The sequence below is a fragment of the Pseudophryne corroboree genome, unplaced genomic scaffold, assembly GCF_028390025.1.
Source record: "Pseudophryne corroboree isolate aPseCor3 unplaced genomic scaffold, aPseCor3.hap2 scaffold_550, whole genome shotgun sequence".
NCBI classification, from domain to species: domain Eukaryota; kingdom Metazoa; phylum Chordata; class Amphibia; order Anura; family Myobatrachidae; genus Pseudophryne; species Pseudophryne corroboree.
Genome location: NW_026970150.1, coordinates 147,507 through 217,675, shown reverse-complemented (window position 1 = coordinate 217,675; position 70,169 = coordinate 147,507). Strand labels below are relative to the sequence as shown.

General features: G+C 45.9%; 16 non-coding genes across 16 annotated transcripts; all 16 read left to right on the top strand.

Moving 5' to 3' along the window:
- The first annotated feature begins 28,404 nt into the window (after positions 1–28,404).
- LOC135032623 (U1 spliceosomal RNA) lies at positions 28,405–28,568 on the top strand. The gene has a single exon (XR_010228116.1). It is a non-coding gene; the product is annotated as a U1 spliceosomal RNA (small nuclear RNA).
- Positions 28,569–28,720: 152 nt separating this feature from the next.
- Positions 28,721–28,883, top strand: LOC135032650 (U1 spliceosomal RNA). Its single transcript, XR_010228141.1, has one exon. It is a non-coding gene; the product is annotated as a U1 spliceosomal RNA (small nuclear RNA).
- Positions 28,884–29,555: 672 nt separating this feature from the next.
- Positions 29,556–29,719, top strand: LOC135032639 (U1 spliceosomal RNA). Its single transcript, XR_010228131.1, has one exon. It is a non-coding gene; the product is annotated as a U1 spliceosomal RNA (small nuclear RNA).
- Positions 29,720–29,871: 152 nt separating this feature from the next.
- Positions 29,872–30,034, top strand: LOC135032646 (U1 spliceosomal RNA). Its single transcript, XR_010228137.1, has one exon. It is a non-coding gene; the product is annotated as a U1 spliceosomal RNA (small nuclear RNA).
- A 670-nt stretch (positions 30,035–30,704) lies between these two features.
- LOC135032631 (U1 spliceosomal RNA) lies at positions 30,705–30,868 on the top strand. Its single transcript, XR_010228124.1, has one exon. It is a non-coding gene; the product is annotated as a U1 spliceosomal RNA (small nuclear RNA).
- A 152-nt stretch (positions 30,869–31,020) lies between these two features.
- Positions 31,021–31,183, top strand: LOC135032651 (U1 spliceosomal RNA). The gene has a single exon (XR_010228142.1). It is a non-coding gene; the product is annotated as a U1 spliceosomal RNA (small nuclear RNA).
- Positions 31,184–31,853: 670 nt separating this feature from the next.
- Positions 31,854–32,017, top strand: LOC135032637 (U1 spliceosomal RNA). The gene has a single exon (XR_010228129.1). It is a non-coding gene; the product is annotated as a U1 spliceosomal RNA (small nuclear RNA).
- A 152-nt stretch (positions 32,018–32,169) lies between these two features.
- LOC135032656 (U1 spliceosomal RNA) lies at positions 32,170–32,332 on the top strand. The gene has a single exon (XR_010228146.1). It is a non-coding gene; the product is annotated as a U1 spliceosomal RNA (small nuclear RNA).
- Positions 32,333–33,003: 671 nt separating this feature from the next.
- LOC135032636 (U1 spliceosomal RNA) lies at positions 33,004–33,167 on the top strand. The gene has a single exon (XR_010228128.1). It is a non-coding gene; the product is annotated as a U1 spliceosomal RNA (small nuclear RNA).
- Positions 33,168–33,319: 152 nt separating this feature from the next.
- LOC135032658 (U1 spliceosomal RNA) lies at positions 33,320–33,482 on the top strand. The gene has a single exon (XR_010228148.1). It is a non-coding gene; the product is annotated as a U1 spliceosomal RNA (small nuclear RNA).
- A 671-nt stretch (positions 33,483–34,153) lies between these two features.
- LOC135032634 (U1 spliceosomal RNA) lies at positions 34,154–34,317 on the top strand. The gene has a single exon (XR_010228126.1). It is a non-coding gene; the product is annotated as a U1 spliceosomal RNA (small nuclear RNA).
- Positions 34,318–34,469: 152 nt separating this feature from the next.
- LOC135032657 (U1 spliceosomal RNA) lies at positions 34,470–34,632 on the top strand. The gene has a single exon (XR_010228147.1). It is a non-coding gene; the product is annotated as a U1 spliceosomal RNA (small nuclear RNA).
- A 14,968-nt stretch (positions 34,633–49,600) lies between these two features.
- On the top strand, positions 49,601–49,764 carry LOC135032614 (U1 spliceosomal RNA). The gene has a single exon (XR_010228109.1). It is a non-coding gene; the product is annotated as a U1 spliceosomal RNA (small nuclear RNA).
- A 152-nt stretch (positions 49,765–49,916) lies between these two features.
- Positions 49,917–50,079, top strand: LOC135032652 (U1 spliceosomal RNA). Its single transcript, XR_010228143.1, has one exon. It is a non-coding gene; the product is annotated as a U1 spliceosomal RNA (small nuclear RNA).
- Positions 50,080–50,740: 661 nt separating this feature from the next.
- LOC135032624 (U1 spliceosomal RNA) lies at positions 50,741–50,904 on the top strand. Its single transcript, XR_010228117.1, has one exon. It is a non-coding gene; the product is annotated as a U1 spliceosomal RNA (small nuclear RNA).
- Positions 50,905–51,049: 145 nt separating this feature from the next.
- On the top strand, positions 51,050–51,212 carry LOC135032647 (U1 spliceosomal RNA). Its single transcript, XR_010228138.1, has one exon. It is a non-coding gene; the product is annotated as a U1 spliceosomal RNA (small nuclear RNA).
- Positions 51,213–70,169: the final 18,957 nt, after the last annotated feature.

The following is a 70,169-nucleotide window of genomic DNA, read 5'->3' as shown; positions in this document are numbered from 1 at the left end:
AATTTCTTCCCTGTGTGACTGCTCCCCAGCCTCGAAGGCTGGCGTCCGTGGTTACCAGGACCCAGTCCTGTATGCCGAATCTGCGGCCCTCCAGAAGATGAGCACTCTGCAGCCACCACAGTAGAGACACCCTGGTCCTTGCAGACAGGGTTATCCTCTGATGCATCTGAAGATGCGATCCGGACCACTTGTCCAACAGATCCCACTGAAAGATCCGTGCATGGAACCTTCCGAACGGAATTGCTTTGTAAGAAGCTACCATCTTTCCCAGGACTCGCGTGCAGTGGTGCACCGACACCTGTTTTGGTCTTAGGAGGTCTCTGACTAGCGATGACAACTCCTTGTCCTTCTCCTCCGGGAGAAACACCCTTTTCTGTTCTGTGTCCAGAACCATCCCCAGGAACAATAGACGTGTTGCAGGAACCAGCTGCGACTTTGGAATATTCTGGATCCAGCCGTGCTGTTGTAGCACCTGCCGAGCAAGTGCTACTCCGATCAACAACTGTTCCTTGGACCTCGCCTTTATCAGGAGATCGTCCAAGTACGGGATAATTATAACTCCCTTTTTTCGCAGGAGTATCATCATCTCGGCCATTACCTTGGTAAACACCCTCGGTGCCGTGGACAGACCAAACGGCAGCGTCTGGAATTGGTAATGACAGTCCTGTACCACAAATCTGAGGTACTCCTGGTGAGGAGAGTAAATGGGGACATGCAGGTAAGCATCCTTGATGTCCAGTGATACCATGTAATCCCCTTCCTCCAGGCTTGAGATAACCGCCCTGAGCGATTCCATCTTGAACTTGAACCGTTTTATATACGTGTTCAAAGATTTAAAATGGGTCTCACCGAACCGTCCGGTTTCGGTACCACAAACATTGTGGAATAGTAACCCCTTCCTTGTTGAAGGAGGGGTACCTTGACTATCACCTGCTGCGAATACAGCTTGTGAATTTGCCTCTATCACAGCCTCCCTGTCCAAGGGAGATGTTGGCAAGGCAGATTTTAGGAAACGGCGAGGGGGAGACGTCTCGAATTCCAGCTTGTATCCCTGAGACACTACTTGTAGAATCCAGGGATCCACCTGTGAGCAAGCCCACTGATCGCTGAAGCACTTGAGACGGGCCCCCACCGCACCTGGCTCCACCAGTGGAGCCCCAGCGTCATGCTGTGGACTTAGCGGAAGCGGGGGAGGACTTTTGTTCCTGGGAACTGGCTGTATATATATATATATATGCACACACACACATGTATATACATGTATACACAAATACACGTATGTACATGTTTATGTATGTATAATACACTGATAGAGTACATTATATTTATGAATTAATTGCTTCCCGATTCTGCAGCAGCATCATCAGCACCATCAGTGTTACTCACAGTCACTTCACACTGACTGCTGCACAACATATCACTTAATTTCCGGGCCGCCCGCCACCTGGTGAAGAGACATGGGAGATGAAGGACCAGCAGTGCCACGTTGAGCGGAAGTATTGTGAATTAGTTACCCACACACTCCTTGTGACACCTGCTCCCCGTCTGCCCTCCCACCCGCCGCCTGCCATCCGGAACCCGCACTGACAAGTAAGTCTCAGCAGAATGTGTCTGCCGGCGGCTCCCAGTCCCCCCTAGAGGAACACTGCCAGTGGTGTGGCAGCCGCGGCACACTAGGACTGAGAGACCGCAGCGGGAGGAAAGCACGGGTGGGCGGGAGGAGAGCATAGGCGGACATCACCACGTCACATTGCAAGGTGACACCAGTCCCCCCAGTGAGGCCGCCGACGAATGCACTCAGCATAGTATTAGCAGCAGGCAGAGGGGGGGCGGGCGCAGCGGTGGTGGGAGGTACGGAAATGAGCTACAGGCTAGGCTCCACCGATCACACACTCAGCGATCACTGTGCTACAGCAAGCGTGGCGTGCAGCGGTGCTGGACATTAGGGAGTGCCTGTGCGCACCGGCCACCCCCTGTACGCACGCCTATGCGCTACCACCCCCCATATGCCACACTACATCACTATGCTATAGCCCTCCCATATGCTGCACTTCATAGTTACACTATACCCCCCATACAACATACTACATCACCACACTACACTACTCACAATAAAATTAAAACATCCCAGTTCCTCATTCTTAATGAGCTCACGTGAGTTCTCTCCCCAACGGAGCTCCAGACCAAGTAAGAATGAAGACACCAGCAGCGTGTAGGGGGCAGGCCTGGTCCACTTGTCAGGAGAGAGCAGTCACTGGAGGGTAAGAAGGGGGCGGGGCCTAGTCCTACAGACGGGAGAGAGCACAGACAGGAGAGAGCAAGGTACAGGGGTAGAAGGGGACGGCTGATGTGAAGGGGGCGGGGCCTATTCTTGCATCCTTTCAAAATTCGACTTTTTAAAATTCGACATTTGACAAATTCGACTTTTCTGCAATGGTACAAATGCGGCAATTCAACAAAAGTATATTCAATTGAAGTTTGTCAATTCGACAACAGTGCTTTTAAACAGTAAATTCGTCATTTTCAATCCGCCACACTTTGCAGGCGGAATCTAATAAAAAAAATTTAAAACATGTTTTTTTTGGGGTAATAGCATATCTATTTATATTAGAAGGGATTAGGTACTTGGTTTGTCTTTTTTGGAGGCACAAGTATTATTTATATATTTTTTAAAAGATTATTATTATTATTATTATTTTTTTTAAATGGAATGTGAAAAACCCGGAAAAGAAAAATTGCGTGGGGTCCCCCCTCCAAAGCATAACCAGCCTCGGGCTCTTCGAGCCGGTCCTGGTTCTAAAAAACCGGGGGAAAAACGGACAGGGGATCCCCCGTATTTTTAAAAAACCAGCTCCGGGCTCTGCGCCTGGTGCTGGTGCAAAAAATACGGGGGACAAAGAGTAGGGTCCCCCATTATTTTTACACCAGCATCGGGCTCCACTAGCTGGACAGATAATGCCACAGCCGGGGGTCACTTTTATACAGTGCCCTGCGGCCGTGGCATTAAATATCCAACTAGTCACCCCTGGCCGGGGTACCCTGGGGGAGTGGGGACCCCTTCAATCAAGGGGTCCCCCCCCCAGCCACCCAAGGGCCAGGGGTGAAGCCCGAGGCTGTCCCCCCCATCCAAGGGCTGCGGATGGGAGGCTGATAGCCTTGAGAAAATTGAAAGAATATTGTTTTTTCCAGTAGTACTACAAGTCCCAGCAAGCCTCCCCCGCAAGCTGGTACTTTGAGAACCACAAGTACCAGCATGCGGGAGAAAAACGGGCCCGCTGGTACCTGTAGTTCTACTGGGGAAAAAATACCCAAATAAAAACAGGACACAGACACCGTGAAAGTATAACTTTATTTCACACTTGCCGACACACACATACTTACCTATGTTGACACGAAGCAGTCGGTCCTCTTCTCCAAGTAGAATCCACGGGTACCTGAAAATAAAAGATAATTATACTCACCTGATCCAGGTTCCAGATTAAATCCACGTACTTGGCAAAACAACAAACCGAACACCCGGACCAGACGGACTGAAAGGGGTCCCATGTTTACACATGGGACCCCTTTCCACGAATGCAGACATCCTAATCTCGCGGGAATCCGACAGCGGGATGATGACGTTCGGGCGCGCTCAGGTTAGCAGAGCAAGGCGGGAAGGTTCGAACCTGCCTCGGACCCATGTAAAATGGGTGAAGTTCGGGGGGTCCGGATTCCGACGAACCGAACCCACTCATCACTAGTATGTACGTGTGTGTCAGGTGCCGTGCGCGTACGTACGTACGTACGTACGTATTTACGTGTGTGTCAGGTGTCGTGCGTGTGTCAGGTGGCGCGTACCTACATGTGTGTATGTCAGGTGCTGTGCATGTGTGTACGTACACGCGTGTATGTGTCAGGTGCCGCACGTGTACGTGTGTGTGTGTGTGTGTGTGTGTGCCAGGAGCCACGCGTGTACATGCGTGAGGGTGTCAGGAGCCGGGCGTATACGTACATGCGTGTAGGTGTCAGGTGCCGCGCGTATACATACGTGTGTGTGTCAGGAGCCGAGCGTGTACGTACATGTGTGTGTGTCAGGAGCAACGCGCGTGTGTGTCAGGAGCCACACGTGTGCATACGTGTGTGTGTCAGGTGCCACACGTGTACGTACGTACGTACGTGTGTGTTTGTGTGTGTGTGTGTCAGGTGCCGCACGTGTACGTGTGTGTGTCAAGTGCCGCGTGTGTACGTACGTATGTGTGTGCCTGGAGCCGCGCGTGTACATGCATGTGTGTGTGTGTGTGTCTCAGGTGCTGTACGTGTATGTGTGTGTCTCAGGTGCTGCACGTGTATATGTGTGTATTTCAGGTGCTGCATTTGTATGCGTCAGCTGCCACGTGGGTGTCAGGTGTTGAGCGTGTTTGTGTCAGCTGTCGCATCTGTATGTGTGTGACTGTCAGGTGCTGCGCGTGTATGTGTGTGTCAGGTGCTGTTCATGTATGTGGGAGTGGCAGGTGCTGCATGTGTATATATGTGTGAGTGGCAGGTGCTGCGTGTGTATACGAGTGTGTGTGAGGTGCTGCGAGTGTATGTGTGTGTTAGGTGCTCTGAGTGTATATGATTGTGTGTCAGGTGCTGTGCGTGTGTGCGTTAAATGCCACATGTATATATGTGTGTCAGGTGCTGCGTGTGTGTGTGTGTGTGTGTGTCAGGTGCTGCATGTTTGTATGTGTGTGTGTGTGTCAGGTGCTGCATGTCTGTATGTGTGTGTGTGTGTCAGGCGCTGCATGTCTGTATGTGTGTGTGTGTGTGTGTCAGGTGCTGCATGTCTGTGTGTGTGGGTGTGTCAGGTGATGCATGTGTGTGTGTGTGGGTGTGTGTGTGTGTGTGTGTGTGTGTGTCAGGCGCTGCATGTCTGTGTGTGTGTGTGGGTGTGGGTGTCTGTCAGGTGCTGCATGTGTGTGTCAGGTGCTGCATGTCTGCGTGTGTGTCAGGCGCTGTATGTCTGCGTGTGTGTGTCAGGCGCTGCATATCTGTGTCAGGTGCTGTGTGTGTGTGTGTCTGTCAGGTGCTGCGTGTCTGTCAGGTGCTGCGTGTCTGCGTGTCTGTCAGGCGCTGCGTGCCTGCGTGTGTGTCAGGCGCTGCGTGTCTGCGTGTGTGTCAGGTGCTGCGTGTCTGCGTGTGTGTCAGGCGCTGCGTGTCTGTCAGGCGCTGCGTGTCTGTCAGGCGCTGCGTGTCTGTCAGGCGCTGCGTGTCTGTCAGGCGCTGCGTGTCTGCGTGTCTGTCAGGCGCTGCGTGTCTGCGTGTCTGTCAGGCGCTGCGTGTCTGTCAGGTGCTGCGTGTCTGTCAGGCGCTGCGTGTCTGTCAGGCGCTGCGTGTCTGCGTGTCTGTCAGGCGCTGCGTGTCTGCGTGTGTCAGGCGCTGCGTGTCTGCGTGTGTCAGGCGCTGCGTGTCTGCGTGTGTGTCAGGCGCTGCGTGTGTGTGTCAGGTGCTGCGTGTGCGTCAGGCGCCGCGTGTGCGTCAGGCGCCGCGTGTGCGTCAGGCGCCGCGTGTGAGTGTGTGCGTGTGTGTCAGGTCCGTGTGAGTGTCAGGTGCTGCATCTGTGTGTGCGTGTGTCAGGTGCTGCGTGTGTGTCAGGTGCTGCGTGTGAGTGTGTGCGCGTGTGTCAGGTCCGTGTGAGTGTCAGGTGCTGTGTGTGTGTGTGTGTGTGTCAGGTGCTGTGTGTGTGCGTGTGTGTCAGGTGCTGTGTGTGTGTGCGTGTGTGTCAGGCGCTGCATATGCGTATGCGTGTGTCAGGCGTTGCGTGTCTGCGTGTCTGTCAGGCGCTGCGTGTCTGCGTGTCTGTCAGGCGCTGCGTGTCTGTCAGGCGCTGCGTGTCTGTCAGGCGCTGCGTGTCTGCGTGTCTGTCAGGCGCTGCGTGTCTGCGTGTGTCAGGCGCTGCGTGTCTGCGTGTGTCAGGCGCTGCGTGTCTGCGTGTGTGTCAGGCGCTGCGTGTGTGTGTCAGGTGCTGCGTGTGTGTGTGTCAGTTGCTGCATGTCTGCGTGTGTGTCAGGTGCTGCGTGTGAGTATGTCAGGTGCTGCGTGTGAGTGCGTGTGTCAGGTGCATGTGAGTGTCAGGTGCGTGTGTGTGTCAGGTGCGTGTGTGTGTCAGACGCTGCGTGTGCGTGTGTCAGGCGCTGCGTGTGCCAGGCGCTGCGTGTGCGTGTGCGTGTTTGTCAGGCGCTGCCTGTGCGTCAGGCGCTGCGTTTCTGTGTGTGTCAGGCGCTGCGTGTCTGTGTGTGTCAGGCGCTGCGTGTCTGTGTGTGTCAGGCGCTGCGTGTCTGTGTGTGTCAGGCGCTGCGTGTCTGTGTGTGTCAGGCGCTGCGTGTGCGTGTGTGTCAGGCGCTGCCTGTGCGTGTGTGTCAAGCGCTGCCTGTGCGTGTGTGTCAGGCGCCGCGTGTGCGTCAGGCGCCGCGTGTGCATCAGGCGCCGCGTGTGCGTCAGGCGCCGCGTGTGAGTGTGTGCGTGTGTGTCAGGTCCGTGTGAGTGTCAGGTGCTGCATCTGTGTGTGCGTGTGTCAGGTGCTGCGTGTGTGTCAGGTGCTGCGTGTGAGTGTGTGCGCGTGTGTCAGGTCCGTGTGAGTGTCAGGTGCTGTGTGTGTGTGTGTGTGTGTCAGGTGCTGTGTGTGTGCGTGTGTGTCAGGTGCTGTGTGTGTGTGTGTGTGCGTGTGTGTCAGGCGCTGCATATGCGTATGCGTGTGTCAGGCGTTGCATGTCTGTGTGTGTCAGGCGCTGCGTGTCTGGGGGGGGTGGCCGGACACACAGCAGAGAGGGGGGGGGGGTGGCTGGACACACAGCAGAGAGGGGAGGGTGACCGGACACACGGCAGGGAGGGGAGGGGGTAGGGGGTGGCCGAACACAGCGGGAAGAGGGGGGAGTTGCCGAACACACAGCAGGGGAGGGGAGGGGATGGTGGCCAGACAAACAGCAGGGGGGGAGGGTAGGCCGGACACACAGCAGGTGAGGGGGGGGGGTGGCTGGACACACAGCAGGGGAGGGGAGGGTGGCCGGAAAAACAGCAGGGGGGGGTAGGCCGGACACACAGCAGGTGAGGGGGGGGCTGGACACACAGCAGGTGAGGGGGGGGGGGCTGGACACACAGCAGGTGAGGGGGGGGGGCTGGACACACAGCAGGTGAGGGGGGGGCTGGACACACAGCAGGTGAGGGGGGGGGGGCTGGACACACAGCAGGTGAGGGGGGGGGGGCTGGACACACAGCAGGTGAGGGGGGGGGGGGCTGGACACACAGCAGGTGAGGGGGGGGCTGGACACACAGCAGGTGAGGGGGGGGGGGCTGGACACACAGCAGGTGAGGGGGGGGGCTGGACACACAGCAGGGGGGGGGGTAGGCTGGACACGCAGCAGGGGAGGGGGGGGTAGGCTGGACACGCAGCAGGGGAGGGGGGGGGGTAGGCTGGACACGCAGCAGGGGAGGGGGGGTAGGCTAAACACGCAGCAGGGGAGGGGGTAGGCTGGACACGCAGCAGGGGAGGGGGTAGGCCAGACACACAGCAGGGGAGGGGAGGGTGGCCGGACACACAGCAGGGGAGGGGAGGGTGGCCGGACACACAGCAGGGGAGGGGAGGGTGGCCGGACACACAGCAGGGGAGGGGAGGGTGGCCGGACAAACAGCAGGGAGGGGGGTGGGGGTAGGCCGGACACACAGCAGAGGAGGAGGGGGGGCTGGACACACAGCAGGTGAGGGGGGGGGGCTGGACACACAGCAGGTGAGGGGGGGGGGTAGGCCGGACACACAGCAGGTGAGGGGGGGGGTAGGCCGGACACACAGCAGGTGAGGGGGGGGGGTAGGCCGGACACACAGCAGGTGAGGGGGGGGGGGTTGGCCGGACACACAGCAGGTGAGGGGGGGGGTGGACGGACACACAGCAGGGAGGGGGGGGTAGGCCGGACACACAGCAGGTGAGGGGGGGGGTGGCTGGACACACAGCAGGTGAGGGGGGGGTAGGCCGGACACACAGCAGGTGAGGGGGGGGGTAGGCCGGACACACAGCAGGTGAGGGGGGGGGGGTGGCTGGACACACAGCAGGGAGGGAAGGGCGTAGGGGGGTGGCCTTATTATAATAACCGTGTGGGGGAGGAGTCTGCGGCGGTGGGTGAATGAGATGTGGGGGCAGGCTGCTAAAGTTGCAGGGGGGGAGGGAGCCGGAGGGATCTGAACATGAGCCGCACGTCCCGCTGCCGGTAACTACCGCAGAGTATGTATCTATGCTCCGATGCCACTGCTACTGTTGCCAGTCCCCCCCCCCTCCCCAGGATGGAATACATGGTGGGGGCAGGCTGCTAAGGGTGCAGGGGAGGAGGGGAAGGGAGCCGGATGGATCTGAATGTGAGCCGCACGTAAGGGACCATACTGATCCTCCCCACCTCAGCCCGCTGGTGCTGCCGCTGCTGCCTGACTTCTTCCGTGCAGCACAGCTGTCTTCTCCGGCTGCCGCTCCCGCACTCGCTTCAGGTGTGGGGGTACCACACCGCTCAGTAGGCAAGCGCTGTCAGTCAGGAGTCAGCGCTGCACCGGATGTCTCTTCTGGATGTCCTCTGACTTTCTCCTGCGGCGCAGCTCCAGCTATTCCTCCCGCTGCGGCTCCCACTTCGGGTAAGGGGACCATATTGCTCAGTAGTGAGCACTTTCGGTAAGCCTGCGGCTGCTATGCCGCTACCCCTCTCCTCCACAGTCCTAATGGGTCGCTGCAGTCTGTAAGGGACCGCAGGTGCACACACCCAGGAACCGCTGGCTCTCTTCCCGCCGCCAGCAGCTACTTTTATAACCTCAGCCTGCACGAGACCCCTTCCCTCACTCACTCTCGCTCTCCTGGCGGCCACTGCGCAGCCGCAACAAATTGAAAAGCCCTATCTCTATAATGGGGCATATTTCTCTTAATTAAAAAAACCCTATAACTTTCTGAAAAACCACAACCCCAAAAGGCACTACACTGGGGCATACTCTATCTAGTAAAACAAACCCCAAGTCTTAATTCGTCCTCTATCCGGAGTTATGCCTTCCCAAAAAATATCTAATTCACTCTATAGGAAAACGGTGTCAAAAAGCCACAAAGGAAGTCACAGAAAAAAACTGACAGTTGGAACTTTAGGTTACTCCCAATTCCTCATTTTTTATTATTTTGCCCTGAAATTTGGCATGCAGCACCGGGTGACGATTCTACACGCCCATGCCAAATTTCAGCTCAGTACGTCCAATCAGTTTTGAGGTGTAGCCCCTCAAACACCATGCCCCCATCTCAGAAGTTCCCTATGGGAGAATTCCGTTTGTTCGATTCAGCCTTAATATAAGGGCACGACCGTGCCCTTATAATATATCACAAACATATATGATTCATACATATATCACACACACATACATGATACATACATGAGAAAGACCTGGGATGGTGATGAGGCCCGGGCCCCCTGCTGATGTTGCGTTGAGGAAGGCAGTGTTCCAGGGCGGATGCCAGTCAGGGAGAGCGCCGCGCAGCCCGGGAAAAATACTGCTGAGGAGCTACATCTGGAAGAGCCCCAGGGAGGGAGAGTGTCACATGCCCCATCCTGCGCGGCACACTCTGCAGGCCTGCACATGGGAAGGGAGGTCTCTGGCCACACATACTCACCCTGCTGCTGAAGCCCCGCTGCTGTCCTCATCAGCGCTCTCCAGCGGGGAGCGGGGCCAGGATGAACCTCAACCTGTGAGAACTATCTTCATGATCAAGAGATCTCATATGCAAGATAAGTATGTGTTGGGAAAGGGCTGGGGAGGGCGGCTGCTCGGGCACACCCTCGTCAAGTTAAGGAGATTTAACTGAGGAAGCACAAGGGAACTCTCGTCTGGGGACAACAACTGCAGGGAGACCACATCTTTTCAGATGAACATGGGAGGGCGGAAGGCTGCCTAATACTGAAGCACCCTCAGACATTAAACCATATGCAACAACTATTGCAAGCATTCCTGGGGGAAGGTCTGCAGCAGACGGATTTGCATTCGGTGATGTCATCCAAGCAGTGGGCCAAAGTTGGCTGGAACCCTCATCTGTATATGAAAAGAGAAAAGTGGCATGCGGGGCATGGCGGTCTTTTGCGGCGCTTGGATAACCCCAAGTTTGCATTAAACACCCCCACCCTCCTTCGGTGTGGGGCTCATGTTGGCCATGCCCAAGCCCCTGAAGCATTCAAGCTGATTTCTTGCAGCAGCTGGGCACTGTAACAGCTTCAGAGCTGCTCTACAAGACAAGTAAAAGGGTGTGGGCCCTGCAGCACCACCGGTAGTTTGCATACACACATATATAGGACAGCATCTCTTATATGCCCCAGGGTCAATAAAATAGTATCCTTGTCTAGGCTATCCATCCCCTCAGATAAGGCATTTGTCCATGCCGCTACAGCACTACACACCCAGGTCGACGCAATTGCCGGTCTGAGTAAGGTACCTGAATGTGTATAAATGGACTTCAGGGTAATCTCCTGTTTGCGGTCAGCACACTCTTTGAGGGTAGCCGTATCCTGGGACGGGAGGGCTACCTTCTTGGATAAGCGTGTTAATGCTTTGTCCACCCTAGGGGAGGATTCCCATCGTAACCTATCCGTTGATGGGAAAGGATACGCCATAAGAATCCTTTTGGAAATCTGCAGTCTTTTATCTGGAGATTTCCAAGCTTTTTCACATAACTCGTTCAGCTCGCGTGAGGGGGGAAAGGTTACCTCAGGCTTCTTTCCCTTGTACATATGTACCCTCTTGTCAGCGACAGGGGGTTACTCTGTGATGTGCAAAACATCTTTTATTGCCATAATCATAAATCGAATGGATTTTGCCAATTTTGGCTGTAACTTTGCATCATCGTAATCGACACTGGAGTCAGAATCCGTGTCGGTATCTGTGTCAACAAACTGGGATAGTGGGCGCTTATGAGACCCTGACAGTCCCTGCAACATAGGATCAGGCATGGGTTGAGACCCTGACTGTCCCAAAGCTTCTGCCTTGTCTAATCTTTTGTGCAATGAGTTTACACTAGCATTTAAAACATTCCACATATCCATCCAATCAGCTGTCGGCGGAGACACCACATTCATTTGCTCCCGCTCCTCTCTAATATAGCCTTCTTCCTCAGACATGTCGACACACGTGTACCGACACACCACACACACAGGGAATGCTTTTTCTGAAGACAGTTTCCCCACAAGGCCCTTTGGAGAGACAGAGAGGGAGTATGCCAGCACACACCCCAGCGCTATATAACCCAGGAATAAAACAGTAACTTAATGTTTGCCCAGTAGTGCTGCTGTATGTAATTTGCGAATTATGTGCCCCCCCCCCCTCTTTTCAACCCTCTTGTCTAACGTGGTATAAGCAGGGTAGAGTCCGGGGAGCTTCCTCTCAGCGGTGCTGTGGAGAAAAAATGGCGCTGGTGAGTGCTGAGGGAGAAGCCCCGCCCCCTCGGAGGCGGGCTTCTGTCCCGCTTAAACTGTAAAATTGGTGGGGGCTCATACATATATACAGTGCCCAGCTGTATATATGTTATATTTTTGTGAAAAAGGTTTATATTGCTGCCCAGGGCGCCCCCCCTGCGCCCTGCACCCTTACAGTGACCGGAGTATGTGAGGTGTATGGGAGCAAAGGCACACAGCTGCAGTGCTGTGCGTTACCTCAGTGAAGATCATGAAGTCTTCTGCCGCCTCTTAAGTCTTCTTTTCTTCTCATACTCACCCGGCTTCTATCTTCCGGCTCTGCGAGGGGGACGGAGGCGCGGCTCTGGGACGGACGGCGAGGGTGAGATCCTGCGTACCAATCCCTCTGGAGCTAATGGTGTCCAGTAGCCTAAGAAGCAGGACCTTGCAACTCAGAGAGTAGGGCTGCTTCTCTCCCCTCTGTCCCTCGATGAGGGAGTCTGTTGCCAGCAGTGCTCCCTGAAAATTAAAAACCTAACAAAATACTTTCTGTCAGAAAGCTCAGGAGAGCTCCTGAAAAGCACCCAGTCTCCACTGGGCACAGTATCAAACTGAGGTCTGGAGGAGGGGCATAGAGGGAGGAGCCAGTGCACACCCAGAACTAAAGTCTTTCTTAAAGTGCCCATGTCTCCTGCGGAGCCCGTCTATCCCCATGGTCCTTACGGAGTCCCCAGCATCCTCTAGGACTTTAGAGAAAATAGGATTTTAATACCTACTGGTAAATCCTTTTCTCTTAGTCCGTAGAGGATGCTGGGCACCCATCCCAGTGCGTACTGTGTCTGCAGTTATGAAATGGCCCTTAACTCCAGAACATTTATGTGGAGACAACTTTCCTGACTTGACCATCTTCCTTGGATGTTTTCCCCCTGTGTGACTGCTCCCCAGCCTCGGAGGGTTGCATCCGTGGTCCCTAGGATCCCGTCCTGGATCCCAAACCATCGCCCCTCTAGGTGGTGAGAACTGTGCAGCCACCAATGGAGTGAGATTCTGGTCTTGGAAGACAGGATTATCCTCCGGTGCATGTGTAGGTGGGATCCGGACCACTTGTCCAACAGGTCCCACTGGAACACTCTGGCATGGAGCCTGCCAAACTGAATGGCCTCGTAGGCCGCAACCATCTTCCCCAGCAACCGAATGCATTGATGGATTAACACTCTTGCTGGTTTCAGAATTTGTTTGACCAGACTCTGGATCTCCAGAGCCATTCCACTAGAAGAAAACCTCTTCTGTATCCAGTATCACTCCCAAAATCAACAACCGCGTCATTAGGACCAACTGCGATTTTGGCAAGTTTAGGAGCCAACCATGTTGTTAAAGAACTGTCAGGGAGAGTAGATGTTTTGCACCAACTGGTACCTGGATCTCGCCTTTATCAGGAGATCATCCAAGTACGGGATAATTGTGACTCCTTGCTTGCGAAGGAGAACCATCATTTCCGCCATCACCCTGGTGAAAATCCTCGGAGCCGTGGACAGACCAAACGGCAACGTCTGAAATTGGTAATGACAATCCTGAATTGCAAACCTCAGGTAGCTTGATGCAGTGGCTAAATGGGAACATGTAAGTAGGCATCCTTTATGTCTACCAAAACCATGAAATCTCCTTTATCCCCCGGACTGGAGATCACTACCCTGAGAGATTCCATCTTGAAATTGAATTTCTTTAGGTAGAAATTAAGGGATTTCAGATTTAAGATTGGTCTGACTGAGCCGTCCGGCTTCGGGACCACGAAGAGGCTTGAATAAAAACCTTCTCCCTGCTGACTAAGGCTGATTTGAACAATCGGTGAGGGGGAACTTCTTGAAACCCCAGTTTGTACCCTTGGGACACTATTTGTAAAACCAACAAGTCCAGGTCCGAATGAATCCAGAACTGACTGAAGAGTTTTAGACGTGCCCCCCAGTGGCGGAACTAGCGAGCAATGGGCCCATGTGCGACAAAATGGCTTGGGCCCCCCCCCCATCCCATCCCATCCAAGTCCACCCCCTCACCCCTGGAGAGGATCTGGTGAGGGGGGCCTGCTCAGGGAAGTGGATACCTAGCAACAGTGCCGTAACTAGACATTTTAGCAGTGTGTGCAAGAAACGGCATTGGAGCCCCACCCCTGCATGCAAAACAGGGGCAGTGCGCGCCGTAGGCGCGCGCAAAAAAACATAGTGGCGTGGCTTCGTGGTTAAGGGGTGTGGCCACAAAATAATACCAATTCATAAAACGGTGCACAGTAGTCTCCATTATTCAAATTATGCCGCACAGTAGCACCACTACACCAGGTAGAGACCCTTTTACACCTTACGGCGGACAGATTCCTCTTTTTACACATTACAGCAGACAGCGTCCTCTTTTTACACATTACAGCAGACAGCGTCCCCTTTTTACACATTACGGCAGACAGCATCCCCCTTTTTTACACAACGGCAGACAACGTGCCCTTGTTACACATAGCGGCAGACAGCGTACATTTTTTTCACATAACGGCAGATAGCCTGCCCTTGTTACACATTACGGCAGACATTGTACACTTTTTACACATTACAGCAGACAGCTTGCCCTTGTTACACATTACAGCAGACAGCTTGCCCTTGTTACACATTATGGCAGACAGCGTGCCCTTGTTACACATAGCGGCAGACAGCGTACACTTTTTACACATAACGGCAGACAGCCTGCCCTTGTTAAACATAGCGGCAGACAGCGTACACTTTTTTCACATAACAGCAGTCAGCCTGCCCTTGTTACACATAATGGCAGACATCGTACACTTTTTACACATTACAGCAGACAGCTTGCCCTTGTTACACATTACAGCAGACAGCTTGCCCTTGTTACACATTATGGAAGACAGCGTGCCCTTGTTACACATTACGGCAGACAGCATCCCCCTTGTTACACATTACGGCAGGCAGATTCCCCCTTGTTACACATTGCGGCAAGCAGATTCCCCCTTTTTACACATTGCGGCAAGCAGCTTCCCCCTTTTTACACATTGCGGCAGGCAGATTCCCCCTTTTTACACATTGCGGCAGGCAGTCCCCCTTTTTACACATAGCTGCAGGCAGATTCCCCCTTTTTACACATAGCGGCAGGCAGATTCCCCCTTTTTACACATTGCGGCAGGCAGTCCCCCTTTTTACACATAGCTGCAGGCAGATTCCCCCTTTTAACACATAGCTGCAGGCAGATTCCCCCCTTTTACACATAGCTGCAGGCAGATTCCCCCTTTTTACACATAGCGGCAGGCAGATTCCCCCTTTTTACACATAGCGGCAGGCAGATTCCCCCTTTTTACACATAGCGGCAGGCAGATTCCCCCTTTTTACACATAGCGGCAGGCAGTCCCAACAAAGAAGGAAAGAAAGAAAGAAAGAAAGAAAGAAAGAAAGAAAGAAAGAAAGAAAGAAAGAAAGAAAGAAAGAAAGAAAGAAAGAAAGAAAGAAAGAAGAATTATACTTACCCTCTCCGCTGGCTCAGGCTCCTCGTGCAGCTTGACGATTCCCGGGCAGTAGAGAAGGAGGAGGAGGGAGGTGGAGGAGGGAGCCGCAGCAGCGCTGTGTTATTGGTGGAGGCGCTGCTGCTGCTGCCCCTCTGCTTCACTATAGGCTGTTCTCGGAAGACAGCCTATAGTGAAGCAGAGGGGCAGCAGCAGCGCCTCCACCAGTAACAAAGCGCTGCTGCGGCTCCTTCCTTCACCTCCCTCCTCCTCCTCCTCCCCCCCGTGCCGCTGCTCCTCTCATCTCCAAGCGACCCTCCTCCCTCTTCGTGTGTTACAGAGGCGGCAGCGTGTCTGGTGCTGCGGCTGCTGCCCGTAGTGCCCTGGCCTGATCTGTTCGTTACGACGGGCGGGCGGGCGGCGGGAGTCGCAGGACGCAGACCCGACGGGAGCGCTGGTGTGCGGCTGCGGCATGATACAATGAGTCATTGTGACTCATTGTAATGCCGGCGGCTGTGGGCCCTTGAGTGCGGCGGGGCCCCAGTGCAATGCACTGCCTGCCCTGCCAGTAGTTCCGCCCCTGGTGCCCCCCACTGGTGTGGGCTCCTGCAAGAGAGCCCCAGCGTCATGCAGTGGATTTGGCAGAAGCAGAGGACTCTGCTCCTGCGATCTTGAAGAGGCTTCTTGGAGTCAGCATCAGCATTCCCTTGGTGAATCCACAATGCCCTCCTATCCGAGACTGCCATGAAATTGGCCCGTGAGCACTTGTGCCCGGTGTAGGATTTTTAAATATGTGTAGTTTACTGTATGCAAGGGTTTAAAACCTTTTAGGAACTGAGATCTAAGGTGTATTACATGTAGTTTAAAAAAAAACAAAAAAGGTTTATTTTATGGCAGTAGTTTCCAAACTGGGGTTCTTGCACTGGTAGCATAGTTTGGTGGTCCAGGACCAATTAAAATTATTTATACTTTATTAAATTGGCAAAACCATTCCCTCACAACATAACTGAACCTGAGGATGACATGCTATAAACACAATTTACTTAATTTTATATTTTTTTCTGAATTTCTCAATAAAAAAAACTTTGGCCTAGGGGTGCCGTGAAACAAATTTTGATACTATTTATTTATATAGTGCTCTTTCTCCAACAGGACTCAAGGCGCTTGAGATATGGCTTCTGGAACTGAACACAGGATTCTAAATGTGGCTGTACCAAGGACCTATACAGTGGCATTACAGGTTGAGTATCCCTTATCCAAAATGCTTGGGACCAGAGGAATTTTGGATATCGGATTTTTCTGTATTTTGGAATAATTGCATACCATAACGAGATATTATGGTGATGGGACCTAAATCTAAGCACAGAATGCATTTATGTTTCATATATACCATATACACACAGCCTGAAGGTCATTTTAGCCAATATTTTTTATAACTTTGTGCATTAAACAAAGTGTGTGTACATTCACAGAATTCATTTATGTGTCATATACACCTTATACACACAGTCTGAAGTTCATTTAATACAATATTTTTAATAACTTTTTGAGTATTAAACAAAGTTTGTGTACACTGAGCCATCAAAAAACAAAGGTTTCACTATCTCAGTCTCACTCAAAAAAGTCCGTATTTCGGAATATTCCGTATTTCGGAATATTTGGATATGGGATACTCAACCTGTATTACTTTTTTCTGCTACTGGTTCTTTACCTATGCAAACAAGCATCTGACTTGCCTTTCCTATTGCTTTGTTACATTGCTCACCTGAAATAGTAATACTTAGATAGCTTTCCTCTTGCCATTATAATGCCCTTAATATTATAGTTAGCCTTTGTATTTTTGAGACGTGTATGATTTTGCATTTTTTGGCATTAAATGTTGCCATGTTCTTGACCATTCCTCTAGTCCAGGGGCGGAACTGCCAGAGACAACGGAGTCAGTTGCCGCCAGGCTCCAGCCCTAAAGGGGCTTCCTCCATTGCCCTCCGGCTGTTACGTGCCCTTCCTACTAAATAGACAAAGGCGCTACCAGCAGGGTCTCGCAGTTTGTACATTCCATGCCGTAACACCCTTCTTTCCACCTTTTTCAAGACCCAGCCCAGCAGCCTCGCCGCTGCCACCACCGCTAGCTGCAGCACTGCCAGCGGTGGGGTGCCCCTGCTTCTTCTCACACCACAGATAGCTGGGCAGCACTGCAACTGCCTGCCTGATTGCTCCGCCCCCTTCCGGCTCCCAAGCACCTCTGCTGCCCAGTGATCCAGGAGCCTGCTGCTAGGAAGAAGTGGCCGAGCTTCAGCAAGCGAGTCTGGACACTGGCGGAGGAAGCCATGATAACCAGATAATGGGGAGTGGAGAGCCAGTTCCAAGGTAATACTTTATACAGCTGGTTGAGATCCTGGTCGGTGGATATGGATTCCAAGAAAACCCTGGAGGTGCTTCCTTTCAAGGGAGACACTCTCTTTGGAGAAGACCTCAATAAGATTGTAGCTGATCTGGCTACTGCTAAAACAGCTTGCCTACCTAGTATGACTCCTACCACGCAGAAGGCTAAAAGTACTTTCCCTTGGCCCTTTCATCCTCAAGGTAAAGCGTACCCAAGGTCAGGCATACCCAAAGCAAGCTCATGCTTCCAGACCTGCCAAGCCCAGACTGAAGCAAGCCTGGGCTGCCCATCAGCCTGCTTCCAAAACAGACAAGCCTGCCGCATGACGGTGCAGGCCTCCCTCTGGGGGATCCCAGGGTGGGGGGCCCGACTTCTAGGTTTGGCATAATTCTAAGCTAGAGAATTCTGTTTGGAGCTCACCTTGTACTTTGTGAAGAAATAATCAGCATTGTGGCTGAGCAGATACATGTAGTGTGTGGCTGCAAACTGCATGGATCTGCTGCGTTGTAATGCTGATACTTTTTTTTTCAAAGTACCAATAGCTTTATATAATGTTCACAATTTTTACGCAGGATCAAATAGCTCAATAGGTAGGGGGTTTGATTAGAATTCAACAGGTTATAGGTTTGAATCCTGGGTATGGTAGTTTGAGATGTGTTATTTAATAAAGTATGTTGTTCTGACTGCTGGCATCCTATCACCTGGGATATCATACTAAATAAATGGAGTTGATCAATTTTTTTTTAATTTTTTTTTAAACTAGGGTCAATTTCCAGATACTTTTCTTTATAACTGAGATTGCCCCCTGGAACTTCACATCAGTTGACAACTATGCATGAGTGGGCAGTGCTTGCTCTGGATCTGCCCACCCATTTATGTGCCGTCATAAAAGAAAGCACAACTGACAGTTATCCTGGGCGTACACTACACAATTATCTGTCAGGCTATCTATCCAGTCTGGATGGATGGAATGAAAATCTGGTAATGTATAGGAGCAAATGTCAATTAACCATTTGCTCCCAAACACTAGAAAAGTGGTCAAAAATGGTCATTACACAAATTGGTTAAACCCAAAATTTAACCAATTTGTTTAGGGGACCATTTTTGTCCATTTTCTAGTGTTTGAGAGTAAATCGTTGATGGTCATTTGCTCACATAGATAACCGGATTTCTATTCCAACCAGCCAGTGTTGGAGATATGGTCTGCCAGATTACATAATGCATACCAGAGCCATAACTAGACTTTTTGGTGCCCTGTGACAGATAATTATATGCCCCCCCCCCCCCCCCCCTCCCCATTTTTGCAATATGGACAAAAGGCGCATGCCTTGTGGGGAAGGGGCATAACAAGATTGGTCTCAGAGAAAGCACATGAGATATGAAGATATATCTAGTATACTTGACACTCAATGGTTTGTGGTATTGCCGGGGTGCCCTCCTTAAATGCATATACAGTCACACATGGCGTGTTTGTGCAAATGGCATATCAGCAGTCAGCACTAACTGGTGACATGCCATTTGTACAAGTAAGCCATGTGTGACTAATATATAAACATACTTTATTAAATAACACCTCAAACTATCATACCCAGGATTCAAACCTATAACCTGTTGAATTCTAATCAAATACCCTACCCATTGAGCTACTTGATCCTGCATCTATTCTAACCTCCAAAAACAGATTCAGTTGCATTTTCCAGCGTGTTTTGTTTGCGCCTTTGCAAATGTCTTACATCGACAAACTTATTTAGTACTATTTTGCAAATAGGGTTACATTGTCGCAACATTGTGTTCCCTAATTGCTTGATTTTTTTAAATGCAACAATTGATAAAGACACCTGATAATTGCTCTGTGGAGTCTTATTTTGTGTCTACTTCTTATCTACATTTAATTCCCTACCTCTAATCAAGGCATTTTTAAATGCTGGGGGCTGCCAGGACGTGAGGCCTACCTAGACTTTAGATCTGAATTTGAATGTACTTGTGAACTAACTTAATTTCCTACTTCTAAATTCATTCCTAAATTCACTACTTACATTAATCCTGTAGTTGGGCATTTTGAGCCTTCAATTGTGGGCATTGTTTTGTGTCCAGACCAGCAGCTGGTGGTGTGCATTTGCTGGAAAGGCATCGAAGACCTCCGATATGCTGCATCTCCTGATGTGTGTCTCCCTCAAGTGGCTGTCAGCAAATGCATGCTAGACACCCCATTCCAAGCTGATTGTGACATCACGGAACATGCATCATAGAACAGGCATGCTAGAATATGGGTCTTCAACCTGCGACCATCCAGCTGCTGTGGAACTACATATACCAGCACGCCCTGCCTCAGTTTTAGCATACCTTAATAGCAAAACTGTGGCAGGGCATGCTGGGATGTGTAGTTTCACAGCAGCTGGAGGGCCACAGGATGAAGACCCATGTGCTAGAGCCAAGCCGCAGCTACATTGAATGCTAGCAAGCTGAATGTTTAAATCATTTTTGTTCCGCAGCATTCCAATGCGGAAGATTCCATGGAACCAGAGATTATTCCATTGAGAAGGACATGCTGCCTGGATGACTGCACTGTGCAAATTAAATCACGGAGCCAGTTGGCTTGTGGGTGGCTCTGATGACTGGGTGGTTGGGTGGGCGGTGTGTCGGAGGTGAAGCACATGCAAATGTATGTGTATCATCCAGCTAGTGAGAGTGAAAACTCATGCAGGAGTGTGCCTGCTTGTCAGTGGGTTATGCACCTTGCCAGGCGTCAAATCTACATGGAGCAGCTGGAGGGGACAAGAGCAGGTTTGCAAAATATAGATAGAAGAGCATATATGCTGGCGCATTCTCCATGATTGTGTCAGCTTATGTTTTGGTGCACTGCACTTTCCTTCACTAAGTTTTAGCCATTTTGGTTAAACGCAAGTGTAGTGGCTTCTCGCCCTTTTGGCTGTGATCTTGTATCGTGGTTGAAGAGTCTGCTGGAGGGATTGTTTTCTTCATTGGCGAGAGACTGAAGATATTCCAGGATGGAAGGCTTGGGAACACTATCCGTTTTTCAGTTGTGGAAGAGTTGAAAGACCGGATTGGACTACATTCTATAGTAAAGGATATCTTTGTATTTATTAATCCTCCCTTTATATGTGTCTGTCTTTCAATAAAGCTTTGGGCTTGTGATTCCCTCACCCTCTTACACTCCACACCCATAGCCTTATTAACTGTTGTATTATTGTATTGTTTAAATGTATAGTGCAGTTCATGATTTATAGTGTAGGCTGGCCTGTGCTGTAGTTCTTGAACTGTACTATACCGACAGCATTTGTATTGTGTTTTGGCTGTGCTGCAACACGGTACTTATGTGTGTAATGTTTATGTATGTTTTTTTGCTTCTTTATGTCAATAAAGACTGCTTTTTCAATCCAATATCTGAAAACAATTAATGTTTATCTTTGATGGCAATAGAAGTGGTATGATATTTGCTGCTTTTGAAAGGCAATATCTGATATGTCCCCTATCTGGGAACCATATATTAAATGGCTTTTCAGAAAAGGGAGATGGGAGAAGAGCTTTCAGTACTTGTAGGACCGATGCTCATTTCCTATTCTAGCCTCCAAAAACAGATTCAGTTGCATTTTCCAGCGTGTTTTGGATGCGCCTTTGCAAATGTCTTACATCGACAAACTTATTTAGTACTATTTTGCAAATAGGGTTACATTGTTGCAACATTGTGTTCCCTAATTGCTTGATTTTTTAAATGCAACAATTGATAAAGACACCTGATAACTGCTCTGTGGAGTCTTATTTTGTGTCTACTTCTTATCTACATTTAATTCTCTACCTCTAATCAAGGCATTTTTAAATGCTGGGGGCTGCCAGGACGTGAGGCCTACCTAGACTTTAGATCTGAATTTGAATGTACTTGTGAACTAACTTAATTTCCTACTTCTAAATTCATTCCTAAATTCACTACTTACATGAATCCTGTAGTTGGGCATTTTGGGACTTCGATTGTGGGCATTGTTTTGTGTCCAGACCAGCAGCAGGTGGTGTGCATTTGCTGGAAAGGCATCGAAGACCTCCGATATGCTGCATCTCCTGATGTGTGTCTCCCTCAAGTGTCTGTCAGCAAATGCCTGCTAGACACCCCATTCCAAGCTGATTGTGACATCACGGTACATGCATCATAGAACAGGCATGCTAGAACATGGGTCTTCAACCTGCGACCCTCCAGCTGCTGTGGAACTACACATCCCAGCATGCCCTGCCTCAGTTTTAGCATACCTTAATAGCAAAACTGTGGCAGGGCATGCTGGGATGTGTAGTTTCACAGCAGCTGGAGGGCCACAGGATGAAGACCCATGTGCTAGAGCCAAGCCGCAGGTACATTGAATGCTAGCAAGCTGAATATTTAAATCCTTTTTGTTCCGCAGCATTCCAATGTGGAAGATTCCATGGAACCAGAGATCCTTCCATTGAGAAGGACATGCTGCCTGGATGACTACACTGTGCAAATTAAATCACGGAGCCAGTTGGTTTGTGGGTGGCTCTGGTGACTGGGTGGTTGGGTGGGTGGTGTGTCGGAGGTGGAGCACATGCAAATGATTGTGTATCATCCAGCTAGTGAGAGAGAAAACTCATGCAGGAGTGTGCCTGCTTGTCAGTGGGTTATGCACCTTGCCAGACGTCAAATCTACATAGAGCAGCTGGAGGGGACAAGAGCAGGTTTGCAAAATATAGATAGAAGAGCATATATGCTGGCACATTCTCCATGATTGTGACAGCTTATGTTTTGGTGCACTGCACTTTCCTCCACTAAGTTTTAGCCATTTTTGTTAAGCTCAAGTGTAGTTGCTTCTCTGCCTTTTGGCTGTGATCTTGTATCGTGGTTGAAGGGTCTGCTGGAGGGAGGGATTGTTTTCTTCATTGGCGAAAGACCAAAGATATTCCAGGATGGAAGGCTTGGGAACACTATCCGTTTTTCAGTTGTGGAAGAGCACAGAGGTCGGATTGGACTACATTCTATAGTAAAGGATACCTTTCTATTTATTGCCCCTCCCCTTATATGTGTCTGTGTTACAATAAAGCTTCGGTCTTGTGATTCCCTCACCCTCTTACACTCCACACACATAGCCTTATTAACTGTTGTATTATTGTATAGTTTAAATGTATAGTGCAGTTCATGATTTATAGTGTAGGCCATAGTTGCCAATTCAGTTTATAACAAGCGGAATTGGGCTTGTTTTTTCTTCTGGTTGCTTATTTTTTGGGGTGGTTGCTTGTTGCTTGTTTTTGGGCTTATAATTTTTTTTGCTGCTTATTTTTGGGCTTCTTTTGTTTTTAGGTATCACTGATACCGACTTCCAGAGATAATTAGTCATTCATCCATATAACACAGATCCTCACACAGACATACTGTAGGTGAGACGTTGTGGATGAATAGAGTCTTAAAGAAATGATGAGTCATTCATTATGTCTATTGTTGCCGACTGCCGGTTGTGTGTATTCAGTAGGGCTAATTTGTTTTTAACAATGACAACAACAAAGACACTGACCAGACACACAACAGTGAAGCAATTTAGGACCACTTTATGTGGTATTCTTTATGTCAGATATGGTTTAAGACGCTTGGGTATTTGTTGCAAGGATTTTTAAACCAACTACCAATATGCTTCAGCGCTTCAACTCAGGAATATATAACATGGAAGCTTCTATAGACGATGGAGACAGCTCAGATGAATTTGCTTATATCCATTTTACATAAAACCTTTGTAATTCAGTGTGCTATGTACTTTACCTCGCAGTATGCCATCTGCAATGCACTTTACTTCACACAGTGTGCCATGCACTTTACCTCACACAGTGGGGGTCATTCCGAGTTCGCTCGCTAGCTGCTTTTAGCAGCATTGCACACGCTAGACCGCCGCCCTCTGGGAGTGTATCTTCGCTTAGCAGAATTGCGAACGAAAGATTAGCAGAATTGCGAATAAATAATTATTTTCAGTTTCTGAGTAGCTCGAGACTTACTCCTACACTGCGATCAGCTCAGCCCGTTTCGTTCCTGGTTTGAAGTCACAAACACGCCCTGCGTTCGGACAGCCACTCCCCCGTTTCTCCAGACACTCCTGCGTTTTATCCTGCACACTCCCAGAAAACGGTAAATTTCCGCCCAGAAACACCCACTTCCTGTCAATCACACTCCGATCACTTCAATGATGAAAATTCTTCGTTCGGACGTGAGTAAATCTACTAAGTTTTGTTCTAAATTACTTAGTGCATGCGCACTGCGTACCATACGCATGCGCATTTTTGCCTTAATCGTTCCGTTGCAAAAATCGGCAACGAGCGAACAACTCGGAATGACCCCCAGTGTGCTATCTGCAATACACTATACTTCACACAGTGTGCCATGCACTTTACCTCACATAGTATGCCATCTGCAATGCACTTTACTTCACACAGTGTACCATGCACTTTACCTCACAGTGTGCCATCTGCAATGCACTTTACCTCTCAGTAATTCCTTTGTTATTTATTGAATTGAGTTACTATTTAATATTTATATATGCATTTATTATTTTGAATTGTCTTAATAATCTTTTGTTTTGTTACCTTGATTTGGCCTCTTAATTTATTTAATAGAAGTACAAAGTTGGATGTTGTAAGATTATTTGTTTTATCTTTCCATAGAATAAATATTTCACAGTGAATACAAATGACCACAGATACAGTATATACAGTTGGCAATTTTCACTTGAGATTTTTCTTTAGAGGAAACATGAAAGCATAGTATCTTAACTTCACAACTCTGACTATAATATTTATAAAAATTCCAGTATTCTTTAAAAGCCAGTTTTGTGCTGATAAATATCATTGTAAAGACCTTAAAGGCAGATTATATAAATAATTATATGTATTTTAATAAGACAAACAATAATGTCTGTTTATATATATATATATATATATATATATATATATATAAAAAAACAACAACCTTGAGTTGGGCTTTTTTTGGGGCTTTTTAGGATTGGTTTGGGCTTGTTTTGGGCTTATTTTTCAGTCATCGGTTGCTTGTTTTCCATTTCAGAGTTGGCAACACTGGTGTAGGCTGGCCTGTGCTGTAGTTCTTGAACTGTACTATACCGACAGCATTTGTATTGTGTTTTGGCTGTGCCGCAACACAGTACTTATGTGTGTAATGTTTATGTATGTTTTTTTGCTTCTTTATGTCAATAAAGACTGCTTTTTCAATCCAATATCTGAAAACAATCGATGTTTATCTTTGATGGCAATAGAAGTGGTATGATATTTGCTGCTTTTGAAAGGCAATATCTGATATGTCCCCTATCTGGGAACCATATATTAAATGGCTTTTCAGAAAAGGAAGATGGTAGAAGAGCTTTCAGTACTCGTTGGACCGATGCACATTTCCTATTCTAGCCTCCAAAAACAGATTCAGTTGCATTTTCCAGTGTGTTTTAAATGCGCCTTTGCAAATGTCTTACATCGACAAACTTATTTAGTACTATTTTGCAAATAGGGTTACATTGTTGCAACATTGTGTTCCCTAATTGCTTGATTTTTTAAATGCAACAATTGATAAAGACACCTGATAACTGCTCTGTGGAGTCTTATTTTGCGTCTACTTCTTATCTACATTTAATTCCCTACCTCTAATCAAGGCATTTTTAAATGCTGGGGGCTGCCAGGACGTGAGGCCTACCTAGACTTTAGATCTGAATTTGAATGTACTTGTGAACTAACTTAATTTCCTACTTCTAAATTCATTCCTAAATTCACTACTTACATGAATCCTGTAGTTGGGCATTTTGGGACTTCGATTGTGGGCATTGTTTTGTGTCCAGACCAGCAGCAGGTGGTGTGCATTTGCTGGAAAGGCATCGAAGACCTCCGATATGCTGCATCTCCTGATGTGTGTCTACCTCAAGTGGCTGTCAGCAAATGCCTGCTAGATACCCCATTCCAAGCTGATTGTGACTTCACGGAACATGCATCATAGAACAGGCATGCTAGAACATGGGTCTTCAACCTGCGACCCTCCAGCTGCTGTGGAACTACACATCCCAGCATGCCCTGCCTCAGTTTTAGCATACCTTAATAGCAAAACTGTGGCAGGGCATGCTGGGATGTGTAGTTTCACAGCAGCTGGAGGGCCACAGGATGAAGACCCATGTGCTAGAGCCAAGCCGCAGGTACATTGAATGCTAGCAAGCTGAATGTTTAAATCCTTTTTGTTCCGCAGCATTCCAATGCGGAAGATTCCATGGAACCAGAGATTATTCCATTGAGAAGGACATGCTGCCTGGATGACTGCACTGTGCAAATTAAGTTACGGAGCCAGTTGGCTTGTGGGTGGCTCTGGTGACTGGGTGGTTGGGTGGGCGGTGTGTCGGAGGTGGAGCACATGCAAATGAATGTGTATCATCCAGCTAGTGAGAGTGAAAACTCATGCAGGAGTGTGCCTGCTTGTCAGTGGGTTATGCACCTTGCCAGACGTCAAATCTACATGGAGCAGCTGGAGGGGACAAGAGCAGGTTTGCAAAATATAGATAGAAGAGCATATATGCTGGCGCATTCTCCATGATTGTGTCAGCTTATGTTTTGGTGCACTGCACTTTCCTCCACTAAGTTTTAGCTGTTTTGGTTAAACGCAAGTGTAGTTGCTTCTCGCCCTTTTGGCTGTGATCTTGTATCGTGGTTGAAGAGTCTGCTGGAGGGATTGTTTTCTTCATTGGCGAGAGACTGAAGATATTCCAGGATGGAAGGCTTGGGAACACTATCCGTTTTTAAGTTGTGGAAGAGTTGAAAGACCGGATTGGACTACATTCTATAGTAAAGGATATCTTTGTATTTATTAATCCTCCCTTTATATGTGTCTGTCTTTCAATAAAGCTTCGGGCTTGTGATTCCCTCACCCTCTTACACTCCACACCCATAGCCTTATTAACTGTTGTATTATTGTATTGTTTAAATGTATAGTGCAGTTCATGATTTATAGTGTAGGCTGGCCTGTGCTGTAGTTCTTGAACTGTACTATACCGACAGCATTTGTATTGTGTTTTATCTGTGCTGCAACACAGTACTTATGTGTGTAATGTTTATGTATGTTTTTTTGCTTCTTTATGTCAATAAAGACTGCTTTTTCAATCCAATATCTGAAAACAATCAATGTTTATCTTTGATGGCAATAGAAGTGGTATGATATTTGCTGCTTTTGAAAGGCAATATCTGATATGTCCCCTATCTGGGAACCATATATTAAATGGCTTTTCAGAAAAGGGAGATGGTAGAAGAGCTTTCAGTACTTGTAGGACCGATGCACATTTCCTATTCTAGCCTCCAAAAACAGATTCAGTTGCATTTTCCAGCGTGTTTTGGATGCGCCTTTGCAAATGTCTTACATCGACAAACTTATTTAGTACTATTTTGCAAATAGGGTTACATTGTTGCAACATTGTGTTCCCTAATTGCTTGATTTTTTAAATGCAACAATTGATAAAGACACCTGATAACTGCTCTGTGGAGTCTTATTTTGTGTCTACTTTTTATCTACATTTAATTCTCTACCTCTAATCAAGGCATTTATAAGTGCTGGGGGCTGCCAGGACGTGAGGCCTACCTAGACTTTAGATCTGAATTTGAATGTACTTGTGAACTAACTTCATTTCCTACTTCTAAATTCATTCCTAAATTCACTACTTACATGAATCCTGTAGTTGGGCATTTTGGGACTTCGATTGTGGGCATTGTTTTGTGTCCAGACCAGCAGCAGGTGGTGTGCATTTGCTGGAAAGGCATCGAAGACCTCCGATATGCTGCATCTCCTGATGTGTGTCTCCCTCAAGTGGCTGTCAGCAAATGCCTGCTAGACACCCCATTCCAAGCTGATTGTGACACCACGGTACATGCATCATAGAACAGGCATGCTAGAACATGGGTCTTCAACCTGCGACCCTCCAGCTGCTGTGGAACTACACATCCCAGCATGCCCTGCCTCAGTTTTAGCATACCTTAATAGCAAAACTGTGGCAGGGCATGCTGGGATGTGTAGTTTCACAGCAGCTGGAGGGCCACAGGATGAAGACCCATGTGCTAAAGCCAAGCCGCAGGTACATTGAATGCTAGCAAGCTGAATATTTAAATCCTTTTTATTCCGCAGCATTCCAATGTGGAAGATTCCATGGAACCAGAGATCCTTCCATTGAGAAGGACATGCTGCCTGGATGACTACACTGTGCAAATTAAATCAAGGAGCCAGTTGGCTTGTGGGTGGCTCTGGTCACTGGGTGGTTGGGTGGGTGGTGTGTCGGAGGTGGAGCACATGCAAATGATTGTGTATCATCCAGCTAGTGAGAGAGAAAACTCATGCAGGAGTGTGCCTGCTTGTCAGTGGGTTATGCACCTTTCCAGACGTCAAATCTACATGGAGCAGCTGGAGAGGACAAGAGCAGGATTGCAAAATATAGACAGAAGAGCTCTCCAGCCTAGTTTGCTGTCTGTTTCCACTTCTCTTTTCTTGAGCCGCTCCCTTCTATGCCCTTGCGCACTATCCTGACTTCTCCCATCTGCTTACTTTGTGCCTTCCAACGCACAATGCGAACTACAGGTAGTGCTGCAGGGCCCACACCCTTTTACTTGCCATACAGAGCAGCTCTGGAGCTGTTACAGTGCCCAGCTTCTGCAAGAAATCAGCTTGAATGCTTCAGGGGCTGGGGCATAGCCAACATGAGCCCCACACCGAAGGAGGGTGGAGGTGTTTAATGCGAACTAGGGGTCATCCAAGCGCCGCAAAAGGCCGCCATGCCCTGCACGCCCCTTTTCTCTTTTCATATGCAGACGAGGGTTGAAGCCAAATTTGACCAACTGCTTGGATGACATCACCATATGCAAATCCATCTGCTGCAGGCCTTCCCCCAGGAATGCTTGCACTAGTTGTTGCATTTGGTTTGTTGTTTGGGGGTGCTTCAGTATTAGGCAGCCGTCTGCCCTCCCATGATCATCTGAAAATATGTGTTCTCCCTGCAGTTGTTGTCCCCAGATGAGAGTTCCCTTGTGCTGCCTCAGTTGAATCTTCTTTACTTGACAGAGATGTGCCTGAGCAGCGGCCCTCCCCAGCCCTATCCCAAATCATACTTATTTTGCATAGGAGATACCATGGTCATGAAGATCGTTCTCCCAGGGTGAGGTTCATTCATTGCATTCTGGGTATGCTGACCCCTGTGATTTCCCCAAATGTGGGAAACTTGACTGCATTATTTGTGGTAGTGGGGGACTGTGTTTGTGCTTTCCTCTGGTCAGCTCTGGTAAAAGTCAGATTTCTTTATCTCAGATCTTCCTCTAGCCTTGTTCTTCTTTCGAGAGTTCCCTTGTGCTGCCTCAGTTGGATCTCCTTTACTTGACAGGGGGGTGCCCAAGCAGCGACCCTCCCCAGCTCTAGCCCAACTCCTACTTACCTGCCAGGTGAGATACTATGATCATGAAGGTGCTTCTCCCAGGGCAAGGCTCACCCATTGCACTCTGGGTGTGCTGCCCCTGTGATTTCCCCAAATATGGGAAACTTGACTGCATAATTTGTGTTTCCACTGGTCGGCTTTTATATAATTCAGATCTCTTTGTCTCAGGTCTCTCTCCAGCCTAGTTTGCAGTCTGTTTCCACTTCTTCTTTTTTTGAGCCCCTCCCTTCTATACCCTTGTGCACTATCCTGACTTCTCCTGTCTGCTTACTTTGTGCCTTCCAATGCACAATGCAAACTACAGGTAGTGCTGCAGGGCCCACAAACTTTTACTTGCATTACAGAGCAGCTCTGGAGCTGTTACAGTGCCAAGCTGCTGCAAGAAATCAGCTTGAATGCTTCAGGGGCTGGGGCATTGCCAACATGAGCCCCACACCGAAGGAGGGTGGGGGTGTTTAATGCGAACTAAGGGTCATCCAAGCGCCGCAAAAGGCCGCCATTCCCTGCATACCCCTTTTCTCTTTTCATATGCAGATGAGGGTTCCAGCCAACTTTGGCCCACTGCTTGGATGACATCACTGTATGCAAATCCGTCTTCTGCTGACCTTCCCCCAGGAATGCTTGTACTAGTTGTTGCATTTGGTTTGTTGTTTGGGGGTGCTTCAGTATTAGGCAGCCTTCTGCCCTCCCATGTTCATCTGAAAATATGTGTTCTCCCTGCAGTTGTTGTCCCCAGATGAGAGTTCCCTTGTGCTGCCTCAGTTGAATCTCCTTTACTTGACAGAGATGTGCCTGAGCAGCGGCCCTCCCCAGCCCTATCCCAAATCATACTTATTTTGCATAGGAAATATCATGGTAATGAAGACTGTTATCCCAGGGTGAGGTTCATTCATTGCATTTTGGGTATGCTGACCCCTGTGATTTACCCAAATGTGGGAAACTCGACTTCATTATTTGTGGTAGTGGGGGACTGTGTTTGTGCTTTCCTCTGGTCAGCTCTGGTAAAAGTCAGATTTCTTTGTCTCAGATCTTCCTCTAGCCTTGTTCTTCTTTCGAGAGTTCCCTTGTGCTGACTCACTTGGATCTCCTTCACTTGACAGGGAAGTGCCCGAGCAGTGACCCTCCCCAGCTCTAGCCCAACTCCTACTTACCTGCCAGGTGAGATACTATGATCATGAAGGTGCTTCTCCCAGGGCAAGGCTCACCCATTGCACTCTGGGTGTGCTACTCTTGCGATTTCCCCAAATGTGGGAAACTTGACTGCATAATTTGTGTTTCCCCTGGTCGGCTCTCGTATAATTCAGATCTCTTTGTCTCAGGTCTCTCTCCAGCCTAGTTTGCTGTCTGTTTCCACTTCTCTTTTCTTGAGCCGCTCCCTTCTATGCCCTTGCGCACTATTATGACCTCTCCTGTCTGCTTACTTTGTGCCTTCCAACGTCAATGCAAACTACAGGTAGTGCTGCAGGGCCCTCACCCTTTTACATGCTTTACAGAGCAGCTCTGGAGCTGTTACAGTGCCCAGCTGCTGCAAGAAATCAGCTTGAATGCTTCAGGGGCTGGGGCATAGCCAACATGAGCCCCACACCGAAGGAGGGTGGAGGTGTTTAATGTGAATTAGGGGTCCTCCAAGCGCCGCAAAAGGCCGCCATGCCCTGCACATCCCTTTTTTCTTTTCATATGCAGACGAGGGTTGAAGCCAACTTTGACCCACTGCTTGGATGACATCACCATATGCAAATCCATCTGCTGCAGGCCTTCCCCCAGGAATGCTTGCACTAGTTGTTGCATTTGGTTTATTGTTTGGGGGTGCTTCAGTATTAGGCAGCCTTCTGCCCTCCCATGTTCATCTGAAAATATGTGTTCTCCCTGCAGTTGTTGTCCCCAGATGAGAGTTCCCTTGTGCTGCCTCAGTTGAATCTCCTTTACTTGACAGAGATGTGCCTGAGCAGCGGCCCTCCCCAGCTCTATCCCAAATCATACTTATTTTGCATAGGAGATACCATGCTCATGAAGATTGTTCTCCCAGGTTGAGGTTCATTCATTGCATTCTGGGTATGCTGACCCCTGTGATTTCCCCAAATGTGGGAAACTTGACTGCATTATTTGTGGTAGTGGGGGACTGTGTTTGTGCTTTCCTCTGGTCAGCTCTGGTAAAAGTCAGATTTCTTTGTCTCAGATCTTCCTCTAGCCTTGTTCTTCTTTCGAGAGTTCCCTTGTGCTGCCTCAGTTGGATCTCCTTCACTTGACAGGGGGGTGCCCGAGCTGCGACCCTCCCCAGCTCTAGCCCAACTCCTACTTACCTGCCAGGTGAGATACTATGATCATGTAGGTGCTTCTCCCAGGGCAAGGCTCACCCATTGCACTCTGTGTGTGCTGCCCCTGTGATTTCCCCAAATGTGGGAAACTTGACTGCATAATTTGTGTTTCCCCTGGTCGGCTCTCGTATAATTCAGATCTCTTTGTCTCAGGTCTCTCTCCAGCCTAGTTTGCTGTCTGTTTCCACTTCTCTTTTCTTGAGCCGCTCCCTTCTATGCCCTTGCGCACTATTCTGACCTCTCCTGTCTGTATACTTTGTGCCTTCCAACGCACAATGCAAACTACAGGTAGTGCTGCAGGGCCCACACCCTTTTACATGCTTTACAGAGCAGCTCTGGAGCTGTTACAGTGCCCAGCTGCTGCAAGAAATCAGCTTGAATGCTTCAGGGGCTGGGGCATAGCCATCATGAGCCCCACACCGAAGGAGGGTGGAGATGTTTAATGCGAATTAGGGGTCATCCAAGCGCCGCAAAAGGCCGCCATTCCCTGCACATCCCTTTTTTCTTTTCATATGCAGACGAGGGTTGAAGCCAACTTTGACCCACTGCTTGGATGACATCACCATATGCAAATCCATCTGCTGCAGGCCTTCCCCAGGAATGCTTGCACTAGTTGTTGCATTTGGTTTGTTGTTTGGGGGTGCTTCAGTATTAGGCAGCCTTCTGCCCTCCCATGTTCATCTGAAAATATGTGTTCTCCCTGCAGTTGTTGTCCCAAGATGAGAGTTCCCTTGTGCTGCCTCAGTTGAATCGCCTTTACTTGACAGAGATGTGCCTGAGCAGCGGCCCTCCCCAGCCCTATCCCAAATCATACTTATTTTGCATAGGAGATACCATGGTCATGAAGATTGTTCTCCCATGGTGAGGTTCATTCATTGCATTCTGTTTATGCTGACCCCTGTGATTTCCCCAAATGTTGGAAACTCGACTGCATTATTTGTGGTAGTGGGGGGCTGTGTTTGTGCTTTCCTCTGGTCAGCTCTGGTAAAAGTCAGATTTCTTTGTCTCAGATCTTCCTCTAGCCTTGTTCTTCTTTCGAGAGTACCCTTGTGCTGCCTCAGTTGGATCTCCTTCACTTTACAGGGGGGTGCCCGAGCAGCGACCCTCCCCAGCTCTAGCCCAACTCCTACTTACCTGCCAGGTGAGATCCTATGATCATGTAGGTGCTTCTCCCAGGGCAAGGCTCACCCATCGCACTCTGGGTGTGCTGCCCCTGTGATTTCCCCAAATGTGGGAAACTTGACTGCATAATTTGTGTTTCCCCTGGTCGGCTCTCGTATAATTCAGATGTATTTGTCTCAGGTCTCTCTCCAGCCTAGTTTGCTGTCTGTTTCCACTTCTCTTTTCTTGAGCCGCTCCCTTCTATGCCCTTGCGCACTATCCTGACTTCTCCCGTCTGCTTACTTTGTGCCTTCCAACGCACAATGCGAACTACAGGTAGTGCTGCAGGGCCCACACCCTTTTACTTGCCTTACAGAGCAGCTCTGGAGCTGTTACAGTGCCCAGCTGCTGCAAGAAATCAGCTTGAATGCTTCAGGGGCTGGGGCATAGCCAACATGAGCCCCACACCGAAGGAGGGTGGAGGTGTTTAATGCGAACTAGGGGTCATCCAAGCGCCGCAAAAGGCCGCCATGCCCTGCACGCCCCTCTTCTCTATTCATATGCAGATGAGTGTTGAAGCCAACTTTGACCCACTGCTTGGATGACATCACCATATGCAAATCCATCTGCTGCAGGCCTTCCCCCAGGAATGCTTGCACTAGTTGTTGCATTTGGTTTGTTGTTTGGGGGTGCTTCAGTATTAGGCAGCCTTCTGCCCTCCCATGTTCATCTGAAAATATGTGTTCTCCCTGCAGTTGTTGTCCCCCGATGAGAGTTCCCTTGTGCTGCCTCAGTTGAATCTCCTTTACTTGACAGAGATGTGCCTGAGCAGCGGCCCTCCCCAGCTCTATCCCAAATCATACTTATTTTGCATAGGAGATACCATGGTCATGAAGATTGTTTTCCCAGGGTGAGGTTCATTCATTGCATTCTGGGTATGCTGACCCCTGTGATTTCCCCAAATGTGGGAAACTGGACTGCATTATTTGTGGTAGTGAGGGACTGTGTTTGTGCTTTCCTCTGGTCAGCTCTGGTAAAAGTCAGATTTCTTTGTCTCAGATCTTCCTCTAGCCTTGTATTTCTTTCGAGAGTTCCCTTGTGCTGCCTCAGTTGGATCTCCTTCACTTGACAGGGGGGTGCCCGAGCAGCGACCCTCCCCAGCTCTAGCCCAGCTCCTACTTACCTGCCAGGTGAGATACTATGATCATGAAGGTGCTTCTCCCAGGGCAAGGCTCACCCATTGCACTCTGGGTGTGCTACTCCTGCGGTTTCCCCAAATGTTGGACACTAGACTGCATAATTTGTGTTTCACCTGGTCGGCTCTCGTATAATTCAGATCTCTTTGTCTCAGGTCTCTCTCCAGCCTAATTTGCAGTCTGTTTCCACTTCTCTTTTCTTGAGTTGCTCCCTTCTATGCCCTTGCGCACTATCCTGACTTCTCCCGTCTGCTTACTTTGTGCCTTCCAACACACAATGCAAACTACAGGTAGTGCTGCAGGGCCCACACCCTTTTACTTGCCTTACAGAGCAGCTCTGGAGCTGTTACAGTGCCCAGCTGCTGCAAGAAATCAGCTTGAATGCTTCAGGGGCTGGGGCATAGCCATCATGAGCCCCACACCGAAGGAGGGTGGAGGTGTTTAATGCGAACTATGGGTCATCCAAGCACCTCAAAAGGCCGCCATGCCCTGCATGCCAATTTTATCTTTTCATATGCAGACGAGGGTTGAAGCCAACTTTGACCCACTGTTTGGATGACATCACCATATGCAAATCCATATGCTGCAGGCCTTCCCCCAGGAATGCTTGCACTAGTTGTTGCATTTGGTTTGTTGTTTGGGGGTGCTTCAGTATTAGGCAGCCTTCTGCCCTCCCATGTTCATCTGAAAATATGTGTACCTCCTGCAGTTGTTGTCCCCAGATGAGAGTTCCCTTGTGCTGCCTCAGTTGAATCTCCTTTACTTGACAGAGATGTGCCTGAGCAGCGGCCCTCTCCAGCCCTATCCCAAATCATACTTATTTTGCATAGGAGATACCATGGTCATGAAGATTGTTCTCCCAGGGTGAGGTTCATTCATTGCATTCTGGGTATGCTGACCCCTGTTATTTTCCCAAATGTGGTAAACTTGACAGCATTATTTGTGGTAGTGGGGGACTGTGTTTGTGCTTTCCTCTGGTCAGCTCTGGTAAAAGTCAGATTTCTTTGTCTCAGATCTTCCTCTAGCCTTGTTCTTCTTTCGAGAGTTCCCTTGTGCTGCCTCAGTTAGATCTCCTTCACTTGACAGGGGGGTGCCCGAGCAGCGACCCTCCCCAGCTCTAGCCCAACTCCTACTTACCTGCTAGGTGAGATACTATGATCATGAAGGTGCTTCTCCCAGGGCAAGGCTCACCAATTGCACTCTGGGTGTGCTGCTCCTGCGATATCCCCAAATGTGGGAAACTTGACTGCATAATTTGTGTTTCCCCTGGTCGGCTCTCGTATAATTCAGATCTCTTTGTCTCATGTCTTTCTCCAGCCTAGTTTGCTGTCTGTTTACACTTCTCTTTTCTTGAGCCACTCCCTTCTATGCCCTTGCGCACTATCTTGATTTCTCCCGTCTGCTTACTTTGTGCCTTCCAACGCACAATGCGAACTACAGGTAGTGCTGCAGGGCCCACACCCTTTTAGTTGCCTTACAGAGCAGCTCTGGAGCTATTACAGTGCCCAGCTGCTGCAAGTAATCAGCTTGAATGCTTCAGGGGCTGGGGCATAGCCAACATGAGCCCCACACCGAAGTAGGGTGGAGGTGTTTAATGCGAACTAGGGGTCATCCAAGCGCCGCAAAAGGCCGCCATGCCCTGCACGCCCCTTTTCTCTTTTCATATGCAGACGAGGGTTGAAGCCAACTTTGACCCACTGCTTGGATGACATCACCATATGCAAATCCATCTGCTGCAGGCCTTCCCCCAGGAATGCTTGTACTAGTTGTTGCATTTGGTTTGTTGTTTGGGGGTGCTTCAGTATTAGGCAGCCTTCTGCCCTCCCATGTTCATCTGAAAATATGTGTTCTCCCTGCAGTTGTTGTCCCCAGATGAGAGTTCCCTTGTGCTGCCTCAGTTGAATCTCCTTTACTTGACAAGGGAGGCATTTTGGATTTTTTCTTTGGGTACCCTTACACCTGATGGTCTGAATGAGAGCATCGAACTGAACAACATTTGCAGTCTCTGAAGATTTTATCTATTGATTTACCTAATATATTATTTATTGAATATCCATTTATTGTATGTTTAATAAATAAACAAAATTATTAGAAGTAGCTATTTTGGAAACAGCTTTCCTCTTAGGATGAAACTGTATAATCCTGTTGTGTGTGTTCCTTTAAAGTTCTTTAGTAAAATCCACTAGTAATGATGAACATCAGATTTCTTCCTCCATCCTCTTTTTACACTTTCTCTTGGTTCTATATATATTTTTTTTTCTATTTTTATTTTTCCCCCCTCCTTCTCCCAAAAGGCCCCCCTCCCTCCCCCCCCTCCCTGTTTTAAATTTTAAAATCTTTAAATATTTAAATCTTCGAATCCTTAAATTGTCTGTTTAATATTTATTTTTTCTTCAATTCTTTTTGTTGTTTAAACAGCAATGTAGTTATTCCAGGGGTTAAAATAATGAAATATAGAAATAATATTAACAAAAATTAAAGGTAAAAATGAATTGATAGAATGATCCCATTAAAAGTAAATAAATAATATGGATGTTAAGCTGAGCGGGTTGGATTCGAACATGGGACTAGCTGCATAGAGTGCATTTGATGTTTCCCCTGCGCCACAAGAACTGCTTTAGTAGTGGCATGGATTTATGTTACCCTAAAAGGTTTTATATAAGTAAATGGGGATCCTTAGTGCTGAGTCTCTGAATTATGTATATGTGATTATAGATATGAGGTATTGATTGAAAGATTATAGGTTAATCTGTATATAGATTATATATTTTCTGTTATTTTTTAAACCACCTTGTTGCTTATTTTATTATTATTTTGAATCACCATGTTGCTTATTTTTATATTATGAAATGCCTTTATATGTGCAATTGCAATTAGAAAGTTGTTCCATATGTGAGTCATTACATGTATGCATCCAATTAGTACATGTATGTATCCAATCAACTAATTAGTAATGCTATTGGTCCGGTGCATTTTAAAAAGAGCCTGCTAGGCTGCTGATGTATCCTCTGACGAAACCGCTCTTGGATAACAGCGGAGAAACGCGTAAGAAAGGTGATTACCGGACACTCTGATTGCTGAGATATAAGCCCGTTCATGAACGAGCTACATCACGGCGGACGTCTGATGTAAAGACAGCGGTGAAGGGGAAAAAGCAATTTGAGACCGAGCAAAAGGAGGTCTCTACCCCACGGCAGGGAGAAATATCCCGACCGCGAGTGCCAATAAGATCCAGCCACGGTTAACGGGGGTCGTAGCATACCGCTGTGTTTCACCAACCATCACAGCGCTCTCCCCCTGTTTTCTTTCATTACTCACGTGAGTTACATATGAACTTTAACTGCAGTAAATAATAAGAATTTACTTACCGATAATTCTATTTCTCATAGTCCGTAGTGGATGCTGGGGACTCCGTAAGGACCATGGGGAATAGCGGCTCCGCAGGAGACTGGGCACATCTAAAGAAAGCTTTAGGACTATGTGGTGTGCACTGGCTCCTCCCCCTATGACCCTCCTCCAAGCCTCAGTTAGGATACTTTGCCCGGACGAGCGTACACAATAAGGAAGGATTTTGAATCCCGGGTAAGACTCATACCAGCCACACCAATCACACCGTACAACCTGTGATCTGAACCCAGTTAACAGCATGATAACAGAGGAGCCTCTGAAAAGATGGCTCCCAACAATAATAACCCGATTTTTGTAACAATAACTATGTACAAGTATTGCAGACAATCCGCACTTGGGATGGGCGCCCAGCATCCACTACGGACTATGAGAAATAGAATTATCGGTAAGTAAATTCTTATTTTCTCTGACGTCCTAAGTGGATGCTGGGGACTCCGTAAGGACCATGGGGATTATACCAAAGCTCCCAAACGGGCGGGAGAGTGCGGATGACTCTGCAGCACCGAATGAGAGAACTCCAGGTCCTCCTCAGCCAGGGTATCAAATTTGTAGAATTTAGCAAACGTGTTTGCCCCTGACCAAGTAGCTGCTCGGCAAAGTTGTAAAGCCGAGACCCCTCGGGCAGCCGCCCAAGATGAGCCCACTTTCCTTGTGGAACGGGCTTTTACAGATTTTAGCTGTGGCAGGCCTGCCACAGAATGTGCAAGCTGAATTGTACTACAAATCCAACGAGCAATAGTCTGCTTAGAAGCAGGAGCACCCAGCTTGTTGGGTGCATACAGGATAAACAGCGAGTCAGATTTCCTGACTCCAGCCGTCCTGGAAACATATTTTCAGGGCCCTGACAACATCCAGCAACTTGGATTCCTCCAAGTCCCTAGTAGCCGCAGGCACCACAATAGGTTGGTTCAGGTGAAAACGCTGGAACCACCTTAGGGAGAAACTGAGGACGAGTCCTCAATTCCGCCCTGTCCGAATGGAAAATCAGATAAGGGCTTTTACAGGATAAAGCCGCCAATTCTGACACGCGCCTGGCCCAGGCCAGGGCCAACAGCATGACCACTTTCCATGTGAGATATTTTAACTCCACAGATTTAAGTGGTTCAAACCAATGTGACTTTTGGAACCCAAACTACATTGAGATCCCAAATTGCCACTGGAGGCACAAAAGGAGGCTGTATATGCAGTACCCCTTTTACAAACGTCTAAACTTCAGGGACTGAAGCTAGTTCTTTTTTGGAAGAAAATTGACAGGGCCGAAATCTGAACCTTAATGGACCCCAATTTCAGGCCCATAGACACTCCTGTTTGCAGGAAATGTAGGAATCGACCCAGTTGAATTTCCTCCATCGGGCCTTACTGGCCTCGCACTACGCAACATATTTTCGCCAATTGCGGTGATAATGTTTTTGCGGTTACATCCTTCCTGGCTTTAGATCAGGATATGGATGACTTCATCCGGAATGCCTTTTTTCCTTCAGGATCCGGTGTTCAACCGGCATGCCGTCAAACGCAGCCGCGGTAAGTCTTGGAACAGACAGGGTCCTTGCTGGAGCAGGTCCCTTCTTAGAGGTAGAGGCCACGGATCCTCCGTGAGCATCTCTTGAAGTTCCGGTTACCAAGTCCTTCTTGGCCAATCCGGAGCCACGAATATAGTGCTTTCTCCTCTCCATCTTATCAATCTCAGTACCTTGGGTATGAGAGGCAGAGGAGGGAACACATACACTGACTGGTACACCCACGGTGTTACCAGAGCGTCTACAACTATTGCCTGAGGGTCTCTTGACCTGGCGCAATACCTGTCGAGTTTTTTAATCATGTGGACGACTTCTGGGTGAAGTCCCCACTCTCCCGGGTGGAGGTCGTGCTGAGGAAGTCTGCTTCCCAGTTGTCCACTCCCGGAATGAATACTGTTGACAGTGCTATCACATGATTTTCCGCCCAGCGAAGAATCCCTGCAGCTTCTGCCATTGCCCTCCTGCTTCTTGTGCCACCCTGTCTGTTTACGTGGGTGACTGCCATGATGTTGTCCGACTGGATCAACACCGGCTGACCTTGAAGCAGAGGTCTTGCTAAGCTTAGAGCATTGTAAATGGCCCTTAGCTTCAGGATATTTATGTGAAGTGATGTATCCAGGCTTGACCCTAAGCCCTGGATATTCCTTCCCTGTGTGACTGCTCACCAGCCTCGCAGGCTGGCATTCGTGGTCACCAGGACCCAGTCCTGAATGCCGAATCTGCGGCCCTCTAGAAGATGAGCACTCTGCAACCACCACAGGATGGATACCCTTGTCCTTGGTGACAGGGTTATCCGCTGATGCATCTGAAAATGCGACCCGGACCATTTGTCCAGTAGGTTCCACTGGAAAGTTCTTGCGTGGAATCTAACGAATGGGATTGCTTCGTAGGAAGCCACCATTTTTACCCAGAACCCTTGTGCATTGATGCACTGAGACTTGGTTCGGTTTTAGGAGGTTCCTGACTAGCTCGGATAACTCCCTGGCTTTCTCTTCCGGGAGAAACACCTTTTTTCTGGACTGTGTCCAGGAACATCCCTAGGAAACAGAAGACAAGTCGTCGGAACCAGCTGCGATTTTGGAATATTGAGAATCCAATCGTGCTGCCGCAACACTACCTGAGATAGTGCTACACCGACTTCCAACTGTTCCCTGGATCTTACCCTTATCAGGGAATCGTCCAAGTAAGGGATAACTAAAATTCCCTTCCTTCGAAGGGATATCATTTCGGCCATTACCTTGGTAAAGACCCGGGGTGCCGTGGACCATCCCTACGGCAGCGTCTGAACTGATAGTGACAGTTCTGTACCATAACCTGAGGTACCCTTGGTGAGAAGGGTAAATTTTGACATGAAGGTAAGCATCCTTGATGTCCCGAGACATCATGTAGTCCCCTTCTTCCAGGTTCGCAATCACTGCTCTGAGTGACTCAATCTTGAATTTGAACCTCTGTATGTAAGTGTTCAAAGATTTTAGATTTTAGATTTAGAATCGGTCTCACCGAGCCGTCTGGCTTCGGTACCACAATAGTGTGGAATAATACCCCGTTCCCTGTTGCAGGAGGGGTACCTTGATTATCACCTGCTGGGAATACAGCTTGTGAATGGCTTCCAAAACTGCCTCCCTGTCAGAGGGAGACGTCGGTAAAGCCGACTTTTGGAAACGGCGAGGGGGAGACGTCTCGAATTCCAATATGTACCCTTGAGATATTACCTGAAGGATCCAGGGGTCTACTTGCGAGTGAGCCCACTGCGCACTGAAATTCATTGAGAACGGGCCCCCACCGTGCCTGAGCTTGTAAGGCCCTAGCGTCATACTGAGGGCTTGGCAGAGGCGGGAAAGGGTTTCTGTTCCTGGGAACTGGCTAATCTCTTCAGCCTTTTTCCTCTCCCTCTGTCACGAGCAGAAAAGAGGAACCTTTTGTCCGCTTGCCAACAAAGGACTGCGCCTGATAATACGGCGTCTTATTTTGAGAGGCGACCTGGGGTACAAACGTGGATTTCCCAGTTGTTGCCGTGGCCACCAGGTCTAAAATACCGACCCCAAATGTCCCCTTTCAAAGGCAATACTTCCAAATGCCGTTTGGAATCCGCATCACCTGACCATTTTACTGGTAGAATTGGACAACGCACTTATACTTGATGCCAGTCGGCAAATATTCCGCTGTGCATCATGCATATATAGAAATGCATCTTTTAAATGCTCTATAGGCAATAATATACTATCCTTATCTAGGATATCAATATTTCCAGTCAGGGAATCCGACCATGCCAACCCAGCACTGCACCTCCAGGCTGAGGCGATTGCTGGTCGCAGTATAACACCAGTATGTGTGTGAATACATTTTTGGATACCCTCCTGCTTTCTATCAGCAGGATCCTTAAGGGCGGCCATCTCATGAGAGGGTAGAGCCCTTGTTCTTACAAGCGTGTGAGCGCCTTATCCCCCCTAGGGGGTGTTTCCCAACGCACCCTAACCTCTGGCCGGAAAGGGTATACAGCCAATACTTTTTAAGAAATGATCAATTGTTATCGGGGGGAAACCCACGCATCATCACACACCTCATTTTATTTCTCAGATTCAGGAAAACTACAGGTAGTTTTTCCCTCACCGAACATAATACCCCTTTTTGGTGGTACTCGTATTATCAGAAATGTATAAAACATTTTCCATTGTCTCAATCATGTAACGTGTGGCCCTACTGGAAAGCACGGTTGTCTCTTCACCGTCGACACAGGAGTCAGTATCCGTGTCGGCGTCTGTATCTGCCATCTGAGGTAACGGGCGCTTTAGAGCCCCTGACGGCCTATGAGACGTCTGGACAGGCACAAGCTGAGTAGCCGGCTGTCTCATGTCAACCACTGTTTTTTTTTTTTGTTTTTTTATACAGAGCTGACACTGTCATGTAATTTTCAACAGTACATCCACTCAGGTGTCGACCCCCTAGGTGGTGACATCACTGTTACAGACACTCTGCTCCATCTCCACATCATTTTTCTCCTCATACATGTCGACACAAACGTACCGACACACAGCACACACACAGGGAATGCTCTGATAGAGGACAGGACCCCACTAGCCCTTTGGGGAGACAGAGGGAGAGTATGCCAGCACACACCAGAGCGCTATATATATATATACAGGGATAACCTTATATAAGTGTTTTTCCCCTTATAGCTGCTGTATGTTTTAATACTGCGCCTAATTAGTGCCCCCCTCTCTTTTTTTAACCCTTTCTGTAGTGTAGTGACTGCAGGGAAGAGCCAGGGAGCTTCCGTCCAACTGAGCTGTGAGGGAAAATGGCGCCAGTGTGCTGAGGAGATAGTCTTCGCCCCCTTTTCGGCGGCCTTATCTCCCGTTTTTCTGTATATTCTGGCAGGGGTTAAATGCATCCATATAGCCCAGGAGCTATATGTGATGTATTTTTTGCCATGTAAGGTATTTTTATCATGTTTTATTGCGTCTCAGGGCGCCCCCCCCAGCGCCCTGCACCCTCAGTGACCGGAGTATGAAGTGTGCTGAGAGCAATGGCGCACAGCTGTGCGCTACCTTATTGAAGACAGGAACGTCTTCTGCCGCCGATTTATCCGGACCTCTTCGCTCTTCTGGCTCTGTAAGGGGGCCGGCGGCGAGGCTCCGGGACCCATCCAGGCTGGGCCTGTGATCGTCCCTCTGGAGCTAATGTCCAGTAGCCAAGAAGCCCAATCCACTCTGCACGCAGGTGAGTTCGCTTCTTCTCCCCTTAGTCCCTCGATGCAGTGAGCCTGTTGCCAGCAGGTCTCACTGAAAATAACAAACCTAAACTAAAACTTTCACTAAGAAGCTCAGGAGAGCCCCTAGTGTGCACCCTTCTCGTCGGGCACAGAAATCTAACTGAGGCTTGGAGGAGGGTCATAGGGGGAGGAGCCAGTGCACACCACATAGTCCTAAAGCTTTCTTTAGATGTGCCCAGTCTCCTGCGGAGCCGCTATTCCCCATGGTCCTTACGGAGTCCCCAGCATCCACTTAGGACGTTAGAGAAAAGAGGCGTTGGTTACAACTGTTGCTGTTCATCCACAAGAAGGAATTTAATGTATCAATTACAATTGGAAAGTAACGTGTAACCCTGATTTAGGGTTTAAACAACACTTATACTGAGGTAGTTATAATATGGTGACTAAAATGGAGTATAAGCATATATATTATTCATATAAAAGTTAATGGATGTTGTAATACTGTATGCATGTTGTGAGGTAAATAATACAGTTCACATATATGTAATTGTATGTACATTGATGTAAATGTAGTGGTGAATACAATGAAGGCTTATTTTATGGTTTCACAGTGTATCTAAAGGGTTAATGTCCTTGTGCTCCTAACTGTCAATCACCTAGTGAGGTGATTGCCAGTGGGCGGGGCATCACCTCAGAGTGGGTCATGTGACTACTAGAGAGGAGTGGAGAGGTGCTGTGAGTGTAGCTGAGAGAGAGACTGCATATCCCTTGGTGAGAGGACATAGTTTTTTGCTGCTCCGGCCGTCGCCCGCATTAGAGCAGAGCGGTATACATTGCGGCGGCCGGAGGGGGCTTAGTGTGTGAAGCCAGAACAGGGCTTCCTTACTGTAAAGGTGGTGACAGCAGTATTGAGACTCAGAACTGTTCATAGAACCCAAGATCAGCGCTAGTCAACTCACCCAGCAGTATTGGAAGGGCACATCTGTGACAGGGACACAGAGAGGGTTCCTTCCTACCTATTACCGGCACAGACTCTGACAGCCACAACAAAGAAGCCAGGACCAGCAGCAGAGGCTCCATTCTGTGTGGCTGTAAGTGTAAGGGAGGAGTCGGGGGAGCATCCTGCAGCAGCATCACTAGATGGTAGAAGTGTGAGTGCATAATCCAGCCATTTATATTACCCCTACACTAAGCACAGCAAGCCATAGGTGACTATTGTACATAGTCAATTTCATATTGGGACTAAGTACTCCAGGGCTAGGCCGCAATAATGGCTATTAAGCAGGAGGATAGTAATGGGTCACAGTAGTCAGAGTGACCTATAATTACAGTTCCATGTATGGCTTAATCATAGTGCTAAGGAGAAGGTAGAAAGCACTGGGTATATATATGTAACAGGAGGAGTGGAGTGAAACTTGAACTGTTTAACGCTTCATAAATAGTTTTAAAACTCCCCCATATATCAGCATCACATCAGTCAAAGGAGAGCCAGAGACATTGTCCCGCAGCGCTAAATAGAAAGTAACACCCTAAAGCTGCCACCTAATGTGTGTATTTATGCCCCTGAATTAGCAGAATTAGAGTCAAGGACATTAAAGGTAGCCATACTACAGTGACATTGGATGGATGTTAAAGCCTCTTAGCCACAAAGGATTAGAATATCATCCCGATTCAAGGACTAGCTTGAGGCACTTTAATACAACTGTGTTATATGTATATTCGTGAACCCGTAAGAAGGACTGACACGTAAGAGACTATTAGTTATAAAGTTAAAGGATTTGAGCTCGCTGTGACTATGATAAGAGAAACCATCTCTTGCAGATATATTTAATATAGACTCATCCTAAGAGACAACAATAATTTGAGGCATACAGGAATCGAAAAGCTATATATGCTCTGAAATATAGAAAGCATCAGCTACTTCAAATGGACACAAGGACGCAGCATAACAAAGGTTTATCATACCAGCTTCTTAGGAGTTTAGTTTAATACTGGACAACTACAGTAACATTTTTACTGAGGAAAGGATACAGATTCCTTGGTAATCAACTGTTGATGTTACTATCTATGAGCTAAATAGATACTTTCTGTTATCTGCCAAGGAGGAACTATAAGTAACCTTATAGGAGAAAGTAATCGCTACCATAAGTAGACTGAGCCAAACATCTTTCTCTTTAACTGAAGGGAGAACTGATAGTTGATACTAAAACATAGTGTCAGACATTCTGTATTAACTGCTGTTATTTTTAGGAAGTTTATGGGCCCTTATAGTGCACTATCATATTAAGAGTACCCGGGTCACTCTAACACCTAAGGGTGTCTTGAAAAGAAAAAGGATTTGTTGTATTGCATGCAGGTACTGTGTATAGGCCTAATTGACAGGCTGTTAGCATGGATTAATGACTTAAAGGGGAATGTGTAATTGATGAAATGTTAATGTATACTTAATCCATTTGGTACTGGTCATTAAAGTGTTATACTTTCCATGTGTGTCTGGTCCGTCTGGAAGTTGATCTGAAGATCCTGGAAGAAAGAGACAGGTATATTAGATAATATATCTATGATATAAGGGAATCATCCCCTAAGGATAGAGATCAGGCTTACTCAAGCAAGCCTTAACGGTAGTTAAATACTACACATAGCTTGAGTGGAGGCACAGCTATTAGGTAACCATCCCTTAATAGAATACATAGACAGCTCTCGTTCAAGGTAATGAGGGTAGGGTTACATTTGGAGGCACCGCGTGAGATAGAAGTTACACTCAGGCCCTGTTACACCACAGGTGTCAGCTGCCATTAATTATTATTGATAAAGTCCTCACATCCCTAAAAATAAAATACAAATATGGGAAAGAAGCAAAGGAACAGGGAGAAGGTTGGACATAAAGCCATTGCTGTATCAGTTGGGAGAGTTGAAGCCATTAGAGAATGTAAAAGTATGGACAAACAAGAGTACCGTAAGGGACCAGGCTTAAAGGAAGAGGTGACATGCAAGTTTGTGGGAACTTTTGTAAATAACCTAGGTGTGAAAAATGAAAAAATATTAGATGTCCCTGTAGAGTTGGAGAAGAGAAAGAAAAAAATCAAAGGACAAGAAAGTCAAACTTGATCCCCACCTAAAGGATAGTGAGGGAGGTGTTAGTGACAACCTTGCTCATACTTTGGTCGCTAACATGGATTATGGAATGAAAGGAGATAAGAATGTTCTACCACTGAAAGAGAGAGTTCCAGGGGAAGTGAAGATAGATGTAGGTATACAGAGATTAGAAACTGTGCTAAAGCAAATAGCTGAGGATTATAAGAAACATGGACAATTAGTATTAGCTCTTCCAAAAGATCAACAGAAGGACCTGCTTTCCCGGTTTCCAACTTCCATTGAGGAACCAACAAGAAGAGATAGCCCAGTGGATCTACAGACCCCGATAGAGGTGATAAGACATATAGCACTGGACAGGTCTAAACATCAGTTGTTGGAGGTTCTAGATGAAACCCAATGGAAGCTAAAAGAAGAACAGATGTTTAACACCAAAATTGATGAGAGGAACAAAGAGCTTGAGAGAGAACTTTGGTTTATACAGAGAGAGATGGAAACCATGGCATCTGATGAAAGACAAACCAGAGTGGATCAGGAGCAACAAAAGTTGATAATGTACCAGCAGCAGGAAGACAATATTCATTCTCTGGAATCAAAAATAACTGAGTTGTCTGAATTATTGGAAGTGGGTAAAGAAACTGAAAAGGAGGATCATATTTGTCTGAATGAAATGAAAGAAAGACTGTCTCAGCTAGAATCTGAGAATAAAATACTCAAGGATGCCAACTTCCTAAACAACTGTCCTGAAGACCGTATCCATGAATTTTCTATGCGACCGGATACTAAGGACATAGCATTACAGACTGAGGTAGTGGATGGTATATTGCTGAGACAATCTTCTATGAATAAAGTTGATAGTAAAGGGACACAGTATATGTCTCTTAAAATGACTGGCACAGTAATATGGTTCCATGTGAAGAAAGGCTATGGCTTCATTAAAAGGCATGACACCGGAGAAGACATATTTGTACATTGGACATCCATAACGAAGAATAACCCCCTAAAACTGTTGTACAGTGTAGGAGATGGAGAGAAAGTAGAATTTGAAGTGTTGGAAGGGGAAAAGGGTGTACATGCAGCAAATGTGACTGGCATAGGTGGAGTACCAGTGAAAGGGAGTCGATTTGCTCCAAACCGACGAGGATCATACAGTTATTGTTATCAACCACGAGAAAAAGTGGTTGATGAAGGAAGTGCATATTCAGAACAAAGGCAAGGGAGAGATCCAGCTCCATGTCATCCTTCTACAACCTTACATTACCGACCTCTCTCGAGATTCAATGGTAGAGTAAATCAGTCCCAGGATCAAGAAACGGAAAATTCAGATGCTAAAGACTTGATAACTTTAGAAGCTTCGTCAGAGAAAGAAACTAGTCTCAGTGAAAATCGTAGTGAGGTACATGATAACTTTACCCTAGCACAATCTCTTAAATCTTCCATCCGAAGTCCAGTACTAAAAGAAGTCAATAAATCAGGTGTAGAAGAGCAAGGGAAACCAGCACGATCAGAGAACACTATCCCTGGGAGGCATGAAGGCTATGTAGTTCCATCCCTCCCTATTTGGCCAACAGTTAAAATGGTTGAGATGAGGTGGCTTGCTAATGGATGTGAATGAATATATACTATTTTAGCATAGTGAGTAAGGTAGATGGTGCATTGGCACCTAAAGATGTTAAACAGTGACAATGCACCAGGGGGAGAAATGTAACCCTGATTTAGGGTTTAAACAACACTTATACTGAGGTAGTTATAATATGGTGACTAAAATGGAGTATAAGCATATATATTATTCATATAAAAGTTAATGGATGTTGTAATACTGTATGCATGTTGTGAGGTAAATAATACAGTTCACATATATGTAATTGTATGTACATTGATGTAAATGTAGTGGTGAATACAATGAAGGCTTATTTTATGGTTTCACAGTGTATCTAAAGGGTTAATGTCCTTGTGCTCCTAACTGTCAATCACCTAGTGAGGTGATTGCCAGTGGGCGGGGCATCACCTCAGAGTGGGTCATGTGACTACTAGAGAGGAGTGGAGAGGTGCTGTGAGTGTAGCTGAGATAGAGACTGCATATCCCTTGGTGAGAGGACATAGTTTTTTGCTGCTCCGGCCGTCGCCCGCATTAGAGCTGAGCGGTATACATTGCGGCGGCCGGAGGGGGCTTAGTGTGTGAAGCCAGAACAGGGCTTCCTTACTGTAAAGGTGGTGACAGCAGCATTGAGACTCAGAACTGTTCATAGAACCCAAGATCAGCGCTAGTCAACTCACCCAGCAGTATTGGAAGGGCACATCTGTGACAGGGACACAGAGAGGGTTCCTTCCTACCTATTACCGGCACAGACTCTGACAGCCACAACAAAGAAGCCAGGACCAGCAGCAGAGGCTCCATTCTGTGTGGCTGTAAGTGTAAGGGAGGAGTCGGGGGAGCATCCGGCAGCAGCATCACTAGATGGTAGAAGTGTGAGTGCATAATCCAGCCATTTATATTACCCCTACACTAAGCACAGCAAGCCATAGGTGACTATTGTACATAGTCAATTTCATATTGGGACTAAGTACTCCAGGGCTAGGCCGCAATAATGGCTATTAAGCAGGAGGATAGTAATGGGTCACAGTAGTCAGAGTGACCTATAATTACAGTTCCATGTATGGCTTAATCATAGTGCTAAGGAGAAGGTAGAAAGCACTGGGTATATATATGTAACAGGAGGAGTGGAGTGAAACTTGAACTGTTTAACGCTTCATAAATAGTTTTAAAACTCCCCCATATATCAGCATCACATCAGTCAAAGGAGAGCCAGAGACATTGTTCCGCAGCGCTAAATAGAAAGTAACACCCTAAAGCTGCCACCTAATGTGTGTATTTATGCCCCTGAATTAGCAGAATTAGAGTCAAGGACATTAAAGGTAGCCATACTACAGTGACATTGGATGGATGTTAAAGCCTCTTAGCCACAAAGGATTAGAATATCATCCCGATTCGAAGACTAGCTTGTGGCACTTTAATACAACTGTGTTATATGTATATTCGTGAACCCGTAAGAAGGACTGACACGTAAGAGACTATTAGTTATAAAGTTAAAGGATTTGAGCTCGCTGTGACTATGATAAGAGAAACCATCTCTTGCAGATATATTTAATATAGACTCATCCTAAGAGACAACAATAATTTGAGGCATACAGGAATCGAAAAGCTATATATGCTCTGAAATATAGAAAGCATCAGCTACTTCAAATGGACACAAGGACGCAGCATAACAAAGGTTTATCATACCAGCTTCTTAGGAGTTTAGTTTAATACTGGACAACTACAGTAACATTTTTACTGAGGAAAGGATACAGATTCCTTGGTAATCAACTGTTGATGTTACTATCTATGAGCTAAATAGATACTTTCTGTTATCTGCCAAGGAGGAACTATAAGTAACCTTATAGGAGAAAGTAATCGCTACCATAAGTAGACTGAGCCAAACATCTTTCTCTTTAACTGAAGGGAGAACTGATAGTTGATACTAAAACATAGTGTCAGACATTCTGTATTAACTGCTGTTATTTTTAGGAAGTTTATGGGCCCTTATAGTGCACTATCATATTAAGAGTACCCGGGTCACTCTAACACCTAAGGGTGTCTTGAAAAGAAAAAGGATTTGTTGTATTGCATGCAGGTACTGTGTATAGGCCTAATTGACAGGGGGTTAGCATGGATTAATGACTTAAAGGGGAATGTGTAATTGATGAAATGTTAATGTATACTTAATCCATTTGGTACTGGTCATTAAAGTGTTATACTTTCCATGTGTGTCTGGTCCGTCTGGAAGTTGATCTGAAGATCCTGGAAGAAAGAGACAGGTATATTAGATAATATATCTATGATATAAGGGAATCATCCCCTAAGGATAGAGATCAGGCTTACTCAAGCAAGCCTTAACGGTAGTTAAATACTACACATAGCTTGAGTGGAGGCACAGCTATTAGGTAACCATCCCTTAATAGAATACATAGACAGCTCTCGTTCAAGGTAGGGTTACAAACGATTAAATTACAACAGCTGTATCCAGTAGGATTTTTTGGACCCTTTAATAAACATTCCGTTGTCATCAAGGGCAATATGAAATAGATCCTGATTACATTTAGATATGGATAGTGGTGCCTATATATGTTGACTCCATTGTATTTTATTGAATGTGGGTTTCTTCTGTCTATATATATTTTTTAAAAATAAGGAGCTTGTATATTTTATTTTTTGCGCTCCCTTGATAACAAGTGTGATTATCTTTAAAATTTGGTTTATTATTGGTAGAACAGTACTACCTATGGGAGCAGCATTTTATAATATATGGTGAAAATTAATAGATGTATAAAGATTAAATAAGCAACAAATTGGTGAAATAGATAAGTTTTGATAGGAGCGCTGGGTTCTATATATATATATTGACATTTGGTTATATATATGTATAGACTTTATAAATTCTTGACAGAGATGTGCCTGAGCAGTGGCCCTCCCCAGCCCTATCCCAAATCATACTTATTTTGCATAGGAGATACCATGGTCATGAAGATTGTTCTCCCAGGGTGAGGTTCATTCATTGCATTCTGGGTATGCTGACCCCTGTGATTTCCCCAAATGTGGGAAACTCGACTGCATTATTTGTGGTAGTGGGGGACTGTGTTTGTGCTTTCCTCTGGTCAGCTCTGGTAAAAGTCAGATTTATTTGTCTCAGATCTTCCTCTAGCCTTGTTCTTCTTTCGAGAGTTTCCATGTGCTGCCTCAGTTGGATCTCCTTCACTTGACAGGGGGGTGCCCGAGCAGCGACCCTCCCCAGCTCTAGCCCAACTCCTACTTACCTGCCAGGTGAGATACTATGATCATGAAGGTGCTTCTCCCAGGGCAAGGCTCACCCATTGCACTCTGGGTGTGCTGCTCCTGCGGTTTCCCCAAATGTTGGACACTTGACTGCATAATTTGTGTTTCCCCTGGTCGGCTCTCGTATAATTCAGATCTCTTTGTCTCAGGTCTCTCTCCAGCCTAGTTTGCTGTCTGTTTCCACTTCTCTTTTCTTGAGTTGCTCCCTTCTATGCCCTTGCGCACTATCCTGACTTCTCCCGTCTGCTTACTTTGTGCCTTCCAACGCACAATGCAAACTACAGGTAGTGCTGCAGGGCCCACACCCTTTTACTTGCCTTACAGAGCAGCTCTGGAGCTGTTACAGTGCCCAGCTGCTGCAAGAAATCAGCTTGAATGCTTCAGGGGCTGGGGCATAGCCCCACACCGAAGTAGGGTGGAGGTGTTTAATGCGAACTAGGGGTCATCCAAGCGCCGCAAAAGGCCGCCATGCCCTGCACGCCCCTTTTCTCTTTTCATATGCAGACGAGGGTTGAAGCCAACTTTGACCCACTGCTTGGATGACATCACCATATGCAAATCCATCTGCTGCAGGCCTTCCCCCAGGAATGCTTGCACTAGTTGTTGCATTTGGTTTGTTGTTTGGGGGTGCTTCAGTATTAGGCAGCCTTCTGCCCTCCCATGTTCATCTGAAAATATGTGTTCTCCCTGCAGTTGTTGTCCCCAGATGAGAGTTCCCTTGTGCTGCCTCAGTTGAATCTCCTTTACTTGACAGAGATGTGCCTTAGCAGCGGCCCTCCCCAGCCCTATCCTAAGTCATACTTATTTTGCATAGGAGATACCATGGTCATGAAGATTGTTCTCCCAGGGTGAGGTTCATTCATTGCATTCTGGGTATGCTGACCCCTATGATTTCCCCAAATGTGGGAAACTCGACTGCATTATTTGTGGTAGTGGGGGACTGTGTTTGTTCTTTCCTCTGGTCAGCTCTGGTAAAAGTCAGATTTATTTGTCTCAGATCTTCCTCTAGCCTTGTTCTTCTATCGAGAGTTTCCTTGTGCTGCCTCAGTTGGATCTACTTCACTTGACAGCCCGAGCAGCGACCCTCCCCAGAACTATCCCAAATCCTACTTACCTGCCAGGTGAGATACTATGATCATGAAGGTGCTTCTCCCAGGGCAAGTCTCACCCATTGCACTCTGGGTGTGCTGCTCCTGCGATTTCCCCAAATGTGGGAAACTTGACTGCATAATTTGTGTTTCCCCTGGTCGGCTCTCGTATAATTCAGATCTCTTTGTCTCAGGTCTCTCTCCAGCCTAGTTTGCTGTCTATTTCCACTTCTTTTTTCTTGAGCCGCTCCCTTCTATGCCCTTGTGCACTATCCTGACTTCTCCCGTCTGCTTAATTTGTGCCTTCCAACGCACAATGCGAACTACAGGTAGTGCTGCAGGGCCCACGCCCTTTTACTTGCCTTACAGAGCAGCTCTGGAGCTGTTACAGTGCCTAGCTGCTGCAAGAAATCAGCTTGAATGCTTCAGGGGCTGGGGCATAGCCAACATGAGCCCCACACCGAAGGAGGGTGGATGTGTTTAATGCGAACTAGGGGTCATCCAATCGCCGCAAAAGGCCGCCATGCCCTGCACGCCCCTTTTCTCTTTTCATATGCAGACGAGGGTTGAAGCCAACTTTGACCCACTGCTTGGATGACATCACCATATGCAAATCCATCTGCTGCAGCCTTCCCCCAGGAATGCTTGCACTAGTTGTTGCATTTGGTTTGTTGTTTGGGGGTGCTTCAGTATTAGGCAGCCTTCTGCCCTCCCATGTTCATCTGAAAATAAGTGTTCTCCCTGCAGTTGTTGTCCCCAGATGAGAGTTCCCTTGTGCTGCCTCAGTTGAATCTTCTTTACTTGACAGAGATGTGCCTGAGCAGCGGCCCTCCCCAGCCCTGTTAGGCCATCATCTACACGGCATAGCCCTGAATTTTCCAATGCGCAGCTCTTTGCAAAAGAGAGATATTGGCAAGGAAAAGCTGTCTTGTACCTTTGCATTTTTCTCCCAAACGAAGGACACTAGAACATTTTTTTAAAGCCTCCTGTTAGGCCATCATCTACACGGCATAGCCCTGAATTTTCCAATGCGCAGCTCTTTGCAAAAGAGAGATATTGGCAAGGAAAAGCTGTCTTGTACCTTTGCATTTTTCTCCCAAACGAAGGACACTAGAATGAAAATTTTAAAGCCTCCTGTTAGTGCTTCATCTACACGGTATAGCCCTGAATTTTCCAATGCGTAGCTCTTTGCAAAAGAGAGATATTGGCAAGGAAAAGCTGTCTTATACCTTTGCATTTTTCTCCCAAACGAAGGACACTAGAAAGAAAATTTTAAAGCCTCCAGTTAGGCCATCATCTACACGGCATAGCCCTGAATTTTCCAATGCGCAGCTCTTTGCAAAAGAGAGATATTGGCAAGGAAAAGCTGTCTTGTACCTTTGCATTTTTCTCCCAAACGAAGGACACTAGAAATTTTTTTTAAAGCCTCCTGTTAGGCCATCATCTACACGGCATAGCCCTGAATTTTCCAATGCGCAGCTCTTTGCAAAAGAGAGATATTGGCAAGGAAAAGCTGTCTTGTACCTTTGCATTTTTCTCCCAAACGAAGGACACTAGAATGAAAATTTTAAAGCCTCCTGTTAGTGCTTCATCTACACGGTATAGCCCTGAATTTTCCAATGCGTAGCTCTTTGCAAAAGAGAGATATTGGCAAGGAAAAGCTGTCTTATACCTTTGCATTTTTCTCCCAAACGAAGGACACTAGAAATAAAATTTTAAAGCCTCCAGTTAGGCCATCATCTACACGGCATAGCCCTGAATTTTCCAATGCGCAGCTCTTTGCAAAAGAGAGATATTGGCAAGGAAAAGCTGTCTTGTACCTTTGCATTTTTCTCCCAAACGAAGGACACTAGAAATTTTTTTTAAAGCCTCCTGTTAGGCCATCATCTACACGGCATAGCCCTGAATTTTCCAATGCGCAGCTCTTTGCAAAAGAGAGATATTGGCAAGGAAAAGCTGTCTTGTACCTTTGCATTTTTCTCCCAAACGAAGGACACTAGAAAGAAAATTTTAAAGCCTCCTGTTAGGCCATCATCTACACGGCATAGCCCTGAATTTTCCAATGCGCAGCTCTTTGCAAAAGAGAGATATTGGCAAGGAAAAGCTGTCTTGTACCTTTGCATTTTTCTCCCAAACGAAGGACACTAGAAAGAAAATTTTAAAGCCTCCTGTTAGGCCATCATCTACACGGCATAGCCCTGAATTTTCCAATGCGCAGCTCTTTGCAAAAGAGAGATATTGGCAAGGAAAAACTGTCTTGTACCTTTGCATTTTTCTCCCAAACGAAGGACACTAGAAAGAAAATTTTAAAGCCTCCTGTTAGGCCATCATCTACACGGCATAGCCCTGAATTTTCCAATGCGCAGCTCTTTGCAAAAGAGAGATATTGGCAAGGAAAAGCTGTCATGTACCTTTGCATTTTTCTCCCAAACGAAGGACACTAGAAAGAAAATTTTAAAGCCTCCTGTTAGGACATCATCTACACGGCATTGCCCTGAATTTTCCAATGCGCAGCTCTTTGCAAAAGAGAGATATTGGCAAGGAAAAGCTGTCTTGTACCTTTGCATTTTTCTCCCAAACGAAGGACACTAGAAAAAATTTTTTAAAGCCTCCTGTTAGGCCATCATCTACACGGCATAGCCCTGAATTTTCCAATGCGCAGCTCTTTGCAAAAGAGAGATATTGGCAAGGAAAAGCTGTCTTGTACCTTTGCATTTTTCTCCCAAACGAAGGACACTAGAAAGAAAATTTTAAAGCCTCCTGTTAGGCCATCATCTACACGGCATAGCCCTGAATTTTCCAATGCGCAGCTCTTTGCAAAAGAGAGATTTTGGCAAGGAAAAGCTGTCTTGTACCTTTGCATTTTTCTCCCAAACTAAGGACACTAGAAAGAAAATTTTAAAGCCTCCTGTTAGGCCATCATCTACACGGCATAGCCCTGAATTTTCCAATGCGCAGCTTTGTGCAAAAGAGAGATATTGGCAAGGAAAAGCTGTCTTGTACCATTGGATTTTTCTCCCAAACGAAGGACACTAGAAAGAAAATTTTAAAGCCTCCTGTTAGGCCATCATCTACACGGCATAGCCCTGAATTTTCCAATGCGCAGCTCTTTGCAAAAGAGAGATATTGGCAAGGAAAAGCTGTCTTGTACCTTTGCATTTTTCTCCCAAACGAAGGACACTAGAAAGAAAATTTTAAAGCCTCCTGTTAGGCCATCATCTACACGGCATAGCCCTGAATTTTCCAATGCGCAGCTCTTTGCAAAAGAGAGATATTGGCAAGGAAAAGCTGTCTTGTACCTTTGCATTTTTCTCCCAAACGAAGGACACTAGAATGAAAATTTTAAAGCCTCCTGTTAGTGCTTCATCTACACGGTATAGCCCTGAATTTTCCAATGCGTAGCTCTTTGCAAAAGAGAGATATTGGCAAGGAAAAGCTGTCTTGTACCTTTGCATTTTTTTCCCAAACGAAGGACACTAGAAAGAAAATTTTAAAGCCTCCTGTTAGGCCATCATCTACACGGCATAGCCCTGAATTTTCCAATGCGCAGCTCTTTGCAAAAGAGAGATATTGGCAAGGAAAAGCTGTCTTGTACCTTTGCATTTTTCTCCCAAACGAAGGACACTAGAAAGAAAATTTTAAAGCCTCCTGTTAGGCCATCATCTACACGGCATAGCCCTGAATTTTACAATGCGCAGTTCTTTGCAAAAGAGAGATATTGGCAAGGAAAAGCTGTCTTGTACCTTTGCATTTTTCTCCCAAACGAAGGACACTAGAAAGAAAATTTTAAAGCCTCCAGTTAGGCCATCATCTACACGGCATAGCCCTGAATTTTCCAATGCGCAACTCTTTGCAAAAGAGAGATATTGGCAAGGAAAAGCTGTCTTGTACCTTTGCATTTTTCTCCCAAGCGAAGGACACTACAAAGAAAATTTTAAAGCCTCCTGTTAGGCCATCATCTACACGGCATAGCCCTGAATTTTCCAATGCGCAGCTTTGTGCAAAAGAGAGATATTGGCAAGGAAAAGCTGTCTTGAACCAATGGATTTTTCTCCCAAATGAAGGACACTAGAATGAAAATTTTAAAGCCTCCTGTTAGTGCTTCATCTACACGGTATAGCCCTGAATTTTCCAATGCGTAGCTCTTTGCAAAAGAGAGATATTGGCAAGGAAAAGCTGTCTTGTACCTTTGCATTTTTCTCCCAAACGAAGGACACTAGTAATAAAATTTTAAAGCCTCCTGTTAGGCCATCATCTACACGGCATAGCCCTGAATTTTCCAATGCGCAGCTCTTTGCAAAAGAGAGATATTGGCAAGGAAAAGCTGTCTTGTACCTTTGCATTTTTCTCCCAAACGAAGGAAACTAGAAAGAAAATTTTAAAGCCTCCTGTTAGGCCATCATCTACACGGCATAGCCCTGAATTTTCCAATGCGCAGCTCTTTGTAAAAGAGAGATATTGGCAAGGAAAAGCTGTCTTGTACCATTGGATTTTTCTCCCAAACGAAGGACACTAGAATGAAAATTTTAAAGCCTCCTGTTAGTGCTTCATCTACACGGTATAGCCATGAATTTTCCAATGCGTAGCTCTTTGCAAAAGAGAGATATTGGCAAGGAAAAGCTGTCTTGTACCTTTGCATTTTTCTCCCAAACGAAGGACACTAGAAAGAAAATTTTAAAGCCTCCAGTTAGGCCATCATCTACACGGCATAGCCCTGAATTTTCCAATGCGCAGCTCTTTGCAAAAGAGAGATATTGGCAAGGAAAAGCTGTCTTGTACCTTTGCATTTTTCTCCCAAACGAAGGACACTACAAAGAAAATTTTAAAGCCTCCTGTTAGGCCATCATCTACACGGCATAGCCCTGAATTTTCCAATGCGCAGCTTTGTGCAAAAGAGAGATATTGGCAAGGAAAAGCTGTCTTGTACCAATGGATTTTTCTCCCAAATGAAGGACACTAGAATGAAAATTTTAAAGCCTCCTGTTAGTGCTTCATCTACACGGTATAGCCCTGAATTTTCCAATGCGTAGCTCTTTGCAAAAGAGAGATATTGGCAAGGAAAAGCTGTCTTGTACCTTTGCATTTTTCTCCCAAACGAAGGAAACTAGAAAGAAAATTTTAAAGCCTCCTGTTAGGCCATCATCTACACGGCATAGCTCTGAATTTTCCAATGCGCAGCTCTTTGTAAAAGAGAGATATTGGCAAGGAAAAACTGTCTTGTACCATTGGATTTTTCTCCCAAACGAAGGACACTAGAATGAAAATTTTAAAGCCTCCTGTTAGGCCATAATCTACACGGCATAGCCCTGAATTTTCCAATGCGCAGCTCTTTGCAAAAGAGAGATATTGGCAAGGAAAAGCTGTCTTGTACCTTTGCTTTTTTCTCCCAAACGAAGGACACTAGAAAGAAAATTTTAAAGCCTCCAGTTAGGCCATCATCTACACGGCATAGCCCTGAATTTTCCAATGCGCAGCTCTTTGCAAAAGAGAGATATTGGCAAGGAAAAGCTGTCTTGTACCTTTGCATTTTTCTCCCAAACGAAGGACACTACAAAGAAAATTTTAAAGCCTCCTGTTAGGCCATCATCTACACGGCATAGCCCTGAATTTTCCAATGCGCAGCTTTGTGCAAAAGAGAGATATTGGCAAGGAAAAGCTGTCTTGTACCAATGGATTTTTCTCCCAAATGAAGGACACTAGAATGAAAATTTTAAAGCCTCCTGTTAGTGCTTCATCTACACGGTATAGCCCTGAATTTTCCAATGCGTAGCTCTTTGCAAAAGAGAGATATTGGCAAGGAAAAGCTGTCTTGTACCTTTGCATTTTTCTCCCAAACGAAGGACACTAGAAATAAAATTTTAAAGCCTCCTGTTAGGCCATCATCTACACGGCATAGCCCTGAATTTTCCAATGCGCAGCTCTTTGCAAAAGAGAGATATTGGCAAGGAAAAGCTGTCTTGTACCTTTGCATTTTTCTCCCAAACGAAGGAAACTAGAAAGAAAATTTTAAAGCCTCCTGTTAGGCCATCATCTACACGGCATAGCCCTGAATTTTCCAATGCGCAGCTCTTTGTAAAAGAGAGATATTGGCAAGGAAAAACTGTCTTGTACCATTGGATTTTTCTCCCAAACGAAGGACACTAGAATGAAAATTTTAAAGCCTCCTGTTAGTGCTTCATCTACATGGTATAGCCCTGAATTTTCCAATGCGTAGCTCTTTGCAAAAGAGAGATATTGGCAAGGAAAAGCTGTCTTGTACCTTTGCATTTTTCTCCCAAACGAAGGAAACTAGAAAGAAAATTTTAAAGCCTCCTGTTAGGCCATCATCTACACGGCATAGCTCTGAATTTTCCAATGCGCAGCTCTTTGTAAAAGAGAGATATTGGCAAGGAAAAACTGTCTTGTACCATTGGATTTTTCTCCCAAACGAAGGACACTAGAATGAAAATTTTAAAGCCTCCTGTTAGGCCATCATCTACACGGCATAGCCCTGAATTTTCCAATGCGCAGCTCTTTGCAAAAGAGAGATATTGGCAAGGAAAAGCTGTCTTGTACCTTTGCATTTTTCTCCCAAACGAAGGACACTAGAAAGAAAATTTTAAAGCCTCCAGTTAGGCCATCATCTACACGGCATAGCCCTGAATTTTCCAATGCGCAGCTCTTTGCAAAAGAGAGATATTGGCAAGGAAAAGCTGTCTTGTACCTTTGCATTTTTCTCCCAAACGAAGGACACTACAAAGAAAATTTTAAAGCCTCCGGTTAGGCCATCATCTACACGGCATAGCCCTGAATTTTCCAATGCGCAGCTTTGTGCAAAAGAGAGATATTGGCAAGGAAAAGCTGTCTTGTACCAATGGATTTTTCTCCCAAATGAAGGACACTAGAATGAAAATTTTAAAGCCTCCTGTTAGTGCTTCATCTACACGGTATAGCCCTGAATTTTCCAATGCGTAGCTCTTTGCAAAAGAGAGATATTGGCAAGGAAAAGCTGTCTTGTACCTTTGCATTTTTCTCCCAAACGAAGGACACTAGAAATAAAATTTTAAAGCCTCCTGTTAGGCCATCATCTACACGGCATAGCCCTGAATTTTCCAATGCGCAGCTCTTTGCAAAAGAGAGATATTGGCAAGGAAAAGCTGTCTTGTACCTTTGCATTTTTCTCCCAAACGAAGGAAACTAGAAAGAAAATTTTAAAGCCTCCTGTTAGGCCATCATCTACACGGCATAGCCCTGAATTTTCCAATGCGCAGCTCTTTGTAAAAGAGAGATATTGGCAAGGAAAAGCTGTCTTGTACCTTTGCATTTTTCTCCCAAACGAAGGACACTAGAAAGAAAATTTTAAAGCCTCCAGTTAGGCCATCATCTACACGGCATAGCCCTGAATTTTCCAATGCGCAGCTCTTTGCAAAAGAGAGATATTGGCAAGGAAAAGCTGTCTTGTACCTTTGCATTTTTCTCCCAAACGAAGGACACTAGAAAGAAAATTTTAAAGCCTCCAGTTAGGCCATCATCTACACGGCATATCCCTGAATTTTCCAATGCGCAGCTCTTTGCAAAAGAGAGATATTGGCAAGGAAAAGCTGTCTTGTACCTTTGCATTTTTCTCCCAAACGAAGGACACTACAAAGAAAATTTTAAAGCCTCCTGTTAGGCCATCATCTACACGGCATAGCCCTGAATTTTCCAATGCGCAGCTTTGTGCAAAAGAGAGATATTGGCAAGGAAAAGCTGTCTTGTACCAATGGATTTTTCTCCCAAATGAAGGACACTAGAATGAAAATTTTAAAGCCTCCTGTTAGTGCTTCATCTACACGGTATAGCCCTGAATTTTCCAATGCGTAGCTCTTTGCAAAAGAGAGATATTGGCAAGGAAAAGCTGTCTTGTACCTTTGCATTTTTCTCCCAAACGAAGGACACTAGAAAGAAAATTTTAAAGCCTCCAGTTAGGCCATCATCTACACGGCATAGCCCTGAATTTTCCAATGCGCAGCTCTTTGCAAAAGAGAGATATTGGCAAGGAAAAGCTGTCTTGTACCTTTGCATTTTTCTCCCAAACGAAGGAAACTAGAAATAAAATTTTAAAGCCTCCTGTTAGGCCATCATCTACACGGCATAGCCCTGAATTTTCCAATGCGCAGCTCTTTGCAAAAGAGAGATATTGGCAAGGAAAAGCTGTCTTGTACCTTTGCATTTTTCTCCCAAACGAAGGAAACTAGAAAGAAAATTTTAAAGCCTCCTGTTAGGCCATCATCTACACGGCATAGCCCTGAATTTTCCAAAGCGCAGCTCTTTGTAAAAGAGAGATATTGGCAAGGAAAAACTGTCTTGTACCATTGGATTTTTCTCCCAAACGAAGGACACTAGAATGAAAATTTTAAAGCCTCCTGTTAGTGCTTCATCTACATGGTATAGCCCTGAATTTTCCAATGCGTAGCTCTTTGCAAAAGAGAGATATTGGCAAGGAAAAGCTGTCTTGTACCTTTGCATTTTTCTCCCAAACGAAGGACACTAGAAATAACATTTTAAAGCCTCCTGTTAGGCCATCATCTACACGGCATAGCCCTGAATTTTCCAATGCGCAGCTCTTTGCAAAAGAGAGATATTGGCAAGGAAAAGCTGTCTTGTACCTTTGCATTTTTCTCCCAAACGAAGGACACTAGAATGAAAATTTTAAAGCCTCCTGTTAGTGCCATCATCTACACGGTATAGCCCTGAATTTTCCAATGCGTAGCTCTTTGCAAAAGAGAGATATTGGCAAGGAAAAGCTGTCTTGTACCTTTGCATTTTTCTCCCAAACGAAGGACACTAGAAAGAAAATTTTAAAGCCTCCAGTTAGGCAATCATCTACACGGCATAGCCCTGAATTTTCCAATGCGCAGCTCTTTGCAAAAGAGAGATATTGGCAAGGAAAAGCTGTCTTGTACCTTTGCATTTTTCTCCCAAACGAAGGACACTAGAAAGAAAATTTTAAAGCCTCCAGTTAGGCCATCATCTACACGGCATATCCCTGAATTTTCCAATGCGCAGCTCTTTGCAAAAGAGAGATATTGGCAAGGAAAAGCTGTCTTGTACCTTTGCATTTTTCTCCCAAACGAAGGACACTAGAAATAAAATTGTAAAGCCTCCTGTTAGGCCATCATCTACACGGCATAGCCCTAAATTTTCCAATGCGCAGCTTATTGCAAAAGAGAGATATTGGCAAGGAAAAGCTGTCTTGTACCTTTGCATTTTTCTCCCAAACGAAGGACACTAGAAAGAAAATTTTAAAGCCTCCTGTTAGGCCATCATCTACACGGCATAGCCCTGAATTTTCCAATGCGCAGCTCTTTGCAAAAGAGAGATATTGGCAAGGAAAAGCTGTCTTGTACCTTTGCATTTTTCTCCCAAACGAAGGACACTAGAAATAAAATTGTAAAGCCTCCTGTTAGGCCATCATCTACACGGCATAGCCCTAAATTTTCCAATGCGCAGCTCTTTGCAAAAGAGAGATATTGGCAAGGAAAAGCTGTCTTGTACCTTTGCATTTTTCTCCCAAACGAAGGACACTAGAAAGAAAATTTTAAAGCCTCCTGTTAGGCCATCATCTACACGGCATAGCCCTGAATTTTCCAATGCGCAGCTCTTTGCAAAAGAGAGATATTGGCAAGGAAAAGCTGTCTTGTACCTTTGCATTTTTCTCCCAAACGAAGGACACTAGAATGAAAATTTTAAAGCCTCCTGTTAGTGCTTCATCTACACGGTATAGCCCTGAATTTTCCAATGCGTAGCTCTTTGCAAAAGAGAGATATTGGCAAGGAAAAGCTGTCTTGTACCTTTGCATTTTTCTCCCAAACGAAGGACACTAGAAAGAACATTTTAAAGCCTCCAGTTAGGCCATCATCTACACGGCATAGCCCTGAATTTTCCAATGCGCAGCTCTTTGCAAAAGAGAGATATTGGCAAGGAAAAGCTGTCTTGTACCTTTGCATTTTTCTCCCAAACGAAGGACACTAGAAAGAAAATTTTAAAGCCTCCTGTTAGGCCATCATCTACACGGCATAGCCCTGAATTTTCCAATGCGCAGCTCTTTGCAAAAGAGAGATATTGGCAAGGAAAAGCTGTCTTGTACCTTTGCATTTTTCTCCCAAACGAAGGACACTACAAAGAAAAATTTAAAGCCTCCTGTTAGGCAATCATCTACACGGCATAGCCCTGAATTTTCCAATGCGCAGCTTTGTGCAAAAGAGAGATATTGGCAAGGAAAAGCTGTCTTGTACCAATGGATTTTTCTCCCAAATGAAGGACACTAGAAAGAAAATTTTAAAGCCTCCTGTTAGTGCTTCATCTACACGGTATAGCCCTGAATTTTCCAATGCGTAGCTCTTTGCAAAAGAGAGATATTGGCAAGGAAAAGCTGTCTTGTACCTTTGCATTTTTCTCCCAAACGAAGGACACTAGAAATAAAATTGTAAAGCCTCCTGTTAGGCCATCATCTACACGGCATAGCCCTGAATTTTCCAATGCGCAGCTCTTTGCAAAAGAGAGATATTGGCAAGGAAAAGCTGTCTTGTACCTTTGCGTTTTTCTCCCAAACGAAGGACACTAGAAAGAAAAATTTAAAGCCTCCTGTTAGGCCATCATCTACACGGCATAGCCCTGAATTTTCCAATGCGCAGCTCTTTGCAAAAGAGAGATATTGGCAAGGAAAAGCTGTCTTGTACCTTTGCATTTTTCTCCCAAACGAAGGACACTAAAAAGAAAATTTTAAAACCTCCTGTTAGGCCATCATCTACACGGCATAGCCCTGAATTTTCCAATGCGCAGCTCTTTGCAAAAGAGAGATATTGGCAAGGAAAAGCTGTCTTGTACCTTTGCATTTTTCTCCCAAACGAAGGACACTAGAAAGAAAATTTTAAAGCCTCCTGTTAGGCCATCATCTACACGGCATAGCCCTGAATTTTCCAATGCGCAGCTCTTTGCGAAAGAGAGATATTGGCAAGGTAAAGCTGTCTTGTACCATTGGATTTTTCTCCCAAACGAAGGACACTAGAATGAAAATTTTAAAGCCTCCTGTTAGTGCTTCATCTACACGGTATAGCCCTGAATTTTCCAATGCGTAGCTCTTTGCAAAAGAGAGATATTGGCAAGGAAAAGCTGTCTTGTACCTTTGCATTTTTCTCCCAAACGAAGGACACTAGAAAGAAAATTTTAAAGCCTCCAGTTAGGCCATCATCTACACGGCATAGCCCTGAATTTTCCAATGCGCAGCTCTTTGCAAAAGAGAGATATTGGCAAGGAAAAGCTGTCCTGTACCTTTGCATTTTTCTCCCAAACGAAGGACACTAGAAATAAAATTTTAAAGCCTCCTGTTAGGCCATCATCTACACGGCATAGCCCTGAATTTTCCAATGCGCAGCTCTTTGCAAAAGAGAGATATTGGCAAGGAAAAGCTGTCTTGTACCTTTGCATTTTTCTCCCAAACGAAGGAAACTAGAAAGAAAATTTTAAAGCCTCCTGTTAGGCCATCATCTACACGGCATAGCCCTGAATTTTCCAATGCGCAGCTCTTTGTAAAAGAGAGATATTGGCAAGGAAAAACTGTCTTGTACCATTGGATTTTTCTCCCAAACGAAGGACACTAGAATGAAATTTTTAAAGCCTCCTGTTAGTGCTTCATCTACATGGTATAGCCCTGAATTTTCCAATGCGTAGCTCTTTGCAAAAGAGAGATATTGGCAAGGAAAAGCTGTCTTGTACCTTTGCGTTTTTCTCCCAAACGAAGGACACTAGAAAGAAAATTGTTAAGCCTCCTGTTAGGCCATCATCTACACGGCATAGCCCTGAATTTTCCAATGCGCAGCTCTTTGCAAAAGAGAGATATTGGCAAGGAAAAGCTGTCTTGTACCTTTGCATTTTTCTCCCAAAAGAAGGACACTAGAAAGAAATTTTAAAACCTCCTGTTAGGCCATCATCTACACGGCATAGCCCTGAATTTTCCAATGCGCAGCTCTTTGCAAAAGAGAGATATTGGCAAGGAAAAGCTGTCTTGTACCTTTGCATTTTTCTCCCAAACGAAGGACACTAGTAAGAAAATTTTAAAGCCTCCTGTTAGGCCATCATCTACACGGCATAGCCCTGAATTTTCCAATGCGCAGCTCTTTGCAAAAGAGAGATATTGGCAAGGAAAAGCTGTCTTGTACCATTGGATTTTTCTCCCAAACGAAGGACACTAGAATGAAAATTTTAAAGCCTCCTGTTAGTGCTTCATCTACACGGTATAGCCCTGAATTTTCCAATGCGTAGCTCTTTGCAAAAGAGAGATATTGGCAAGGAAAAGCTGTCTTGTACCTTTGCGTTTTTCTCCCAAACGAAGGACACTAGAAAGAAAATTGTTAAGCCTCCTGTTAGGCCATCATCTACACGGCATAGCCCTGAATTTTCCAATGCGCAGCTCTTTGCAAAAGAGAGATATTGGCAAGGAAAAGCTGTCTTGTACCATTGGATTTTTCTCCCAAACGAAGGACACTAGAATGAAAATTTTAAAGCCTCCTGTTAGTGCTTTATCTACACGGTATAGCCCTGAATTTTCCAATGCGTAGCTCTTTGCAAAAGAGAGATATTGGTAAGGAAAAGCTGTCTTGTACCTTTGCATTTTTCTCCCAAACGAAGGACACTAGAAAGAAAATTTTAAAGCCTCCTGTTAGGCCATCATCTACACGGCATAGCCCTGAATTTTCCAATGCGCAGCTCTTTGCAAAAGAGAGATATTGGCAAGGAAAAGCTGTCTTGTACCTTTGCATTTTTCTCCCAAACGAAGGACACTAGAAAGAAAATTTTAAAGCCTCCAGTTAGGCCATCATCTACACGGCATAGCCCTGAATTTTCCAATGCGCAGCTCTTTGCAAAAGAGAGATATTGGCAAGGAAAAGCTGTCTTGTACCTTTGCATTTTTCTCCCAAACGAAGGACACTACAAAGAAAATTTTAAAGCCTCCTGTTAGGCCATCATCTACACGGCATAGCCCTGAATTTTCCAATGCGCAGCTTTGTGCAAAAGAGAGATATTGGCAAGGAAAAGCTGTCTTGTACCAATGGATTTTTCTCCCAAACGAAGGACACTAGAATGAAAATTTTAAAGCCTCCTGTTAGTGCTTCATCTACACGGTATAGCCCTGAATTTTCCAATGCGTAGCTCTTTGCAAAAGAGAGATATTGGCAAGGAAATGCTGTCTTGTACCTTTGCATTTTTCTCCCAAACGAAGGACACTAGAAAGAAAATTTTAAAGCCTCCTGTTAGGCCATCATCTACACGGCATAGCCCTGAATTTTCCAATGCGCAGCTCTTTGCAAAAGAGAGATATTGGCAAGGAAAAGCTGTCTTGTACCTTTGCATTTTTCTCCCAAACGAAGGACACTAGAAAGAAAATTTTAAAGCCTCCTGTTAGGCCATCATCTACACGGCATAGCCCTGAATTTTCCAATGCGCAGCTCTTTGCAAAAGAGAGATATTGGCAAGGAAATGCTGTCTTGTACCTTTGCATTTTTCTCCCAAACGAAGGACACTAGAAAGAAAATTTTAAAGCCTCCTGTTAGGCCATCATCTACACGGCATAGCCCTGAATTTTCCAATGCGCAGCTCTTTGCAAAAGAGAGATATTGGCAAGGAAAAGCTGTCTTGTACCTTTGCATTTTTCTCCCAAACGAAGGACACTAGAAAGAAAATTTTAAAGCCTCCTGTTAGGCCATCATCTACACGGCATAGCCCTGAATTTTCCAATGCGCAGCTCTTTGCAAAAGAGAGATATTGGCAAGGAAAAGCTGTCTTGTACCTTTGCATTTTTCTCCCAAACGAAGGACACTAGAAAGAAAATTTTAAAGCCTCCAGTTAGGCCATCATCTACACGGCATAGCCCTGAATTTTCCAATGCGCAGCTCTTTGCAAAAGAGAGATATTGGCAAGGAAAAACTGTCTTGTACCTTTGCATTTTTCTCCCAAACGAAGGACACTAGAAAGAAAATTTTAAAGCCTTCTGTTAGGCCATCATCTACACGGCATAGCCCTGAATTTTCCAATGCGCACCTCTTTGCAAAAGAGAAATATTGGCAAGGAAAAGCTGTCTTGTACCTTTGCATTTTTCTCCCAAACGAAGGACACTAGAAAGAAAATTTTAAAGCCTCCTGTTAGGCCATCATCTACAGGGCATAGCCCTGAATTTTCCAATGCGCAGCTCTTTGCAAAAGAGAGATATTGGCAAGGAAAAGCTGTCTTGTACCTTTACATTTTTCTCCCAAACGAAGGACACTAGAATGAAAATTTTAAAGCCTCCTGTTAGTGCTTTATCTACACGGTATAGCCCTGAATTTTCCAATGCGTAGCTCTTTGCAAAAGAGAGATATTGGCAAGGAAAAGCTGTCTTGTACCTTTGCATTTTTCTCCCAAACGAAGGACACTAGAAAGAAAATTTTAAAGCCTCCTCTTAGGCCATCATCTACACGGCATAGCCCTGAATTTTCCAATGCGCAGCTCTTTGCAAAAGAGAGATATTGGCAAGGAAAAGCTGTCTTGTACCTTTGCATTTTTCTCCCAAACGAAGGACACTAGAAAGAAAAATTTAAAGCCTCCTGGGGCAGATGTATTAACCTGGAGGAGGCATAAGGAAGTGATAAACCAGTGATATGTGCAAGGTGATAAAGGCACCAGCCAATCAGCTCCAATATGTAAATTAACAGTTAGGATCTGATTGGCTGGTGCCTTTATCACCTTGCACATATCACTGGTTTATCACTTCCTTATGCCTTCTCCAGGTTAATACATCTGCCCCCCTGTTAGGCCATCATCTACACGGCATAGCCCTGAATTTTCCAATGCGCAGCTCTTTGCAAAAGAGAGATATTGGCAAGGAAAAGCTGTCTTGTACCTTTGCATTTTTCTCCCAAACGAAGGACACTAGAAAGAAAATTGTAAAGCCTCCTGTTAGGCCATCATCTACACGGCATAGCCCTGAATTTTCCAATGCGCAGCTCTTTGCAAAAGAGAGATATTGGCAAGGAAATGCTGTCTTGTACCTTTGCATTTTTCTCCCAAACGAAGGACACTAGAAAGAAAATTTTAAAGCCTCCTGTTAGGCCATCATCTACACGGCATAGCCCTGAATTTTCCAATGCGCAGCTCTTTGCAAAAGAGAGATATTGGCAAGGAAAAGCTGTCTTGTACCTTTGCATTTTTCTCCCAAACGAAGGACACTAGAAAGAAAATTTTAAAGCCTCCTGTTAGGCCATCATCTACACGGCATAGCCCTGAATTTTCCAATGCGCAGCTCTTTGCAAAAGAGAGATATTGGCAAGGAAAAGCTGTCTTGTACCTTTGCATTTTTCTCCCAAACGAAGGACACTAGAAAGAAAATTTTAAAGCCTCCAGTTAGGCCATCATCTACACGGCATAGCCCTGAATTTTCCAATGCGCAGCTCTTTGCAAAAGAGAGATATTGGCAAGGAAAAACTGTCTTGTACCTTTGCATTTTTCTCCCAAACGAAGGACACTAGAAAGAAAATTTTAAAGCCTTCTGTTAGGCCATCATCTACACGGCATAGCCCTGAATTTTCCAATGCGCACCTCTTTGCAAAAGAGAAATATTGGCAAGGAAAAGCTGTCTTGTACCTTTGCATTTTTCTCCCAAACGAAGGACACTAGAAAGAAAATTTTAAAGCCTCCTGTTAGGCCATCATCTACAGGGCATAGCCCTGAATTTTCCAATGCGCAGCTCTTTGCAAAAGAGAGATATTGGCAAGGAAAAGCTGTCTTGTACCTTTACATTTTTCTCCCAAACGAAGGACACTAGAATGAAAATTTTAAAGCCTCCTGTTAGTGCTTTATCTACACGGTATAGCCCTGAATTTTCCAATGCGTAGCTCTTTGCAAAAGAGAGATATTGGCAAGGAAAAGCTGTCTTGTACCTTTGCATTTTTCTCCCAAACGAAGGACACTAGAAAGAAAATTTTAAAGCCTCCTCTTAGGCCATCATCTACACGGCATAGCCCTGAATTTTCCAATGCGCAGCTCTTTGCAAAAGAGAGATATTGGCAAGGAAAAGCTGTCTTGTACCTTTGCATTTTTCTCCCAAACGAAGGACACTAGAAAGAAAAATTTAAAGCCTCCTGGGGCAGATGTATTAACCTGGAGGAGGCATAAGGAAGTGATAAACCAGTGATATGTGCAAGGTGATAAAGGCACCAGCCAATCAGCTCCAATATGTAAATTAACAGTTAGGATCTGATTGGCTGGTGCCTTTATCACCTTGCACATATCACTGGTTTATCACTTCCTTATGCCTTCTCCAGGTTAATACATCTGCCCCCCTGTTAGGCCATCATCTACACGGCATAGCCCTGAATTTTCCAATGCGCAGCTCTTTGCAAAAGAGAGATATTGGCAAGGAAAAGCTGTCTTGTACCTTTGCATTTTTCTCCCAAACGAAGGACACTAGAAAGAAAATTTTAAAGCCTCCTGTTAGGCCATCATCTACACGGCATAGCCCTGAATTTTCCAATGCGCAGCTCTTTGCAAAAGAGAGATATTGGCAAGGAAAAGCTGTCTTGTATCTTTGCATTTTTCTCCCAAACGAAGGACACTAGAAAGAAAATTTTTAAGCCTCCAGTTAGGCCATCATCTACACGGCATAGCCCTGAATTTTCCAATGCGCAGCTCTTTGCAAAAGAGAGATATTGGCAAGGAAAAGCTGTCTTGTACCTTTGCATTTTTCTCCCAAACGAAGGACACTAGAAATAAAATTTTAAAGCCTCCTGTTAGGCCATCATCTACACGGCATAGCCCTGAATTTTCCAATGCGCAGCTCTTTGCAAAAGAGAGATATTGGCAAGGAAAAGCTGTCTTGTACCTTTGCATTTTTCTCCCAAACGAAGGAAACTAGAATGAAAATTTTAAAGCCTCCTGTTAGGCCATCATCTACACGGCATAGCCCTGAATTTTCCAATGCGCAGCTCTTTGTAAAAGAGAGATATTGGCAAGGAAAAACTGTCTTGTACCATTGGATTTTTCTCCCAAACGAAGGACACTAGAATGAAAATTTTAAAGCCTCCTGTTAGTGCTTCATCTACATGGTATAGCCCTGAATTTTCCAATGCGTAGCTCTTTGCAAAAGAGAGATATTGGCAAGGAAAAGCTGTCTTGTACCTTTGCATTTTCTCCCAAACGAAGGACACTAGAAATAAAATTGTAAAGCCTCCTGTTAGGCCATCATCTACACGGCATAGCCCTGAATTTTCCAATGCGCAGCTCTTTGCAAAAGAGAGATATTGGCAAGGAAAAGCTGTCTTGTACCTTTGCGTTTTTCTCCCAAACGAAGGACACTAGAAAGAAAATTTTAAAGCCTCCTGTTAGGCCATCATCTACACGGCATAGCCCTGAATTTTCCAATGCGCAGCTCTTTGCAAAAGAGAGATATTGGCAAGGAAAAGCTGTCTTGTACCTTTGCATTTTTCTCCCAAACGAAGGACACTAGAAAGAAAATTTTAAAACCTCCTGTTAGGCCATCATCTACACGGCATAGCCCTGAATTTTCCAATGCGCAGCTCTTTGCAAAAGAGAGATATTGGCAAGGAAAAGCTGTCTTGTACCTTTGCATTTTTCACCCAAACGAAGGACACTAGAAAGAAAATTTTAAAGCCTCCTGTTAGGCCATCATCTACACGGCATAGCCCTGAATTTTCCAATGCGCAGCTCTTTGCAAAAGAGAGATATTGGCAAGGAAAAGCTGTCTTGTACCATTGGATTTTTCTCCCAAACGAAGGACACTAGAATGAAAATTTTAAAGCCTCCTGTTAGTGCTTCATCTACACGGTATAGCCCTGAATTTTCCAATGCGTAGCTCTATGCAAAAGAGAGATATTGGCAAGGAAAAGCTGTCTTGTACCTTTGCGCTTTTCTCCCAAACGAAGGACACTAGAATGAAAATTTTAAAGCCTCCTGTTAGTGCTTCATCTACATGGTATAGCCCTGAATTTTCCAATGCGTAGCTCTTTGCAAAAGAGAGATATTGGCAAGGAAAAGCTGTCTTGTACCTTTGCATTTTCTCCCAAACGAAGGACACTAGAAATAAAATTGTAAAGCCTCCTGTTAGGCCATCATCTACACGGCATAGCCCTGAATTTTCCAATGCGCAGCTCTTTGCAAAAGAGAGATATTGGCAAGGAAAAGCTGTCTTGTACCTTTGCGTTTTTCTCCCAAACGAAGGACACTAGAAAGAAAATTTTAAAGCCTCCTGTTAGGCCATCATCTACACGACATAGCCCTGAATTTTCCAATGCGCAGCTCTTTGCAAAAGAGAGATATTGGCAAGGAAAAGCTGTCTTGTACCTTTGCATTTTTCTCCCAAACGAAGGACACTAGAAAGAAAATTTTAAAACCTCCTGTTAGGCCATCATCTACACGGCATAGCCCTGAATTTTCCAATGCGCAGCTCTTTGCAAAAGAGAGATATTGGCAAGGAAAAGCTGTCTTGTACCTTTGCATTTTTCACCCAAACGAAGGACACTAGAAAGAAAATTTTAAAGCCTCCTGTTAGGCCATCATCTACACGGCATAGCCCTGAATTTTCCAATGCGCAGCTCTTTGCAAAAGAGAGATATTGGCAAGGAAAAGCTGTCTTGTACCATTGGATTTTTCTCCCAAACGAAGGACACTAGAATGAAAATTTTAAAGCCTCCTGTTAGTGCTTCATCTACACGGTATAGCCCTGAATTTTCCAATGCGTAGCTCTATGCAAAAGAGAGATATTGGCAAGGAAAAGCTGTCTTGTACCTTTGCATTTTTCTCCCAAACGAAGGACGCTAGAAATAAAATTTTAAAGCCTCCTGTTAGGCCATCATCTACACGGCATAGCCCTGAATTTTCCAATGCGCAGCTCTTTGCAAAAGAGAGATATTGGCAAGGAAAAGTTGTCTTGTACCTTTGCATTTTTCTCCCAAACGAAGGACACTAGAAAGAAAATTTTAAAGCCTCCTGTTAGGCCATCATCTACACGGCATAGCCCTGAATTTTCCAATGCGCAGCTCTTTGCAAAAGAGAGATATTGGCAAGGAAATGCTGTCTTGTACCTTTGCATTTTTCTCCCAAACGAAGGACACTAGAAAGAAAATTTTAA